Below are 72,089 nucleotides of genomic sequence, written 5' to 3' on the forward strand. Positions count from 1 at the left end.
AATACCCCGCCCATCGTGTCCGATCGAGTGTATATGGTAATTTATAGGGACGCCCAATTGTAAATCTTTATATTAACATTAACAAACTATCATTTAGTTAAACAAATATAAAGCCCATTAATAGCCCATAGTCTAATTTTCACAAGTGTCATTCTTTTGTCCAAACCCCAATTATGGTACAAAGCCCAATTACCCAATTTTAGTAATTATCCCAACATCATGATTACTTCGGATTAAATAAGCATAATAATAACTTAGCTACGAGACATTAATATAAAAAGGTTGAACATAACTTACAATGATTAAAAATAGCGTAGCGTTACACGGACAGAATTTCTACTTACACCCTTACAACATTCGCTAACATACCCTTATTATTAGAATTATAATTAAAATTAAAATTTAAATATAAATTATAAATATAAATATTACGTATGAATGGAGAAGAGAAAGATAGATGGATTTTGTGGTGCACCAAAGCTCGATTTTTATAGGCATGTGGGCTGGAACTGGGGCTCATGCGATCGCATGGATTTATGCCTTCCAGGCCATGCGATCGCATGGCCATCTGGGGAGGCTCATATTTGGTTGTTTTCTTCTGTCGACGGTTTTATAAATAAATATAATATATTAAATAATTATAAGAATTATTTAAATATTATATTATATTTGTGTGCATAGTTGACTTGTAATTTTTAGTCCGTTGCGTCGAGCGTTGAGAGTTGACTCATGTCCCGGTTCCGGATTTTCGAACGTCCTTGCGTACAATTTAATATCTTGTACTTTGCATTTTGAATCTTGTACTCTTGTAATTTCGAGACGTTTCTTATCAATAATTGGAACCTCTTTGATTGTCTTTTGTACTTTTGAGCTTTTTGGTCGTTTGCGTCTTCAATTCGTCGAATCTGTCTTTTGTCTTCACCTTTTATTATTTAAACGAATATCACTTGTAAATAGAACAATTGCAACTAAAAGCTTGTCTTTCTTGAGGAATAATGCTATGAAATATAGTGGTAAGTATTCCCGCCTGTCACGCGGGTGACCCGGGTTCGATCCCCGGCAGCGGCGCCAAAAATACTTGATGTTTTAGCAGAGTAGTATATAAAATAGCTTATATTTTTACAGGAAATACTATTAAATACGATACAATGTTACACAAGATATTTATTTATTTAGAGAATGGATATACTTAAACCTTGCTACAACACTTATAGGCAGTGTACATAATCGTACAGTAGTGTAGTTTTTAGTAAGTCCGGTTCGTTCCACAGGGAATCTTTTTAAACAAAGCTTAACGCTATATTAGTTTACTTTTATAAAAATACAAATATATATATAAGTAATATTATTATTATAAAGGGGGGTTTTACCGTTTAATGACCGGTTTGTCGATTTTAAAACTTTAGTCGCAGTTAAAACCAAATGTAAAATATTAAAAATAAATACAAGACTTAAATTAAAGCGTAAAGTAAATAACGATAATGAAATTGCGAATAATAAACGTGCGATAAAATAAACTTGCGATAATTAAAAAGTACGATAATTAAATGTGCAATTAAATAAAATAACAATAAAAATGCGATAATTAGAAGTGCAATTAAATATAAAATAAAGGAAATTAAATATGAAATAAAAGAATTATGCTTATTTAAACTTCCGTAATCATGATGGTTGACGTGTTGATTTTAGTTTTATGCCCATGGGTTAATTGTCCTTTGTCCTGGATAATTTAATATGTCCGTCTGGTTTTTGTCCATAACAGTCCATCAGTCATAAATATAAAGTGCGAGTATCCTCGTCAAATTATCCTTATACCCGAAGTTAAATATTCCAACTAATTGGGGACTTAAACTGTAACAAGATTTTAATACTTTGTTTAATAATTACACCAGGATGTCGACTGAGTGTAATCCAAGGTTTTAATATTTTGTTATCAATTATACCAAGTGTCCTTGTACATAATTTCACCCATGTTTTAATTATTCTAGTGGCTATTAATCCATTCCCGTGTCCGGTTAAATGAACGCTTATTCGTACATATAAATACCCCGCCCATCGTGTCCGATCGAGTGTATATGGTAATTTATAGGGACGCCCAATTGTAAATCTTTATATTAACATTAACAAATTATCATTTAGTTAAACAAATATAAAGCCCATTAATAACCCATAGTCTAATTTCCACAAGTGTCGTTCTTTTGTCCAAACCCCAATTATGGTACAAAGCCCAATTACCCAATTTTAGTAATTAGCCCAACATCATGATTACTTCGGATTAAATAAGCATAATAATAACTTAGCTACGAGACATTAATATAAAAAGGTTGAACATAACTTACAATGATTAAAAATAGCGTAGCGTTACACGGACAGAATTTCGACTTACACCCTTACAACATTCGCTAACATACCCTTATTATTAGAAGTATAATTAAAATTAAAATTAAAATTAAAATTAAAATATAAATATTACGTATGAATGGAGAAGAGAAAGATAGATGGATTTTGTGGTGCACCAAAGCTCGATTTTTATAGGCATGTGGGCTGGAACTGGGGCTCATGCGATCGCATGGATTTATGCCTTCCAGGCCATGCGATCGCATGGCCAGCTGGGGAGGCTCATATTTGGTTGTTTTCTTCTGCCGACGGTTTTATAAATAAATATAATATATTAAATAATTATAAGAATTATTTAAATATTATATTATATTTATGTGCATAGTTGACTTGTAATTTTTAGTCCGTTGCGTCGAGCGTTGAGAGTTGACTCATGTCCCGGTTCCGGATTTTCGAACGTCCTTGCGTACAATTTAATATCTTGTACTTTGCGTTTTGAATCTTGTACTCTTGTAATTTCGAGACGTTTCTTATCAATAATTGGAACCTCTTTGATTGTCTTTTGTACTTTTGAGCTTTTTGGTCGTTTGCATCTTCAATTCGTCGAATCTGTCTTTTGTCTTCACCTTTTATTATTTAAACGAATATCACTTGTAAATAGAACAATTGCAACTAAATGCTTGTCTTTCTTGAGGAATAATGCTATGAAATATATGTTTGTTTTTAGCATTATCAAATCCCTTAAGTGCTTTTTCTTTAGATTAAGATTTAGGTGCTTTAGAATTTTGCGACACTGTTTATAAATTTTAGTACCTTTTAAGTTACGACACGCTACTTTCTTTTTATTTTTCAACCTTTTATTTTTCGACATTTTTCGACGCGCAATCTTTTTCTTTCTTATTTCTCGACACGCTAGTTTTTAGGACTTAAAATTTTCTCTATTTCTTCTCTATAATTTCTTTAAAATTTCAACGAAAAATTATTTTAAGCGGTTAAATTGATAGACATCCAAATTTTCTGCTTCGTAGTAATAGTTGAATTTGTTAGTGGCTGAGTTGTGAGCTTTCGATTTAAAGGGTTCTGGCTCCCTGCTGCATCTATTGGCTATTCAAAACGTGGGCAAAAGCAGAAAAGTCTATTAATTTGATAACTTATATAATTTTTTTTATTTTATTTTATAACTAATAGGATAATTAGTAAATGCACCACATTGAAGCTAAAATTTGATAATAAACGCATTATGGAAAATCTCGAAAATATCTTAGAAACTCTTTACGACATACGAAATCAATACTCTCAACCGAGTGTTGATGACAATTCGTTCGGTCAATCTTGGATCACGAATGACGAAACAATAACTGGTTGTGAAATCTGTGGAGATTATCACTCAACATGGGAATGTTATTATTACGTTCCTATAGAAAATTACGCACCCACGGAACCCGAATGGAATGATTATGAAGAATACAATTCAAATTGGGATTATTCCCAACAATATTTCCAAACTCAACAACCAGTAGACGAGGAAAATTACGTGTCTGAAAATTTATTAGACAATATGAAAATCAAACTCGAAGAACTCAATGCTCAAAATGAACAAATGCGAGAGTTTGTAAACCGGCAAGCTGAAACTCTATCAGACTACACACCTGTTGATCTGAGGAGTATTGTGCAAGAAAATCTCATATCATCGAATTTTGATGAATTCGAGAGCTCCGAAATCACCAACTATCCCGATGATACTTTTTATTCAGTTTTACCAATTTCACAACATATCGACACATTAGCCTCTATGGATGAAGAAGAAGTAAGGATGACAAATTGGTACTCTTGGGAAAACGATAACGTTGAAAATTTTACCCCCGAGACCAAAGTGGAGGAACCAATAAGGACCGTTAATGAAGAAGAATTTGCTTCAATCCAGCCACAACCTTCCAACCCAATATTATCAATAGACGAGTCATCTACCGAAGATGAACTACGAGCTGTAATAGATAATGACACCTCGGATTTCACCCAATTGGGTAATAGAGGTGAAAACTTTGATCTCGAGAATAAAAGGAAGGAAACGTTAGAAATTGTCCACCCTATAATATGTATGTCGATGTATATCGATCCATTTGACCAAGAACCAGAAAAGAGACATATCCATTTACTAAAAGTTACACTTAAAAAAGAATTAAGTAGTGATATTCGGGTGAGTCTAAACTTTAAACCCATTGATATATTTTATACCACCCGAGATGTAAATAAGTGGCTCACTATTTTAATTCGTGGAACTTATTCTACCGACTTCACATGTCGTAAGCTAAGTGTGGGGAAATCTAACCCCACTTAACGTTAAATTAGGGGTTCGGGTTAGTGCATAACTCGTTAAATAAACATGCATAATAAGTAAGGGTAAAAGACGCATTTTCAAATATTAGCAAACAGTTCAGAAAAGCAACCGTTTTTGAAAAAAACATGTGTGATAAAACAAGAAGGAATGAACGATGAGGCGCGCCATCTATCATTCGACGAGCTTTGTAATTACAAATTGGGTATTTTCAATCACTTTTCTACACTAATCACCCTCATGAATTTATAATTAGAGTCTGATTTCATGCAAATGAGGACATTGCATGATCTCAAGTGTGGGGAAGGGTTATAAATTCTCTCGGGTTTATACTTGGTTTATTTGCCAAATTTTATGAAAATTTGAAAAATTTTCAACTAAATGAATTTAAAATCATGTTTATATATATTTATGAACGGTGAAAACTAGGTGTTAATACCGAAATTATCGTTACCTCGGAAAGGACATAAATTGAGAAACACCCTAAAACGCTTGAATTCATTTAAAATGGAATAAAGGAGAATAAAAAGGCAAAGAAAGAAACTAAGTGTGGGGAGAATGTGCCTAGTTATTCAATTAAAAACTATCTAGCACATGTTTCTGTAAAGTTTATTGCAGGTGCTTTTGTTTTGGACTAAATTAACTATTTTACCCGATGAAAGAAAAGAAAAGATGGATCTACACGATGAATCAATTCCATCATTAAAAGGAAGTAAAGTCTTCCGAAAAAGACACGCGCTTCTTGATTTAGGTCAAGAAGTTGTCGTCCAGACCAGCTGTAGGTTGACGAAAAATCTTGAAAAGTCATCTCTAAAATCAGCAGGAAATCCACGGACCTCAGCATCAAACAGGGTCGCCAAGTGGTCAGACTTATCCTAACCATGAGAGGATCTGTCTCGTACAATGGGGAGGGCACCGTGCAAATTAGCTTGATAAGACTAATGAATCAGACCCCCAGAAAGGATAATCTCCTTAAAGATTAAAAATCAGCTTCTAAGACTGATATTACTCAATCCTTGAGATTGACCTTAAAGATTGAGAATTCAAACTCATGGAATTCAATGATATCTAAACTCGAGCTTGAACGAGAAAATATTTTGATCAAATTATAAACCGATTTGTTTTCTGAAAACCCATTTTCAATGCGTGCATTACCATTGAATGTAAAATCCTAGGAATTCACCTAGAATTCATTAGGTCACCTGAACCAAATCGGGTGTCAACCGTAAGAACGGTGGTTGCATAGCATGGTCGAAGACAGGACCTTGTGCCAGACCGAAAAATTATAAGGGTGAGCTTTACTATTGCTCCTACAAAGGATAGTAATTGCGTCCCACACGTTTTAGACCATAATTAAAAGCATGTCAGGGGACATTGCCTTAACAGTTGCTTGTTCAACGCTTTCCTTTACAACCGGACGGTAGTTTGCCGAAAGGTAATATACGGGACAAGTAAACTGGACGTGTTGCTTTCCTAATACAAGGTTAGCAAGTGGGTGACACAAAACCATAAGTTTGAGCTAAAATTTTTAAATCTGAAACCCACAAAACCCACAAAAATATTTTGCAACACCGGTGAAGGGTTATTCCGGAAAACTTATCTAGGGTAAAAGCTAGATTGAATTTTCAAAGATCAAATGTTTTCATAAAGATCCAATTTCCTAAAGGATCTAAATTTTCTTTGTCACGTGGGACTTTAAACCGCCTTTCAAATGTGCACTTTGCTTTGGAAACCGAAAGTAAATCGGCTATTTGATTGCAAGTGTCGTTGACCTAAACCCGAGGCAACTGTGGATGACACACCCACCTTTAACCATGGTTCTATCGTTACTATCATTGTTTATACTGCCGTATCAAAATCACTGATGTATAAAGTGTGAAGAATAAAGAAGTGATTCGTATGTTTTTATTTCAAGACTGTATTGCTTGAGGACAAGCAACGTTCAAGTGTGGAGATATTTGATAGTGCTCCAAATGAACATATATTTGGTATCAATATCCTTCCAATATGTAAAGTTTTCAGTTGCAATTGTTCTATTTACAAGTGATATTCGATTAAATAATAAAAGGTGAAGACAAAAGGCAGATTCGACGAATTAAAGACGCAAACGGCCAAAAAGCTCAAAAGTACAAAGTACAATCCAAGAGGTTCAATTTATTGATGAGAAACGTCTAAAAATTACAAGAGTACAAGTTACAAAACGCAAAGTACACGATATAAAATAATACGCAAGGACGTTCAAAAATCCGGAACCGGGACATGAGTCTACTCTCAAATCGCGACGCAACGGTACAAAAATTACAAGTCAACTATGCACATAAATAAAATATAATATTTAAATAATTCTTAAAATTATTTATATATTATATTATTATTTAATAACGTCGACAAGCAAAGATCCAAAATCATGTGAGCTGGAAATTCAAACTCCGCGACTCGCGGAGTTTGAAGGGTAAAAGTGCCGCAACTCGCGGAGTTTGAAATTTCAGAAATGTCCTATAAATATCAACGTTTTCTGCCGAGTTTTAAAAAAAAACCAAAAATAATAATAATAATACTCCCTATGTAATAATAATATATATAATAAATATATATATATATATATATATATATATATATATATATATATATATATATATAGTATAGGTTAGTTTTATATTAGATTAGTTCGGGTTATGTAAAGGTTATTTTACGGGTTTTTGAAGTCGAAATTCTGTCCGTGTAACACTACGCGATAAATACTCAATGTAAGTTATGTTCTCCTTTTTAAATTAATGTCTCGTACTTAAGTTATTATTATGCTTATTTGAGCCAAAGTAATCATGATGTTGGACTAAATATTAAAGACGGGGTAATTGGGCTTTGTACCATAATTGGGGTTTGGACAAAAGAACGACACTTGTGAAAATTAGACTATGGGCTATTAATGGGCTTTATATTTGTTTAACTAAATGATAGTTTGTTAATTTTAATATGAAGATTTACAATTGGATGTACCTATAAATAACCACATACACTCGATCGGACACGATGGGCGGGATATTTATATGTACGAATAATCGTTCATTTAACCGGACACGGGAATGAATTAATAGTCACTAGAATTATTAAAACAGGGGTGAAATTATATACAATGACACTTGGTGTAATTGTTAACAAAGTATTAAAACCTTGGGTTACACGCAGTCGATAACCTGGTGTAATTATTAAACAAAGTATTAAAACCTTGTTACAGTTTAAGTCCCCAATTAGTTGGAATATTTGACTTCGGGTATAAGGATAATTTGACGAGGACACTCGCACTTTATATTTATGACTGATGGACTGTTATGGACAAAAACCAGACGGACATATTAAATAATCCAGGACAAATGACAATTAACCCATGGGAATAAACTAAAATCAACACGTCGAACATCATGATTACGAAAGTTTAAATAAGCATAATTCTTTTATTTTCATATTTAATTTCACTTTTAATTATCGCACTTTTATTTATTGTCATTGTATTTAATTGCACTTTTAATTATCCTACTTTTTAATTTTCTCGCACTTTTATTTATCACAATTTCATTATCGTTATTTACTTTATGTTTTAAATTAAGTTGTATTTATTTTTAATATTTTACATTAGGTTTTAACTGCGACTAAAGTTTTAAAATCGACAAACCGGTCATTAAACGGTAAACCCCCTTTTTATATATTATTATATATTATTATATATATTTTGTACAAATATAGTTATTTAAAATATAGTGTGAAATAAGCCATCTCCCTGTGGAACGAACCGGACTTACTAAAAACTATACTACTCTACGATTAGGTACACTGCCTATAGTGTTGTAGCAAAGTTTAGGTATATCCCATCTGTAAATAAATAATTAAAACTTGTGTAATTTGTAACGTATTTCGTAGTAAAAAATAATAGTATTTTCTAGTACACCTCGCAGACATCAGCAAGCAATCATCATCAAATTAGCAAATGCAAGTTCTTCTAATTACCCATGAATGACTCGTTGAAATGTTGCTTTCAATTAGCAAATACACAGCGGAAGCATTATGTAGAACCTGAGAATAAACATGCTAAATAGTGTCAACCAAAAGGTTGGTGAGTTCATAGGTTCATCATAAATATAATTTCAATAATAGTGTTAGACCACAAGATTTAAATAAGTTGATATAGAAATATCAATATAAAGTGTTGATTAATATAGAAATACCAATCTAAAAGTAATGTTGAGTTTGTAATATCGCGACTAAACAAAAGTTACCCCGTGACATTTGTTATTCGTGTCGTTGAATCATTATTATGTAGTCAAAGACCAACGGTCAACTGACTAGAGACGTCACTCTCAGTAGCGCTACTCACAATAACTAAGTTTGCATCTTATACCTCAGCAATTAACGATATTACGGTGGGGATTTAGCATGACAAAGCATGTATATAGCATAAAAGTTTGAGTACTTGTGTCTAAACGTAAAACAGTTATAAAAGTTGCGCTTGTATTCTCAGCCCAAAAATATATATAAAAAGGGAGCTATGAAAACTCACCTTAAACAGCACAGCAACGATTTATTACACAAAAGTAATAAGAGCAAAATAGAGCAGACCGGGATCTCAACCTAGAGATATAAGTTTGGTCGTTAGTTGTCTAACTGACAATGAGTGTGTCAATTTACATATAAAGTTAATTGGCGTTCGAGTATTTAAATAAATAACCTTTATTTAAATAATGCGTTATTAATATAGTAAATATATTAATAGTTGGTTTCCTTTTTAGGAAAATTTCTATTTTTGAAAGTTTCATTTCGGGAAAGTTTCCTTATTTAGAATGTTTCTTTCATATTTAAAAATATTTGTTTATTTAGAATGTCACCTCAAAAAGTCAATAATTAAAATTAAAAGTCAACCAAAAAGGTTAACACTCGACTGAAAACAATTTTTCAAAAAGTCAAACGGTCAACGTTGAAAGTCAACAAGACTTACAAACAATCTTTATAGCTTATTTATACTCATTTCAAAATTATATTATCATAATATTAGTATTGGTAGTTAAATGACTTAGAAAAATTACAAACTCAAAAATATTGTAAAAAAATGACTAAATTGTCCCCTTTGGAAATTTTTATAAAAATCAGTGAGACCTCATTTGAAAAACGGACAATACCAAGAGTTACTTTTTACAACAAAGAGACTACACAAAAATTTTCAGGAGCCAACTCAATTTGAGCAACTCTTGGCAACTGATGCCGTTTCGACATTTAAATGATTTTGTTTCAGCTTTTCAGAAAAAGTACAAGTGCGCTCAAGTGACTCACTTTGACAATTTTTAAAACGACGCTCGGGAATCGGTTTGACAAACGAGCAGAACCAATAGCTTCCCCTTGCTATCGAGATATTACAGGATTTATTTGATGATTTTTACAGCATTTAAATGACCATGGTGATCGACACGATTTCGACAAAAGTTCATTTTTTTTTTTAGCATTCTAATAAGAAAATTTTATTTTTATAAACTTTGAAAAATTATAACTAATTCATAAAAATTGCAAACCACATGAATCAAGAGTCCAAACTTATTAATTTTTCGATACGCACGCACTCGTGAACTCAGAATTTTATTATCGGGTCATACGCAAACCGAGACGACCTGATCAGACCTGCTATAATTATATTTATATTAAAAATATACGAATTTGATTTGGCCATAACTTTTGACTCGTTTATCGGATTTGGACAAAGTTTACATGAAAAGTTATCTACTCGAAACAAGTAATCCAAATATCAACTTTGATTAACCTACAAAATTCGTTTACAAAATTTCCCTAATTAATTAAATACGAATTTTAATTAAGATTAGCAACTTTAACGATTTTAAAATCAAACATACTATATCAATAACTTATCTTATTTATATTGATAAAAATGTTTTTCATTAATCAAATCAAGATTAAAATACTTATACTATTATCTTAATTATATCCTTGTTAATCACCTTTGTTACTTTATCATTACAATATTTTTAACTATCATAATCACTAACCATAATATCATACTTTTATTATTATTACTTATAACCATATTCATTATTGTCTTCAAGTTCATATATACAAGATTACAGCTAATAAAGAAACAAATAAAAAGTATTATGAACTTAGGAGGTTTAGGGATACCTTAAAGTTTTAAGATCAAGAAAAAGGTGGCGAATGATGGCGACGATGTGCACGAACAGCAGACAGAAAAATAGCAGCAGCAAGAGTGCAAAACAGGCGGGTTGTGGCCTGTTTTGGGTGCGCATGATCAGCAGCAAAACAGTGGTGTTTGGTGGCGGTTTACAGCGTTATTTGGTGGTGCTTGGGTGGTCGAAAAATAGTAGAAACAGGGCTGTAAGTTGGCTGTTTTACAGCAGCAAAAAGGCTGCTGTTGGTGGCGGTTTGGAGCTGCAAAACACAACAGTAAATGGTGGTGATGATGGTGTTTTATGGTGGCTAAAGGTGGCGGTTTTTGGTGGTGGTTGTAGGCTGCAGAATACATCAGATTATGGCTGTGGTGGTGGTGATGTTGTGAATTTTTGTGATGCAAATAATGAGAGCTAGTAGGTGTTTAATTTATGCAAGTATTAGGTGTCAAATCCCAATCCAAGTGTATAAGTACAATCTAATAGTTGTTTAGGTTTTATCATTTAGTTCAACTTGTTCATGATTAGGATTAGTTTAATTGTTTAGGCTTTATCTTTTTTTTATATATACAAACGGCACATATATATCTATGTAGTATAATAATAAGATAAAGTAATAGATTGATAGATCAAACTTTACATCTCATCCCACTTGTATAATATAACAAAAGAAAAGAAAAAATAGTGGCCATGATTGTGTATGATATCGATTGTTTAGTCCTCTTGCAAAACAAATATGAATCAACATAATAAATAGCAAAAATTATATCAATTAAAGATTGATCAAGTGGGAGTTGGTTTTTAGTCGATATCATTAACAGTAAGCATGCATGTATATATATAGCTATCATATTAATGTATATGTAAAGTTAATCATCATATTAGCAACAATATAATAATAATAATATTGTTTTTTTTAATCATAATAACAATACTGATAATAAAAATAATAATTGTAAATAATAAATGATAATATTGTTTTAAAACAATATTAATAATAATACTAATACGTAATTATTTACAAATAATTGTTCGTGAATCGTTAGAATTACATAAAAGTTAGGTTTAAATTTTTTCGAAAATTTCTGGGTTGTTATAGTACCTACTCGTTAAAAGAAATTTCGTCCCGAAATTTTGTTGTTGCCATCAATCGGTGTTGTTCGTACATAGACGAGGATATTTACGTTTTGTTTGGTCTTCACGTTCCCAGGTATACTCGGGGCCTTTCGTGAATTCCAACGGATAGAATATTGTTCTGTTTCAAGCGTTTAAGTCATACGAACCATAATTTCTACAGGTTCTTCTACGAAGTGCATTTTATCATTAATGCGGTGGTTATCTAAAGATTAACAAGAGTGTCATTTGACTAGGTTATCCTCAAAAAGGATGATGGAGCTATACAAGCATTTCAATACACGTGAAATGTGTTATGAATAGTATGAGCTTATTCAAAATCATGAGCGTTTATGTCACAATATTAGGGTAAACAAAATAGAGAGTAATTCATGAAAATCACAGTCATGAAATTTGATATAGATTGTCATTGTTGACAACAAGAATATTTTAATGATGAATATAAGTTGAAAAATAAGGTTTTATCACTATTGAACAATATGGATAAAATGATTCGATTATAGGAAGCGTGTAAACGAAGCTATCGTAAAAGAGTGAATGAGAAAATTAAATATTCGCCTTAACTTTTGACGTAGTCACGATTGATTTCCGGAATTCAAGGGATTAAAGGAAATCTTCGTAATCTATAAGATTTGATTCTCCGGTATTTACGGAATTTTGGGATTTCTTTGATTAAATGCGGTGAATTGCCTCGATTGCTGTGTTTGGAATTTTGCTATAAATTAGCTTTTTTCATTTCATTAGCTTCACCACTTCTATACTTTCTTCCTCAATTCATACTTCCAAAAGATTTGTTAATATGCTCAATCCCGTATTAATACTTGTTATTATATTGACCATATATGCAGTCATTCTTCTTTTTCTTTTACCACCAGAGGAATCTGTTTACTTCTACTATGCTCTTGGAGTTATAGTGTTTTTAATTATCCCGTGTCTTTACGTTGCAATACGTATTGATATACACGGTTTGTAATTTCGGTGTTGTTCTCGGGCGTTATATTTTCCCTTATATGTCGGAGCTCTTTGCCTTTTTATTCTCTTCTCGACCCTAAGTAAAGCGAGTAATGGTCCAGAATTTGTAGTTATGAAGTTTCCAATGAACCTAATGTTCCAATCAGAAAGGAATGTAATATCATGATTTGATTTGGTAAATTACCAGAATTACTAGGATAGAACTATCAAGAATATATGTTCTTGATATGTTCAGAGATTAAGTAGAATGTAAGAGTCGTGTAACATGGCAAATGATGATTATAAAGTCTATGAATCATCATCTTTCATTAAAAATTTAGCATGACTTACTGTAATATAACCACGTTGGTCTGACGTTATTGTATTATACTAACTCATGCTTCAATTCCCAACACTACTTCAAATCATTCATAATTTATACTTAGATTTTACAGAATTTTCCAATATGATGTAATACAGATAGCACGAAGATGTATATAATTTCGGACGAGAATATTTATGAAAATATCTTCAGAAATATTGAAGATATTTATGATGATATTTTGGAATTTCTAAGTTCGAAAGTTGATGAAGAAAATTTTTTCGCAAGCTTTTAACATGACTTCGGAGCAAGATATTCTCTAAAGATTTCATCGGATTCAGAATTATATGGATTCTTTGAATATAGGGTTTGGTCCTTGTATTTGTCCTTGGTCTCCTCCATGGTTAGCTCAATCCGTTTTTCAGTTCCAAATTTTCTTTTGAGCTTTTCCAACGTACCATTCTTTATTATCAAACTTTTGGCCATTAAGACCATCTACAATTTTGCTGTTTTCTCTGCATTTAATGCAGCCATATTTGAATCATCGGTTATCAATCCGAGATGGTTTTAAGAAATTTCGTTTTTAGATGATTAAACGCTGGTTGTAATTGTCAACGGATCTAATGGTTGATGAATAGGCGTTGTTGATGATAATTTCGGTGGTTTGATGTGATAATTCATCATAGAATACGAATGAATATAATTCTTGAATGTAGTGATCTTTAGGAAGATAACATCTGTTAAAGCTTTACTTGTATTCTGATATGTCAAAATCAGAATTTGTAATTGAATTTGTATGAAAATGATTGTGTATTGCTGTGAAGGTAGTGAGTATAGTTAATGATTTATGAATCGAAATTGAAGAATGTACAGTGTATTAATGTGAGATATAAATATTTCTCGGGTATTACCTACCCGTTAAAATACTTTCACAATTAACTGTTTGTACAAAAGGATTTTTAATTACCATCTTTATGAAGATATACGTTCATATATATATTCTTCAGATGTAATATAGATTTTAATGAGTTAATATAATATTAAGCTCATTTGATTTGCGGTAAAACGAGAATAAATAATCTCCAAAACCTTAGAGATTTCATAATTTTCGCGAAATATTTCGCTAATGAAGTTATGAATCAATGCTTCATTGTTCATTATTATTGATATACCTTGGTATATGATGTTGGTGCTCGTGAAATCCTTGTGAAATTCACAAGACACGAATAATGTTTTCTAGAAAGTTTCAAGTACATCGAAAATAAAAGTGTAAAATCAAATATGTATTTGAATAATACACTTAGTTTATTATGAAATGGAGTTTATTGTATTGAAGTAGTGATTAACGACTGTTAAGTCATTAACGAAGGATGTACATCATAGCATATTAGTGATATGAATTAACCAAGTAGTACATACTAGTTAAGATTCATACGTAATAGCTTAGTACGAAAAGATTTATTATTGTTCCAATCCATATATATAAAGTATACATATATAATTCTTCAGAAAGAATAATTCAATACATCTTAACTCATTATTACTAATATTCCTTGGTATCTATGGGGCGTATGATGTTGATATCCGAGGTACTGAGTGCGATGTTGAGGCGTGAGATGCGGATGTTGTTGTTGGTGAAGCTGGTGCTGTTGGTGGTGATGTTGATGGTACTGGTGGTGCTGGTTATGCTGCTGGTGCTGCTGATGCTCTTAGATTTCGCACCATATTCTCCAGAGCCACCACTCTAGCGCGAAGCTCGTTGACTTCTTCTATTATTCCGAGATGATTGGCGGTTCGGACAAGTGGATGAATAAGATCTAGAATTTTAGATATTATATATTCGTGACTGGATATCCTGGAAATGAGGGTGAAAATAGTGTTCCGAACGGGTTCGCCGGTAAGTGCTTCAGGTTCTTCACCAAGAGGTGAATTCGGTTGGTGGAAGGGATCACCTTCTTCTTGTCTCCATTGATTTAGTTTACTACGAACCCATCCCCAATTCATCCAAAATAGATGATGGCTGATTGGTTCATTTGTTCCGGTTACGCTGTCTGTGGAGCTTGAGAAATCCATGTTATGTGTTTGGAATTAGGGTTTTTTATACGAGTGGGTGTTGAATACTGAATGATATATTCGTCTCCTCGAATAGTATATATGGCAAAAGGATTTCCGTAATTTACGGAGGAAATTTAGGAAAAGTGTTAGACAAAGTCTAGTAGGATAGATATGATAAGATATGATAAGATATGATGTGTCTATACTCCAATAATGACAGTATGACGTGTCGAGATCATAAAATGATAAGTATGTAATCTGATAATCTTTTGATTAAAGACTTTCAATTCGTAATGGCCTATTCAGGTCTAGGGGCTTAAGCTATAGGATCCTTTAAATCGGTAATCCAAACCCTTCCATTCTAGAGTTTCGTAGACGCCATCCGTCAATAAATTCAATGATAAAAAATAACGAGAAATCAAAGATTTAAAAGTAATGAATATGAGTAGTGATGACATTATAATGTCTTTGAGATTCTCAATAACCCAATGACATTTTCTGGTTCGCAAATCGATGCATAAAGGCATAAGGCATATAGGTACGTGATATAACAGGGAGTTATATATGTTTGAGTATAAATAATAACAAATATAGGAGTTTCAAAATTCATGGGTAATATTTCATGTAATACATATGTAATACACAAACCATGATAAATGACCTAGGAATGTCAAGAATTTCAGAAATCATAGTGTCGAATTTAGATGCGGTGGCATAATTGGATAATACTTAGGGGAATTAGCAGAGTTCTTATATTGGCTTGGCATTCTAAGATAAGTAAAGTTCCTAAAGTATAGTGTAGCATTTAACAATTAAAGGCAACAATTAAAGGCACTATAGTCAAGAAAAGTTGTAGTCCTACATTGCTAAGGTACCTAATTGTATAAGGCACACTTAAAATGCAATCCTGGTTCTCTACAACAACCTTGCTCTGATACCAATCTGTCACACCCCCAAATAGGGCCTGGGGTATTTGTGACTAATTATATCAAATCACAGTTGTATAAACGAGAACGACTCTATATGAGATGTTTTATTGAGTTTTGCAGCGGAAGATAAATAGATTACATTGTATTTAATAAACAACGCATTAAATGTCTTTAATTGATATGATATATAATGAAGACTCCAAATATAGCAAGCAATCATCATCAAATTAGCAAATGCAAGTCCTTCTAATTATCCATGAATGACTCGTTGAAATGTTGCTTTCAATTAGCAAATACACAGCGGAAGCATTATGTAGAACCTGAGAATAAATATGCTAAATAGTGTCAACCAAAAGGTTGGTGAGTTCATAGGTTTATCATAAATATGATTTCAATAATAGTGTTAGACCACAAGATTTAAATAAGTTGATATAGAAATATCAATATAAAGTGTTGATTGATATAGAAATATCAATCTAAAAGTAATGCTGAGTTTGTAATATCGCGACTAAACAAAAGTTACCCCGTGACACTTGTTATTCGTGTCGTTGAATCATTATTATGTAGTCAAAGACCAACGGTCAACTGACTAGAGACGTCACTCTCAGTAGCGCTACTCACAATAACTAAGTTTGCATCTTATACCTCAGCAATTAACGATATTACGGTGGGGATTTAGCATGACAAAGCATGTATATAGCATAAAAGTTTGAGTACTTGTGTCTAAACGTAAAACAGTTATAAAAGTTGCGCTTGTATTCTCATCCCATAAATATATATAAAAAGGGAGCTATGAAAACTCACCTTAAACAGCACAGCGACGATTTATTACACAAAAGTAATAAGAGCAAAATAGAGCAGACCGGGATCTCAACCTAGAGATATAAGTTTGGTCGTTAGTTGTCTAACCGACAATGAGTGTGTCAATTTACATATAAAGTTAATTGGCGTTCGAGTATTTAAATAAATAACCTTTATTTAAATAATGCGTTATTAATATAGTAAATATATTAATAGTTGGTTTCCTTTTTAGGAAAATTTCTATTTTTGAAAGTTTCATTTCGGGAAAGTTTTCTTATTTAGAATGTTTCTTTCATATTTAAAAATATTTGTTTATTTAGAATGTCACCTCAAAAAGTCAATAATTAAAATTAAAAGTCAACCTAAAAGGTTAACACTCGACTGAAAACAATTTTTCAAAAAGTCAACGGTCAACGTTGAAAGTCAACAAGACTTACAAACAATCTTTATAGCTTATTTATACTCATTTCAAAATTATATTATCATAATATTAGTATTGGTAGTTAAATGACTTAGAAAAATTACAAACTCAAAAATATTGTAAAAAAAATGCCTAAAAATTCCACTTTGGAAATTTTTATAAAAATCAGTGAGACCTCATTTGAAAAACGGACAATACCAAGAGTTACTTTTTACAACAAAGAGACTACACAAAAATTTTCAGGAGCCAACTCAATTTGAGCAACTCTTGGCAACCGATGCCGTTTCGACATTTAAATGATTTTGTTTCAGTTTTTCAGAAAAAGTACAAGTGCGCTCAGGTGACTCACTTTGACAATTTTTAAAACGACGCTCGGGAATCGGTTTGACAAACGAGCAGAACCAATAGCTTCCCCTTGCTATCGAGATACTACAGGATTTATTTGATAATTTTTACAGCATTTAAATGACCATGGTGATCGACACGATTTCGACAAAAGTTCATTTTTTTTTAGCATTCTAATAAGAAAATTTTATTTTTATAAACTTTGAAAAATTATAACTAATTCATAAAAATTGCAAACCACGTGAATCAAGAGTCCAAACTTATTAATTTTTCGATACGCACGCACTCGTGAACTCAGAATTTTATTATCGGGTCACACGCAAACCGAGACGACCTGATCAGACCTGCTATAATTATATTTATATTAAAAATATACGAATTTGATTTGGCCATAACTTTTGACTCGTTTATCGGATTTGGACAAAGTTTACATGAAAAGTTATCTACTCGAAACAAGGAATCCAAATATACACTTTGATTAACCCAGAAAATTCGTTTACAAAATTTCCCTAATTAATTAAATACGAATTTTAATTAAGATTAGCAACTTTAACGATTTTAAAATCAAACATACTATATCAATAACTTATCTTATTTATATTGATAAAAATGTTTTTCATTAATCAAATCAAGATTAAAATACTTATACTATTATCTTAATTATATCCTTGTTAATCACCTTTGTTACTTTATCATTACAATATTTTTAACTATCATAATCACTAACCATATTATCATACTTTTATTATTATTACTTATAACCATATTCATTATTGTCTTCAAGTTCATATATACAAGATTATAGCTAATAAAGAAACAAATAAAAAGTATTATGAACTTAGGAGGTTTAGGGATACCTTAAAGTTTTAAGATCAAGAAAAAGGTGGCGAATGATGGCGACGATGTGCACGAACAGCAGACAGAAAAATAGCAGCAGCAAGAGTGCAAAACAGGCGGGTTGTGGCCTGTTTTGGGTGCGCATGATCAGCAGCAAAACAGTGGTGTTTGGTGGCGGTTTACAGCCTTATTTGGTGGTGCTTGGGTGGTCGAAAAATAGTAGAAACAGGGCTGTAAGTTGGCTGTTTTACAGCAGCAAAAAGGCTGCTGTTGGTGGCGGTTTGGAGCTGCAAAACACAACAGTAAATGGTGGTGATGATGGTGTTTTATGGTGGCTAAAGGTGGCGGTTTTTGGTGGTGGTTGTAGGCTGCAGAATACATCAGATTATGACTGTGGTGGTGGTGATGTTGTGACTTTTTGTGATGCAAATAATGAGAGCTAGTAGGTGTTTAATTTATGCAAGTATTAGGTGTTAAATCCCAATCCAAGTGTATAAGTACAATCTAATAGTTGTTTAGGTTTTATCATTTAGTTCAACTTGTTCATGATTAGGATTAGTTTAATTGTTTAGGCTTTATCTTTTTTTTTTTTATATATACAAACGGCACATATATATCTATGTAGTATAATAATAAGATAAAGTAATAGATTGATAGATCAAACTTTACATCTCATCCCACTTGTATAATATAACAAAAGAAAAGAAAAAATAGTGGCCATGATTGTGTATGATATCGATTGTTTAGTCCTCTTGCAAAACAAATATGAATCAACATAATAAATAGCAAAAATTGTATCAATTAAAGATTGATCAAGTGGGAGTTGGTTTTTAATCGATATCATTAACAGTAAGCATGCATGTATATATATAGCTATCATATTAATGTCTATGTAAAGTTAATCATCACATTAGCAACAATATAATAATAATAATATTATTTTTTTAATCATAATAACAATACTGATAATAAAAATAATGATTGTAAATAATAAATGATAATATTGTTTTAAAACAATATTAATAATAATACTAATACGTAATTATTTACAAATAATTGTTCGTGAATCGTTAGAATTACATAAAAGTTAGGTTTAAATTTTGTCGAAAATTTCCGGGTTGTTATAACTTGCGACCACAAGAATTCAACTATGGTCGCGAGTTTGGACCTGGAGGAAACTTGCGACCACCAAAATTCAATTATGGTCGCGAAAATGGTGCTGACGGGAGAAAATTCTAGAAACGAGTTTTTTTGCTCGTTAAGTTGTTTCCTTGTTGTTTTTTGCCTATTTAAACATCCTATTGTAACCCTAACATGTATCCACGAAAATTATCAATAAAAGAACTCTTTTTGGTGGCCAAGGATTAAAGTAATCATTCGTGATTACATATAACCTCGTTAAATTCTTTTGTCTTTATCGTTTTTGCTAGTTTCTTCGTATACATCAATTATTTTTCGTTTATTGTAAGTGGGTTTGATTACCTAGTGTTATCAAGTCTTGTTAGGACTCACGTGATTTATTCCTAATAATATATTTTGTATGTGTTATTTGAAATGTTATGTAATATTAAATAAATGTAAAATAACGTTATTATAAGGATCTATTTTTATATCTAGAATAAAACCTTCTGAATCAATGAGACAACTTTGTATATGGCTAAAATAAAACCAAATTCGGACAACTTTGTAAATATTATAATATAATTTAGAGCAATATAATATAATAAAGCAAATAATATTTAGAATATATAAATTTAAAGCTCATTTAAGCCTTTTTTTTAAGCAAGCAACAATTCAAAACTATGAAGCTTGAAGATTATTCAAACTCGCTAATCGCACTTGATCTTGTTTAAGCTCGACTCGAAATGTGCTCTTAGAAAAACCGAGTTCGGATAGCTCGCGAGAAGCTCTAACTTATTTACAACCCTGAATACTTATATTACTATTAGTAATTTTCCATCCCGCATTCATGAATTTTAACTCTCCACACATCCACGAAATTAGACTACTTGTAAGTATGATAACTGAAGATACACGACCAGTTTAAAAATATCTAAGGTTTATTTATTCGGGTTATCCGGAGGGCGAATAATCCAACTGCATAATCTATTTTACACAGCACATCAAGAATACTCTCTTTCTATTTCCAACATTTCTCTGACCACACTAACATTCGAACTTGGATCATTTGCAAGAATGTCAGGGGCTCAAACTGTCAGGTTAGTATCAACAATTCTTTAGCCATTTTAAAACTGCATAACTCATAGGCCACACATAATGTCGAAGAATTGCACTTTTAACTTCACATTTGTTAATAGCGCATTTTGTTACTATATATATGATACGATTTATTCGAGATAGCCAATCTCCAATTAAAAATAGAGAGAAGAACGGAGATTTAATTTCAATTACAAGTATTCGGTATCATTTACATTTACACGGTTATAAATTCACTTTTTATTATAAATGACTAACCCTAACGACTTAAACAACCATAACAACTTTACTCTTTTGCTAACTTAGCCATTTGATTTGATTTCAATTACAAGTATTCAGTATCATTTACATTTACACTGTTATAAATTCACCCTTTATTGTAAATGACTAACACTAACGACTTAAACTATCATAGCAACTTTACTCTTTTGCTAAGTGAGCCATTTGATAATTCTCTGTCCACTTAGCTTGATAATTTAATCTCTTCGGCCTTGCATTGTTAATGGGCTCATGTGGTATTAGACTCTAATATTACTATATTATCTAATAAACAAAAAAGATGAATAGTGATTAGGGACATTTTCGTCCTTTCATTTTTTTTTAAACTCTAATTAAATTTCATTACACAAACAAAGCCTCCCACACTTTTTCCAAATATTCAAATCGACCCTCCAAACAGGGTAGTAAAGTGTCAAATAACCATTTAAAAAAAAAAACTTAAATAAACTCCACCCAAATATTCAACGGGTCATATCTTCTCGCTCGCAACGAGTTAAGTTTTTCCGACACTATCGTTAAACTCAAAATAATTTTAAGAACACAATGTCACCAACTATACGCAAAACGGACGTTTTATAAAAAAACGCTAAATATTTGGGGTACTTTTCATACACGTTGATTTTGCGTTAAATTTTTAAAAGTCGATAATTCCATAGCTAAACGCGGAGATGGACATATATTGTTAATTTAAAATAACATTTAAATCTTTCACGGGTTATAACTTTTAGTTCGACTCGAGTTGCGCTTCAACGACACCATTCTTTAACCACGAAATAATTTTACAAACTAAACGCAATAAAATACATTGAAAACCGAACCACCAACAACTAGTTAGACTCGTGAAATGGTACATAAAGGGAAGACACACAAACTTTAGATAGGTAACCAGATAGCACGAGCCCAAGTTTCTATGTTAGTTGCCAATCAAGCATTAGACACAAAAAAGATTTAAAAATTCGCCCACCGTGGGGCTCGAACCCACGACCACAAGGTTAAGAGCCTTGCGCTCTACCAACTGAGCTAGACGGGCTATTGTTTTAATTCTTCACAATTTTATAACTATCGTTATAGTAATTTATTATTGCTTTCTTTTTAGGGTTGAACAATGTTTGAGTGAGATGTATTGAGATTTTACTTCGTTGTGTCGTCGTCTGATCCTGAAGAACGGCATGGAAATATGGGGATTTTCGTCGATTCTTCAATTAACAGTAACTTTAGCTCTCATTGTTGCCTTTGTTTTAGTAGTTGCAGTTGTTATCTTTTTTATAATTATTCTAGTGATCTTTGTAATTTGTTGGTTTAATTGAGGTAATTGTTACAGGTTGAATGTCCCTATATTTATGATCCTGCAGAAAAGTATATCTCATTGATTGTTCCTGCATATAATGAAGAACTTAGATTACCTGTAGCTCTTGATGAGACAATGAAGTGAGTAAAACCATCACCTCTTTATTGTATATTCAGTGAATCTTTAGTTCAATTTACGCTTTTAAATTTCTAGAATTTATGCTGTTTCTGTGATGGAACTAAAATACTAAAGTTCATGAAGTTGTTTTATAAGATTGTTGAATATAAGTCATGATCAGTTTTTTTAATTTTTAATTATGTGTAGTTACCTTCAGAAACGTGCAAAAAAGGACCAATCGTTTACGTATGAGGTATCCTTTTGATCTTTGTTATTCAATTTAAGACTTGGTACTCCATCTTATGCTTGATTATTAAGTTATTATAATGTACAGTGCATTATGTACTAAGCAAAGTTTTCAACTTGAAACTAGAATGTGACCATATGAAGAAAACGGATTCGATGTATTTGTAAGTTAGAGTTGTTCGACATTGGGTCTAGTCCAGCTTGGATATCTATTTGAATATATCCATGCTTTCTATTTATTTGTATTGTTTTATTTTGAATATCCTTCTTTAGCACTTGTTTCATTCTTTTGTACATCTTGACTATGTTTTCGATAATTAACTTACATTTTTGATTCAGCACCTTTTCACTTATAAACGAATATGCTAGAAACATGTGTTTTGTAATTGATCTTTCTATACATTAGATTTGTTTTACCGAATGTTCAACTGTAATGTGGTATGCAAGTAAGTGAATTAATGGAAGCCTTTGAAGATTTGAAGCTTCTTGATTCTTGTGCAGGTGATAATTGTTGATGATGGAAGTACTGATGGAACAAAAAGAGTAGCCTTTGACTATGTGAGGAAGTACAAAGTAGACAATGTTAGAGTTATTGTTCTTGGAAAGAATCAGGGCAAGGGGGAAGCTATAAGAAAAGTGAGTCTAATCCATATAATTTGTGGATTCATTCTTTGTTCATTTTGTAAAGGTATTGATGTGTTGAGTTGATTTTACTCAAGACAACTGATCAAAGCTTTTTGCTTTTGCGAAAGCATTGTAAAACAGGGAATGCTTCATTCGCGGGGCAAATTACTTTTGATGCTAGATGCTGATGGAGCAACCAAAGTTGATGACCTAGAAAAGCTTGAAAATCAGGTTGGTTTCAGTATCACTTTGTCATTATAAGTACTTAGATTATATGTGTCTTCGTACTCAATTACTCATGTCTTTTTCTGTATTAGATTCTTGCAATTGCCAAAACAAAACATCAGTCAGCTGGTGACTCAAGTGTAGGAATCGCAGAAATCCCTATTGTGGCATTTGGATCTCGTGCCCATTTGGAGAAGAAAGCTCTAGCCACAGTTAGTTCCTCTAGTTTTTTTTTTTTTTTTCTATATTTTGTTGTCATTTTTATTTTATTTTCTGAACAATTTGAGTGTGTGTTTCAGAGAAAATGGTACCGCAACTTTTTGATGAAAGGGTTCCATGTTGTGGTTCTCTTAGCTGCTGGTCCTGGCGTTCGTGATACACAGGTTATTATTCTTCCAACCACCCGTTCTTATTTCTTGCTTTAATAAATTGATAAAAATAAATTATATCTAAAAAAGCCTTAGCCTAGTGTTAATCTTGATCTGCTGTAATTATATTAATTTGATTTTTGACATTAATGGCAGTGTGGTTTTAAGATGTTCACTAGAGCTGCTGCAAGAAAGCTTTTTACTAATATCCGTTTAAAAAGGTGGGGCCATTGTTGTGAAAAATACCTAGTTTTTAATTATTATTTTCCCCCGTTTTTTGTTGTTGGTGGGCCTAAAACTTCGTACATGGTGTTCACGCAGGTGGTGCTTTGATGTCGAATTAGTTTATTTGAGCAAATACTTTAACATCCCGATGATAGAGATATCTGTAACCTGGTCTGAAATTCCGGGATCGAAGGTGAGTATGTTAAGCATTATCAACATGTTGTGGGAAATGACTCTTATGTCCCTTGGATATAGAGCTGGTATCTGGAAAATAAGCAAGCGGGAATCTTAATACAAAGCATTGATTACAACAGGCTCTGTTTATCGACATCTTCCCTCATACCCCTGAGCTAATGTTAGTGAGTTTTCAGACATACAAACCATCAAGTCTATCTTCAAATGCAAGTTATGTTAACCAGATATTGTTTAATGCATATGAAAAAATCCGTTCTTGTTGGATTCGTTTATTTACAAAGAAGTTATATAGGAGATCAATTGAAAATTGAAAGGTTATGTATGTTGTGTTGGTGATATTGTAGTTGCAACCAAAATCTGTATCCCAAGTGTTTTAGGGGGTTAAGATGCAATCGTGCAAAACTGCAAACCGAAGTGACTAGAACATGAGTAGCTGACAATTGAATTTTAACTAGTGTAGTTTATGAAGCAAAACAATGCAAATCTTGTTTTAATAAAATTACAATGCTCTCTTAACTTTAATTGTAATTGGGATTGGGATTATTTGTACATTTGGGTTCGGTTATGAAACAATGTCAGGTATGTTGGAAAAGGGTAACGAACAATTTAAGACCTTGTGTTAAAACATTCAGATGGGGTAGAAATGGCATCCAGAAATCATGGGCCAATTGTACAACACGACCAATTTATGCATTGCAGGCAACAAAATCGAAAAGTTCTTGAATATATTTTTAACCTATGAATATACACCAAGATTTAAGTTTTCATAACCTCAACTACGAAAATAAAAAATACTGGATGATACAACGTTTCTAAAATGAAGTTTAAAGGAAAGCTTTGCAAAAAATACAACAGAACATGTAAAGGTCAAAATTTGAATATCTTCAAAACTACTTAAAAACAGAGTACATAACATGTAAGGTTTAATTGGATATATGTTCAACAAGTGTGTGTATCAGCCTGCCTGCCTGCATATAATAACATGTTTAGTTACATTTTACTTCCACAAGTAAAATATGTATAACAACGACAAAGGTTACTACCTCCCACAACTCTCCACACACGCCAAGTAAATATTTGTAAGGATCAAATGTCAAAGACCTGATAATTATGAGATACACATTAGATTGGAATCTACAGATAGTATCTGACCGATATGCAGAATAGTCAACAATCACTAATACAAAACGGCCACAAAATAACATAAGTGGCATACTTGACTAGTTGCGCCTGTAAATTGAAGCATGAAAAAAGGTAGGAAAATGGATGGGTCGGATCTGATACAACACCAATACTTTCTCTTCTTTTATGTTATATCACAATTACAAGACATTAATGACAAATGTTGTTATTAAAATTTATAAAGTCAGAATTTGTAAAATATAATTATACTGTCAAGTGTCAACAACTTGTAACCTGCTTTAAAAACTACTTTAAGGTTAGCTTTCTTTGAATTTTTACTATTCTGACACATTTTATAAGTAGTGACAACCAAAAATTTACCCATTTTCAGAACAGCAACAAAGGAATTGCTAAATTTGCTCCATCTACTTGAAGACTATCAGAACACAAGAGATAAAAAAATAATAAAAAATAATTTAAAAAAAAAACAAAAAAACACTAGAAAAGAAAGTTTTAAGAAATATACGGTGTCAAAGCTATCTTTTAAAAGTCAAGCGGAAAATGAGAACAAATATACGGTGTCATCACTTGAAAAGAAAGTTTTAAGAAATTAACTAAGAGCTTCAATGATGACGGAAAGGCGAAACCATTAATCCAAATCACAAATAGCCTCATGCCTAATTATTCTTAAACATATCAAGTAAATAACAAACAACTTGTTGTGATGATGGAAAAACGAAACTCATAATGAAAACACACAAGTAACTCGGAAAAAAACAACGATAACAGCAAACCATAATACATTTGAATGCAATGATGGGACCAAAAAGGCTTACAAAAAAAACACAATTACTATCATGCACAAACTTTGTTAGACCCATCAGGTAAATAACTAAGAACTTGTTGTGTTGCCAAAACAGAAGACACTCAAAAAACAGCATAAATACCATTAACCAAATGTTGAGACCAAAAAGGCTTACGAACAAAACACAAACTTTCTTAGACATATCAAGTAAAAAACTAAGAACTTGTTGTGATGATAGAAAGATGAAACCAATAACAGCATAATTAATAAGCAGAGCAAACCTTATAGATTAAAATGCAGTGTTGGGACCAAAAAAGTTTACAAAACACAGATCTCATCATGCACAAACTTTCTTAGATTATAGATTTATCAGATAAATAACTAACAACCCGTTGTGAAGATGGATAGACGAAACCCAAAAGTCAAAAACAGATAACACTCAAAATCGCCATAAAAAAAAAAAAGCAGACAATGATAGATTAAAATGCAGTGCTTGGACCAAATAAAACTTAACATCAGAACACCGTCCCATCATACACAAGCTTAATAGACATATCATGTGAATAACTATAAGCAAGCATGTTGTGATGATGGGAAAACGAAACCATATGCCAGAACAGAAAACACTAGAAAAATTACAGTACATAAAAACCAGCAAACCACGAAAGATTAGAACACCAAAATAGCTTACAATCAAAACACAATCTCATCATGTGCAAGCTTTTTCAAGACCTGTCATATTGGTAACTAAGAACTTGCTGTGATGATGGTTAGACTTCAGACAAAACCCAAAAGACCAAAAATTAGGAAACACTCAAAAATGATATAACAATCAAAAAACATAAACCATAATGTGTTTACTGTACTAATAAGGTTAGCAACTCAAAGTTATTCCCTCAGTTTATAATAACCACCGAACTTATAGTCACTAACCCATCTTAATCTTAAGAGGTGATTAATTGCAGGGTATAACCAAAACCAAAGCATACAATGGGTCTCCCTATACATATATTTTTGCTGCTCTACCAAATACCCCAAGTTATCATACAATTTAAATAACATGTACAGTATATAATTGCATAAATTCATATAGGTTCCAGAAAGAAAATATATATCATAGTTACTTTCTGTTTCCTAACAGCTACTAACCAATACCTGACCTCTTCGTAGCAAGTGGATAGAACAACAGGCCAATGTTGAAACACCAGACCATGCCATACAACTGAAATAGCAAATCTGTATGTATTAGAGCAAAAATGAACGATATTATTAACAAATCCATAAAACGGAAAAGGAGAAAAACTTGCACCAACTGATTGAGCGAACTAGAGGAACAACAAACAAATAATAACAAAATAGAGAGTAAATTAAACGGAAAAGGGGAAAACTTGCACGAATCGATCTAAAATTAGGGCAAAAATCGAGCGAACCGGTGCAAAAAAATTTGGACCATTTCTCGATTTGTGCGTGTCATCCTTGCGCAGGGGCCATGCTAATCTTCTCTGTATCGTTCCAATTTTATCGGATGTCCCCGAAGGGACGATAATGGTTTGGAGTCTGTAGTTTAAAAACCTAGAAAATGTCGTTTCAAGAACCGATGTGGGAATGAAAAGGTGATATGTAAGTAAGAAATAAACCTGATACTGTTACTCCATGTTATTCACTTCATGTTCTAAGGAGTTACAGTAAAATAATTAGGGTTTGTTTATTTAGCATGATGAAGATAATAGTTTTATACTTATTTTATTATTTAATAAAATGAAAAACTACAATAATTATGTACTTACGTACTAACATCAATATTTTGTAAGAAGCATCTTCATACATATGTATAAATCTCTCGATAACCTTGAACTTTTATTTCTTAGCTTATGATATCGTGTTAACCTATTTATATCTTTCGAATGACATAACAACTTACGGTTCAAGTCTCATCCTATCAAATTTTCAAGAAGAACACGATTAAATGAACAAAATTCATTAATGAGTAAATCTCAAAACTTGTTGCATAATATTATAATGTGTCACATTCCTTGTATACATATATACATATACGTAAAAGATGAAGTCTTTCAATGGGTACGTTCTCATACGAACATATCAAATTCCCGTTTATCATATCGTTAGGTCTGCCTTTGATAACGAAAAGATGTGATTCATGTATATTTTGTTATTGTATAAAAATGTTAAGAGTTATTTAGCCATAATATTATCACTAACAATATTGTATCACCTAGTAAATTATCTAACCTCAATCAAAATCATTGTGTAGATGAATATTATGTAAGAAGTTGAAGCATTGACCTCGGCACCATTTTGGCGCAAGTAGTTTTCTCTGCAATAATTAGAATTGGCTCCCTTAAATCAGCTAGAGATATTCCGATATTTTGTATCATCTTCTATAGTTTCTATTAAAATTCTATAATGATGATGTCATTATTAGACTAATTTCTTTGTTAAAAGAAATCAAAAAACAAAAGAAAAAAATCTAAGCATGGTGGGTGATTTCATTAATCTAAATAATTTTGAATTAAAATTAAATCTTATTAATTAATTATTAATTATTATTATTAAATCTTATTAATTAATTATTTTGAATTGAGTACGAGAACGTATAAAAGCTATGTAGAAGAAAACAACAACAACAACAACAACAACAACAACAACACATAGGCGTCTTTGAGCATAGGCAAGATAGGCAGCAGCCTAGGGCCCAAAAACTTTAAAGGACCCAAAATTTTGAATATCTATATACTTTTCTCAAAATATTATGTTTAATTAAATAAAAAAAAATTGTCAATTAAAGTTGTAATACTGTAACTTTAAATAGTTAAATACATTGTAAGTAAATAAATAGATAAATTTAAGTATTGTCTTTTTATATGTATAAAAAAAATTAAATGTGTATAAGGGCTCACTTTTATTTTCGCCTAGGGCCTTCAAGTTGTTGAGACGGCCCTGCAACAACAATACCCAATCCCGCGCCTGCGAGGTAGAAGGAAACAAATTCTAAATTTATATTTTAATTTACACTTTTAAAATAAAATGACAATCAATATTATCTCTTATGATTGGATGTGGATTGTTTAATATGCATTCTATGTGTTTGATGAAATGTTCGTGACGAGTTTCTTAGTCGGATTCTGTAGTTCCACGGGTCATTAAACTAAATGACTTTAGCATATACGTTCACTTAATACCTAAAACATATCATTAAAGTGTACCGTTTAAACAAGCCCGTGATTCCACGGGTCATTTCACTAGTTGTATACATAATGTACTTACTTGAATTCTATTCAAAACTTGGTTGATTTCACAATTGCTTCCGATTATGTAACTTGAGAATAGCATGGAGTGCAATCTCATTTTAGTCCAATATTATGTTCATCTACTAGTCTACTAGAAAAAGTAATAGAGGATGGTTAAGCATTACAACATTATGGATTTTATTTTAATTATCATGTCCTTTTACAATTGCAAGTTATGTTAACCAGATATTTTTTGAGTTATCAGTTGTTGGATTCATTTATTTACTAAGAAACTGTATATGAGGTGATCAATGGGTTGCTGGGAATGATGATATCTAGTCTAGTAACCAAATATATCAAGTGTTTGAGGGGATTAAGACGCAAACGTGTGAACCAAAGTGACTAGATGAGTTGCTCATATTTGAATATTAATGAGTTTAGTTTATCACGCAAACACAATGCGAACCTTGTTTTAATGAAATCACAAGTCACAATATTACTTTTAATTCAGGAATTCAAGTTCATCAAGATGTAATATCTGCCACAAAATTTTTCACAATCTTAACTATGGAAACAAAAAAAATACTCCATTGTTTCATAAATGAATTTGAAATTAATGAATTGCGAAAATACAACATTCGTTTCACTCGCTCTCGCTCCAATAAGACAAAATGGCATAACATGTAAAAATGTAAAAGTTGTAATTTGAAATCTCTTCAAACTACCTAGAAAAACTTCCTGTGAATGACTGAAGGGCCAGATTCGACATATTTTGCCTTGCAATCCAACATCCGCAACATTCACAAGACGCGAAAATGAGAAAGAGAAATGTAAAACAAGTTAACAACCAACTAAAACAGAACGGGGTTCATTTAAGTTTATTGATGTTGGCAATGCTGACCCATTACATCCTGATTGTCCCACTTTGGGACCATTGGGTCATATTTAAAACCAAACCTGTTGGAAGGTGTTGAGTGATACCAAGATGGACCCTCCAAACTAGATACTAGTGACAACAATTTAGATTTAGAATACAAATAAAAAAACGTTCTACACAATTAATAATACAACAATATTAGATCATCTTCTCGTTTAATGATATTTGCCTTTCAAAAAAAAAATAAAAAATATTAGATCATCTTCTCTGTTACCGGTTATGACTTAAAATCACTTTATTACTCTCTTTTAAACCAATTAGGTATGATTCCGTAACTTTAAACTGTTTGTTACATGTCACTCATACCTGCGTTCTTGTAACTAAACACACAATCAATTTTGAACAAAGTAAAAATTTCTATTATTTTAACTTTAGCAGATACTATTGCATTTCTTGTATCAATCAACAAAGCTTACAAAAGGAGATGAGAGCAATTCGAAACAAAGCTCATTTAAACTACAAGAAATACCTCCAGATTTTGCAAGATCCAACATTAAAAAAGAGAGGCAAAACTCAAAGTAGCAAATACAAATCAACTAAATATAAAAGCCATTATGTGGCAAGTACATATGGTAAAAAAATCTCAAACAAAGAAAAATTATCTTGAAACTAGTATCATTGACCTTTTAATATGAAAATGACCGGCTGAACATATTACTTATTCCGAAAAGACATATTCATCCATCCATGATCCATCCAACAAACATTGATTATGGTTCCCATAGAGGTGAACTGTGTTGATCATCCAATGTATCTGCAGGTCAACCTCAATGTTTTGAGTAGTATGTTGCTCTTCCCACATTTACGAGGAGTCAATTTGTCTGTATAGTGAATAAACAATAGCTGGCAGGTATATAACATCAACTACATCAAATAATGTACTGCCAATTTGTGAAACAAGGAGAATATGTCAAACATGAAAGAAACTTGAACCAAATTCATTGCCTGTTACTAGGATTCAGTACATCAATATATTCAAAAAAATTAACCAATGTGGTTCAAAGAAAGAAGCCAAAATAAATGAGGTATGGTCCCATACGCCGCCTACGAGGCTTTCTCATTAGCTCTATGTGGTTTCACGTTTTATCACTTGGTATCAAATTCCATATGTTACAGGGGTAAATTATGTTAGAGTATGTTTAGAGTTAGGCCCAAGTGGCTTGTGGGTCCGTTATGTATGCTAGGGTTTATGGGAGAATTGTTGAGAAAGTAAAGCTTGCTCCACCACCTGAAACTGAGCCAGAGCCAGTCAAGAAACGGGCTAGGTCTTCTTCAAAGAAGAAACAAAAGGAGGAAGAAGAACCACAAGCCACTTGGGCCTAACTCTAAACTCTAACAAATTAGACAAAAGCATCATACCCATTTCTTCTAACAATTCTTACCTAAATTGACTATTTACGATAATTTTATCCAAAGCGATGGCCGAATCACACACGCGTGATGTCAGGATGCTGTGATCTGATTGGCCAAGAAAAAAATATCGGCTGTATTTGATTTCAAAATGTATCCGTCGGTTATATTTATTATTAATATTAAACTAAATTTATTTTATAAATAATAATCCCTATAAATATAATACCACACTTCACTTATTTTTCACAACACAATCTCATTTCTATCACTTTCTTTCTCATTTTCTCGACATAATCTTTTTTGATCTCATAACCATGTCTCAACAAAATCAAAATCCCGATCATAATGAGTTCGGTTCCGGTAATTTATACAACTTCGGGTTACCAAATACGCCCGGTTCAAGCTCAAATTCCTCACAAAGTGTTCGGGTTACTCGACCAATTGGTAATGTTCCACAACATAATCTTAATCTTCTTAATGATTTCAATAATGCTTCTTTTTTTCTCGATTTCTACATCAACAACAATTTCAACAATAGCAACACCAACAATTTCACCAACCATCTTAACAACAAATATGACAACCCTTTTAACAACAATATCCATCACAATTTTCTCAATTATCGCAACCGGGTATTATACCATTTCAAGTTTCAAATACGCAACATGGTTACATGTAGTGACCCGAACTTTTCCATGTTTATATATATTAATTGAGATTGATATTTACATGATTAAATGTTTCCAACATGTTAAGCAATCAAACTTTTTAAGACTTGATTAATTGAAATATGTTTCATATAGACAATTGACCACCCAAGTTGACCGGTGATTCACGAACGTTAAAACTTGTAAAAACTATATGATGACATATATATGGATATATATATAGTTAACATGATACTATGATAAGTAAACATATCATTAAGTATATTAACAATGAACTACATATGTAAAAACAAGACTACAAACTTAATGATTTTTAAACGAGACATATATGTAACGATTATCGTTGTAAAGACATTTAATGTATATATATCATATTAAGAGATATTCATACATGATAATATCATGATAATTTAATAATTTAAAATCTCATTTGATATTATAAACATTGGGTTAAGAACATTTAACAAGATCGTTAACCTAAAGGTTTCAAAACAACACTTACATGTAACGACTAACGATGACTTAACGACTCAGTTAAAATGTATATACATGTAGTGTTTTAATATGTATTTATAAACTTTTGAAAGACTTCAATACACTTATCAAAATACTTCTACTTAACAAAAATGCTTACAATTACATCCTCGTTCAGTTTCATCAACAATTCTACTCGTATGCACCCGTATTCGTACTCGTACAATACACTGCTTTTAGATGTATGTACTATTGGTATATACACTCCAATGATCAGCTCTTAGCAGCCCATGTGAGTCACCTAACACATGTGGGAACCATCATTTGGCAACTAGCATGAAATATCTCATAAAATTACAAAAATATGAGTAATCATTCATGACTTATTTACATGAAAACAAAATTACATATCCTTTATATCTAATCCATACACCAACGACCAAAAACACCTACAAACACTTTCATTCTTCAATTTTCTTCATCTAATTGATCTCTCTCAAGTTATATCTTCAAGTTCTAAGTGTTCTTCATAAATTCTACAAGTTCTAGTTACATAAAATCAAGAATACTTTCAAGTTTGCTAGCTCACTTCCAATCTTGTAAGGTGATTATCCAACCTCAAGAAATCTTTGTTTCTTACAGTAGGTTATCATTCTAATACAAGGTAATAATCATATTCAAACTTTGGTTCAATTTCTATAACTATAACAATCTTATTTCAAGTGATGATCTTACTTGAACTTGTTTTCGTGTCATGATTCTGATTCAAGAACTTCGAGCCATCTAAGGATCCGTTGAAGCTAGATCCATTTTTCTCTTTTCCAGTAGGTTTATTCAAGGAACTTAAGGTAGTAATGATGCTCATAACATCATTCGATTCATACATATAAAGCTATCTTATTCGAAGGTTTAAACTTGTAATCACTAGAACATAGTTTAGTTAATTCTAAACTTGTTCGCAAACAAAAGTCAATCCTTCTAACTTGACTTTTAAAATCAACTAAACACATGTTCTATATCTATATGATATGCTAACTTAATGATTTAAAACCTGGAAACACGAAAAATACCGTAAAACCGGATTTACGCCGTCGTAGTAACACCGCGGGCTGTTTTGGGTTAGTTAATTAAAAACTATGATAAACTTTGATTTAAAAGTTGTTATTCTGAGAAAATGATTTTTATTATGAACATGAAACTATATCCAAAAATTATGGTTAAACTCAAAGTGGAAGTATGTTTTCTAAAATGGTCATCTAGACGTCGTTCTTTCGACTGAAATGACTACCTTTACAAAAACGACTTGTAACTTATTTTTCCGACTATAAACCTATACTTTTTCTGTTTAGATTCATAAAATAGAGTTCAATATGAAACCATAGCAATTTGATTCACTCAAAACGGATTTAAAATGAAGAAGTTATGGGTAAAACAAGATTGGATAATTTTTCTCATTTTAGCTACGTGAAAATTGGTAACAAATCTATTCCAACCATAACTTAATCAACTTGTATTGTATATTATGTAATCTTGAGATACCATAGACACGTATACAATGTTTCGACCTATCATGTCGACACATCTATATATATTTCGGAACAACCATAGACACTCTATATGTGAATGTTGGAGTTAGCTATACAGGGTTGAGGTTGATTCCAAAATATATATAGTTTGAGTTGTGATCAATACTGAGATACGTATACACTGGGTCGTGGATTGATTCAAGATAATATTTATCAATTTATTTCTGTACATCTAACTATGGACAACTAGTTGTAGGTTACTAACGAGGACAGCTGACTTAATAAACTTAAAACATCAAAATATATTAAAAGCGTTGTAAATATATTTTGAACATACTTTGATATATATGTATATATTGTTATAGGTTCGTGAATCAACCAGTGGCCAAGTCTTACTTCTCGACGAAGTAAAAATCTGTGAAAGTGAGTTATAGTCCCACTTTTAAAATCTAATATTTTTGGGATGAGAATACATGCAGGTTTTATAAATGATTTACAAAATAGACACAAGTACGTGAAACTACATTCTATGGTTGAATTATCGAAATCGAATATGCCCCTTTTTATTAAGTCTGGTAATATAAGAATTAGGGAACAAACAACCTAATTGATGCGAATCCTAAAGATAGATCTATTGGGCCTAACAAACCCCATCCAAAGTACCGGATGCTTTAGTACTTCGAAATTTATATCATATCCGAAGGGTGTCCCGGAATGATGGGGATATTCTTATATATGCATCTTGTTAATGTCGGTTACCAGGTGTTCACCATATGAATGATTTTTATCTCTATGTATGGGATGTGTATTGAAATATGAAATCTTGTGGTCTATTGTTACGATTTGATATATATAGGTTAAACCTATAACTCACCAACATTTTTGTTGACGTTTAAAGCATGTATATTCTCAGGTGAATACTAAGAGCTTCCGCTGTTGCATACTAAAATAAGGACAAGATTTGGAGTCCATGTTTGTATGATATTGTGTAAAAACTGCATTCAAGAAACTGATTTCGATGTAACATATTTGTATTGTAAACCATTATGTAATGGTCGTGTGTAAACAGGATATTTTAGATTATCATTATTTGAAAATCTACGTAAAGCTTTTTAAACCTTTATTTATGAAATAAAGGTTATGGTTTGTTTTAAAAATGAATGCAGTCTTTGAAAAACGTCTCATATAGAGGTCAAAACCTCGCAACGAAATCAATTAATATGGAACGTTTTTAATCAATAAGAACGGGACATTTCATTACAATCACAACCAACTTTTACACCTCTAAATAACGAAGAAGTAGAAGAAATTCGTGGTGGAAGTCAACAACCACAAGTTCGGGTCCGTACAAGTCATAAATGAAAAGGAAAATAAGTTGCGAAAGAACCACAAATTAAAAATTTGTGGACTCCACCCGAAGAAATTTGGTTGGCGTCATGTTGGATTGATTATTAGAAAGATGGTGTTCATGGTAATTCACAAAAAGGTTCGGCATTTTGGGCTAGAGTTCGTAATAAGTTTAACAATAACGATTCCGGTTATTTACGAAATGACGATCAATTAAGTGAGAAATGGCGTCATATGGATAAGTGCAAAGATTTCACGGCCTTATATAATGAAGAAGAACGTAACCCAAGGTGTAGCGGTCGAAACGAGGAAGGCATATATAATTTAACGGTGCAAAGATGGCAACAATGGGCAGCGAACCCGTGAGCTTACAAGGATGTTTGAGAATTCTTGAAGAAGAAGCCGAAGTGGTATACACCACCTGCAGTTGGTGGAAGTGGTGTGCGTAGAAGAACATGTCTGCAACTTGAACTCGAAGATGAAGACGATGACGTGGTTGGCGAAAAACAAACAATTAATCTCGGGGAAGATCGGTTAAGCAACCTCCAAGAGCTATTTGGAGACGATGCGATTCAACGTCCAATGGGAAGAGAACGATCGAAGAAGGCTGCTAGAAAATTCGGTTTGTCTGATGCGGGTACTTCATTACGGGGTAAGAACTTTTCGAACTCTTCAAGATCGGAAATGAAGACAAAGAAGTGGAGAAAACAAATAGTGTTATGATGCAATTGTAGAAGAAGAACGAACACGATCGGAAATGAAAGTAATACAATTATTTAAACTTATATTAGACGATATCGCCGATCCGAAAGAAAGGAAATCCGCTTTAAGGTTCAACTCCCGTGCGGTGCAGCATTGCACACAAGGTTGTCCCTTAACCCTTGAATTCCACCTAAGGGTGCCTTCCGCACATCGCGTTGCGGGGTCAGTGGGGAATGGGGGATTTTACCGTTCGTGCCCTCGAATTGAGTCGAATTTCTTCCTGACTGAGTTATGCAACTGCAGGACATGAACACGTGGATAGTTTAGTCTCCCTTAAGTGATTTTAAAACTGTTGTTCAAAAGAAAATAATTAAGGAAAATTAGAATAGATTTTTAAATCTATAGTTTATATTAAAATTATATAATGATAATGTCATTATTAGGCTAATTATTTTGTTAAAAAAATCAAAAAATAAAAGAAGAAAAATCTAAGCATGATGGGTGATGTCATTAATCTACATAATTTCAAATTAAAATTAAATCTTATTAATTAATTATTATTATTATTATTATTAAATCTTATTAATAATTATTTTAATTAATAAAATTAAATAATTTTGAATTATTTTAATTAATTATTTTGAATTGAGTACGAAAAGGTATAAAAGTTAGGCAGAAGGAAATCAATTCTAAATTTATATTTTAATTTACACTTTTAAAATAAAATGACAACCAATATTATCTCTAATGATTGGATATGAATTGTTTAATATGCATTTTAGGTGTTTGATGAAATGTTCAGTTGACGAGTTTCTTAGTCGGACTCTGTGGTTTCACGGGTCATTAAATTAAATGACTTTAGCATTTACGTTCACTTAATACTTAAAACATATCATTAAACTGTTTCGTTTGAACAAATCCGTAGTTTCACGGGTAATTTCACTAGTAAATAAATACTCCCTCTGTCTCATTCCAATAGTCCATTATCTTTTTTCAAAGTCTTTTGTATTAAACTTTGACTCAAAATATTTTTGTTTGTGTTATATACTATTCGATGAAATTTAAATGAATGAATTATTGTTCAAATGTGTTTTCATTGGTATAACTTTCATCAAATAATATATAACACAATTAAAATTATTTTAGGTCAAAGTTGAGCAAAAAAAACTTTAAAAGTCAAAACTGAAGTATTGAAATGAGATGGAGGGAGTAAATCCCATTATTCTTGTTATTTTTGGTAACAAGAATTTTGAAATTGAATTGAAATTGAAATTGAAAACTTAAATTAAAAGAAAATTAAATAAAATACTCCGTAGAATTTAACAGACATGAGCCGAAATTGATGAAACTTGACAAGGATAAGACCGTAATTAACTAAGAAAAAACTTTGCTAGGGCATCACAATATGGTTTCCACCTTTAGTGTCTTTACAGCGGTTGGATCATTTAACCCGACGGGTCATGTATCTACTTTCTATTTCACTTTATAAAACTACTGCTCAGTATTTGCACCTCACTTGTCACAGTCTCCGTTTTCCTCCATCTAATCTTGAAAGCTCCTATGCAAATACTTCCTTAAGGTAAGTCGATTCTTCCGTTTTATTCTATATAAATTAGCCAGTTTGTATCAATTTTATGTGGAGATGTTTGTGTTTTAGTTGCTAGATGATTCTTTTTACAGTCTTAATACCCGTTTAAATTCGGTCAATGGTACAGACTACAGTGCTTCACTATGTATGTGTCTCCCGTTCTTTGCTATTTTGAGTTGGCTTTGTTGATTGTTTGATTTCTTGTAACTAGACGTAAATCAATTACTGCTATTGACTAAGAGAACTTGCATGTTAGTTGTACATTACTTTGATATTTTTTTTTTTTTTTTTTTTTTTTGGTCTACTATTATGAAACTCACACTCCTTAATTTAAACACTTAAATAGATTATTTGTTTAGTAGCAAAGCAAAAATATATCAAAACAGGCCACAAGCTCTAATCTTGACCATGCGATTTTATTTTTTTATTATTTAAACAAATAATTAAGAGTTATGAAAGTTACATTATGTTGTAGATCTAATATACTTTACATTTGCAGTCTACCAAATACATTTGATGAGGTATATCAAGATTTATAAAGCAAACCTTCAATGGCGTTTGATTCAACATCATCCAATCACAAGGTCTATAAGTATGACGTGCTTCTGAGCTTTAAAACGGGTAAATTAAGATATTTTCTTCATTTGTGCATATATTTATTTTCGTTGCTACTACTACATATTGTTTATTGCAAATTGTGATTTGTTTTGTTAAATATATACATATATACATTTATATGATAAAGATAGGGAAGTTTTATTACTACATTGATATGGTCGTTGTCTATGAAACTACACACTTGGCACACACTGATGATACGTCAAAGTACAGGGCAAGAATATGGTTTGTAATGATCGTATTCGTGAACCTGCCTATCGGTATTACTCATGAGGAGGATTATATTTTTTGGATCAGTGGCAGAGTCACGTCGCCCAAGGTTTGAGAACTCGGATCTTTGGGAGATCTCGTTTGGACGTTTTTAGGGAGGTCTCGGCATCTCAGGGAGATCTCGGACGTTGACTTAAGTTGACTTTTTAAGTTTTTTATATATATATGTGTGTGTGCGCGCGCGCGGTGCGTTTTTACGAAATTTTACTAGAAAATCCGATAAATTACGTGATTTTACGAGAAAATCCGTGAAATCGTGGCTATGACCAAGTTATTTGAGTTAAAACACATTTCAACTCCGAACATTGAATATCATACAAAGTTATTGGAAACACTAATACATATTTAAACTACGAAACAATGAATATCAACAACAACAAAACCCAATACCACATAAGTGATGTATGGGGGAGGTGAGATGAAACAATCCTTCCCCTATCCGAGAATAAAGACAAGTCATTTCTCCGCCCAGAGTGAAACACTCTCAAAAGTAGAGAAAGTCATCCCTCTCTCTATTCAACGGATAGAGAGATTGCTTCCGAGTGGACCTCGGACCAATAAGTAGGAAATTCTTTTTAAAAAATAAAATAAAATTGAGACGCCATGAAAATGGTAAAATCAAATTTCCATGGGTTTTAAATCCTGCCTGAAATTTACTTTAGGCTCTAAGAGTCAGTCAAGTCGTCAATAAATCGACGCTTGCTGTCGACTCAATAACTAGAGCCGTAGAAACAATGAATATCATACAAAGTTATCGGATGTCTTGGATTAAGACCCTCAAGCAGACACACCAATATTAGCAAATAGATGATTCATGAACGCTTCGTACGGAAGAGGTCTTGTTTGTTCATAATGAAGCTGATTCATTCAGAAAGCGACCAAATGAGAAGTATTTATTTGAATATTGTGAGTTAGACACTAGGGAAGACTGACTTAAGTGCTTGACAAATGACTGAATGAGTGACATTTGCTTCACGTGGAGATGGACTTCATGACATCACTAGTCGGTCTACCGATTATTCTACATCGGTTGTACTCCCTACGTGTGGGTGGAATGTGAAATGTAATCGTGAACATGGATGTTACATAACATTTGAATATAAATTTAGAATGATGCGACATTGAATGATGTGACAACGATCGAATGTCGATTGAATGACGGTTGAATATGACGGTCGAAATTTAATGGTGAACGCGGTGACTGAATTTGAATCAGACATTATAATAATATCGTATTTACAAAAAATAATAATATTAAAAAGTATTAATATTAATACAATATAAATAATTTACAATCTATTAATTAATATAAATAAATTTTACTTGTAAATGTTACTTGTCAATAGCAAGTATGGTAAAAATATTGATTAATCAATAAATAATAATAATAATAATAATAATAATAATAATAATAATAATAATAATAATAATAATAATAATAATAATAATAATAATAATGTTATAATTCAGTATGCTTATAACTACCTTTAGTGGTTCTTGACTGTAGAAGGTATATAGAGATAGAGATACTGTAAAACGGAGAAAACAAAGGTTGAACAAAAGGTATGAGTAATTGGTTTTTTATTTATAGAAAAATGTACAATGAGAGTTTGGTGGCATTTGGAATCTAGAGAGAGAGTGTGTTTTTGTTAACCAAAAAATACATACAATAAACTCTAACTCAACACACCTATTTATACTCAAAAAAATATACTATGCAATATCTATAATAATAATAAAATTATCATCCAATTATTACTTTTATAACACTCCCCCTTGGATGATAATTTTATTAGTGAATAACTAGTACTGCCTCGTTAAAAACCTTGCTAAAGAAAACCCTTTGGGATAAAACTTTAGCTAAGGGAAAAAGAGTGCAGCATAGAGTTGACTCCCCCTCAAGTAGGCAACGCCTGAGTTGTTACATCTTCTGAACATGCCTCATGCCAATATTATGAACGTGTGTTCTGAAAATAGCAGTTGGAAGTGCTTTGGTGAAAAGGTCAGCAGAGTTTTTGCTGGACTGAACATATCCCATTTCAATCTGGTTGTCCTTAATGAGATTTTGAGTGTATGAGAAGAATCTAGGGGGTATGTGTTTTGTTCGGTCACTTTTGATATACCCTTCTTTCATCTGTGTTATGCAAGCTACATTATCTTCATAGATAGTTGTTGAACTTTTATTGCGTTCTAGTCCACAAGAATCAGTAATGAGTTGTGTCATTGATCTCAACCAAAAACATTCCCGACTGGCTTCATGTAATGCAATTACTTCGGCATGATTTGATGATGTTGCAACAAGTGTTTGTTTTTGAGAACGCCATGATATTGCGGTACCTCCATTTAGGAATACATATCCATTTTGAGATTTAGCTTTATGTGGATCAGATAAATAACCTGCATCTGCATAACCAACCAAATCTTGTTTTGATTCGTTAGAATAAAATAATCCTAAATCAGTAGTTCCTCGAAGGTATCGAAATATGTGTTTGATCCCATTCCAGTGTCTTTTGGTAGGAGCTGAGCTGAACCTTGCCAACAAATTAACTGCAAAAGAAATGTCAGGTCTTGTACAATTTGTAAGATACATAAGAGCTCCAATTGCACTAAGATATGGTACTTCTGGTCCCAGGATATCTTCATGATCTTCACAGGGACGAAATGGATCAGTGTCAACATTAAGTGATCTAACAACCATAGGAGTACTTAATGGTTTTGCCTTGTCCATATTAAAACGTTTTAAAATCTTTTCAGTATATGTTGTTTGATGTACAAGTAAACCATTAGGCATATGTTCAATTTGTAAACCAAGGCAATACTTGGTTTTTCCGAGATCTTTCATTTCAAATTCTTTCTTTAGAAGTTGAATGGCTTCATGGATCTCTTTATTTGTACCTATGATATTAAGATCATCAACATAAACAGCTATGATCACATATCCGGATGTTGTTTTCTTAATGAAAACACATGGGCAAATAAGATTATTGGTATACCCTTTGCTTATCAAGTAATCACTTAATCGTTTATACCACATGCGACCCGATTGTTTCAACCCATATAAAGACCTTTGTAACTTGATTGAGTACATTTCTTTGGGTTTTGCATTGGTTGCTTCTGATACCTTAAATCCTTCAGGTATCTTCATATATATATCACTATCAAGTGATCCATAAAGATAAGCAGTCACAACATCCATGCGATGCATTTCTAAATTTTCAGAAACTGCCAGGCTGATTAAGTATCTAAAAGTAATTGCATCCATAACAGGAGAATAAGTTTCCTCATAATCAATTCCCGGTCTTTGAGAAAAACCTTGAGCTACAAGTCTAGCTTTATACCTTGTAACTTCATTTTTCTCATTTCTTTTTCGCACAAAAACCCATCTATATCCCACAGGTTTCACATCTTTAGGTGTGAGAATGATAGATCCGAAAACTTTTCTTTTATTGAGTGATTCAAATTCAGCTCGTATTGCTCCTTTCCAATGATCCCAATCATGTCTATTTTGACATTCCATGACAGATTTTGGTTCTGGATCATCATCATCATTCATGATGTCATATGCAACATTATATGAAAATATCTCATCAAGATTTTTCATTTCATTTCGGTTCCATAATATTTTTGAATGTGCGTAATTGATTAAAAATTCCGTATTGACATCATCAATCTCCTCTGCAGAAGGAGTATTGATTTGTAGTTCTTCTTGAACACTTTCTTTTACCTCATTATCCGCTGATTTTCTTTTCCGAGGATTTTTATCTTTGGAACCAATTGGTCTCCCACGTTTCTGGCGTGGCAAAGACTCAAGAATAACATTATTGCCAGTTTTTGGAATTTCAATTCGAGCTGGAGCATTTGCTGCTGGTATATATGATTTAGTCACTCTTTTTGTATCTGTAAATGCATCAGGCAATTTATTTGCAAGTTCTTTCATATGCATTATTTTTTGAACTTCGATCTCGCATTCTTTTGTGCGAGGATCAAGATACATTAATTGAGGTTCACACCATGAAACATCATTTTCTTTATTTTTTATTTCTCCCCCTAATCTAGGGAATAATGTTTCATTAAAGTGACAATCAGCAAAACGTGCTGTAAAAACATCACCCGTCATGGGTTCAATATATCTTATTATTGAAGATGTTTCATATCCAACATATATTCCCATCCTTCTTTGAGGACCCATTTTAGTGCGTTGTGGTGGTGCGATAGGGACATAAACCGCACAACCAAATGTTCTAAGGTGGGAAATATTTGGCTGATGACCAAAAGCAAGTTGCAAAGGAGAATATGTATGACTTGCGCTTGGTCTAATGCGAATCAATGATGCAGCATGCAAAATTGCATGGCCCCATACAGATACTGGGAGTTTTGTTCGCATTATCAATGGTCTAGCTATTAGCTGCAATCGTTTAATTAATGATTCAGCTAAACCATTTTGTGTATGCACATGGGCAACGGGATGTTCAACAATAATCCCAATAGACATGCAAAAGTTATTAAATGCTTGAGACGTAAACTCACCGGCATTATCTAGTCTCACCCTTTTAATAGTATAATCAGGGAAATGTGCTCTCAATTTAATAATTTGAGCAAGAAATTTTGCAAATGCCATATTTCGACTTGATAATAGACAAACATGAGACCATCTACTAGATGCGTCTATTAGAACCATAAAATATCTAAATGGTCCACATGGTGGATGAATTGGTCCACATATATCACCTTGAATTCTTTCAAGAAACATTGGTGATTCTTTTTCAACCTTAAGAGGTGATGGTCTTATTATCAACTTTCCAAGTGAGCATGATGTACATGGGATAAGTGCATCATGAGGGATCCTTTGATCCGCCAATGGATGTCCATGTGTATTTTGTATTATTCTTTTCATCATTGTTGATCCTGGGTGACCTAATCTCTCATGCCACAAACTGATCATTACAGGATCACATAATTTTTCTTTAACTACCACATTTACTTCAGGTACATTTATATGTGTATAATGTAAACCAGAATGAAGTCTTGGTAGTTTTTCAATTACACGATTCTTATCAGTGATACTTAAATATTTTTCATTTTCTGTTGTCACTGACTGATAATCATATCCATTTTGGTATATGTCAGAGAAACTTAACAAATTTCTCTTTGACATGGGAGAAAATAAGGCATTATTTATCAGAAAATTCGTACCATTTGGTAACATGAATTTTGCCTTTCCCATTCCTTTTATTAAGTCCACAGGACCTGATATAGTATGTATAGTTCCTTCCGTTGCTTTCAAGTCTGTGAAATATTTTTTTAGATTTGAGTATGGTGTGAGTGGCACCACTGTCTGCAATATAAATATCTCCACCATTTGACTGATTTTTTACTCCAGCAGTATACATCATGAACTTAAAAAAAAATATGAGAAACAAATAATGAGTATATAATTCATCAATATATTACATTCAAAACATGTTACAAACGATAGCACATAATAAGGAAATATGTAGTAAACTAGATATGGTGTAGATTGAAAATCTACAACCATTTATTTAACGAGAACATATAATAGGATATCTATATATATATATATATATAGATATTAGAAATTTATTCATTAAAGTAGTCACAAGTTGGCTCAGTGATTTTTGTATCAAGGTCATCCACAAGATTTGCTTCTTTTCCTTTTCCCTTTAGGGATTCTTGATACCGATTAACAGAATGCTGATTTGTTCGGCAGTTTTTAGACCAGTGGCCAATTTTACCACATCGGTAACAAGAATCTTCAACATTCTTTGAAGAGCCTTCTTCAACATTGTGATTTGTGGGATTGTATGGTGTTTGGATTTTATAATTTTGTGGATTATTATTTCTTTGTCCACGACCACGACCACCACGACCACGACCACCACCACGACCATTACCATAAGGGTGATTTCGAACATAGTTATGATTTTTATTATTGTTATGGTAATTTCCATGATGATGGTTTTGGCCAATATGGCTACGACCTCTTCCACACCCTCGTCCATGTGCATTTCTTCTTTTATTATTATTATTATTATTGTTAATAGCATTAGCTTCAGGAAATGCTAGCGCACCGGTAGGACGAGATTCTTGATTTTTCATCAGTAATTCTTTATTAACTTCTGCAACTAAGAGATAAGTTTGAAGTTTGGAAAAAGTTTTATAATTCTGCAATCTGAAATTTTCTTGCACAGTTATATTTGCAGAATGCATTGTGGAGAAAGTTTTCTCCATCATATCAGCATCACTTATTTCTTGACCACAGAATTGAAGCTTTGAACGGATCTTGAACATGGCCGAGCTGTATTCACTTACCTTTTTGAAATCTTGGAACCTTAGATTTCTCCATTCTTCCCTCGCAGCTGGAAGTAATATTTCCTTTTGATTATCGAATCTACTCTTGATACTTTCCCATAAAACATGTGGATCTTTGATAGTGAGAAACATATGTTTTAAGGTGGTATCAATATGTTTGCGAATAAAAGCAATTGATTTTAATTTATCTTGATCGGAACAAGTATTATTTTCTTTTAAAGTTTCTAGAATACCCAATGATCCAAGATTTATTTCTACGTCCATAACCCATGATGTGTAGTTTGTTCCCGATACGTCTAAGGCATCAAACTCAAGCTTTGATAAGTTTGACATTTTCTATTTTCAGAAAGATGAACAACATAAATCATAATCATAATCATAATCATAATCATAATATATATATATTTTTTTTTGTAGATAAATAACAACATGCAATTAGAATTAGTTTAGATTCATAAGTAGTAAACAACGGAATAATGGTATGATTACAAATAATAAAATCATAAGGGAATATAGGTTCATATTATATTATATTATTAATGATATTATTATAATATATATTAAGTTATAATATATATTATTATAATATATTTTTCTTATTTTAACCTTTAAGATTTACTTTTAATAAAAATACAAACTACTTTTCTTATTTTAACTTTTAAGATTTACTTTTAATAAAAATACAAACTACTTTTTTTATTTTAACTTTTAAGATTTACTTTTAATAAAAATACAAACTATTTTTTCTATTTTAACTTTTAAGATTTACTTTTAATAAAAATACAAACTACTTTTCTATTTTAACTTTTAAGATTATAAATTTAAGAATAAACATTAGTATGCATGAAATAAATAATGATTAATTGCATAAGTAATCATAAATGTTAGATAACATATAAAGACCCCATCGTATTCGTATTGATCGGAATTAATCTCGACCCATGGTACCGTGTTGTCAAATGACGTGTTGCGTACATAAAGTACCGTGTTGTCAAATGACGTGTTGCGTACAATCATGAGGTCTTATTAACATAAATATAAATGTTAGTGAAGTTAATAAGAGTTAGATTACAGAAAATATAATTCAGGTGGTATAACCGACCATATATAACTTAAATAACATAAATATAAATGTTAGTGAAGTTAATAAGAGTTAGATTACAGAAAATATAATTCAGGTGGTATAACCGACCATATATAACTTAAATAACATAAATATAAATGTTAGTGAACATAACTGTAAATGTTAGTATACATAAATAAATGTTAGATAACATAAATGTAAATGTTAGTATACATAAATAAATGTTAGATAACATAAATGTAAATTAGGCGACAGTGTCGACCATATATCATTTAGGTGGTATAACCGACCATATATTAGTTAGGTGGCAGAGCCAACCATATTTAGTATAAATGTTGAGATAATCGTGCTGATAACGTGTTATAATTCAGTAGGCTTATAACTACCTTTAGTGGTTCTTGACTGTAGAAGGTATATAGAGATAGAGATACTGTAAAACGGAGAAAACAAAGGTTGAACAAAAGGTATGAGTAATTGGTTTTTTATTTATAGAAAAATGTACAATGAGAGTTTGGTGGCATTTGGAATCTAGAGAGAGAGAGTGTTTTTGTTAACCAAAAAATACATACAATAAACTCTAACTCAACACACCTATTTATACTCAAAAAAATATACTATGCAATATCTATAATAATAATAAAATTATCATCCAATTATTACTTTTATAACAAATAATAATAATTTATAACTAGGAAATTACCCTTCCATCACTTCAGCATATTCTATTTTCTCCAGCTCTATCACACAATCGATCCACCATCTCCTTCACCCCATTCTATCGTCACCGGCGTATCCGCCATCGTCACCGGTGCATCCGCCATCGTCACCGTCATCGTCACCGGCGTAACCGCCATCGCCATCGTCATCTCTGATTTTGTTATTGTAAGTTAAGTTTTCCCTTTTAGTTCGCGTATTTGTAAATGGCTTCTCACTCTGGGTTTTTGTTTGTAGTTTATGTTGATGCTCCGCAATTATTTGGACTTCGTGTATGTTTTTTTCATCGTTTTTTTAGTTTGGGTTTATAATTTCTCCGCTAATTGATAGTGGTAAGTGGCGATTTTGTGTTTCATCTTTACCCTAACGTATTTTTTTTTTTGTTTGTTAATACCATTTATGATTTCGTGCTTTAAAAAACCTATTGTGTAAACTTAGATAGAGCTATGGAGGCTAAGCACAGTAGAACAAAATGCCGTTTTAGTATTATTGTCTTCGTCTTTTATTAGTAATATTGTACATCGCATCGCTTTGCACCGCACCGCAGCGCACCGCAGCGCACCGCATCGCTTTGCAGCGCATCGCAGCGCACCGCACCAATAATGTTAATTTAACCTATTTGGTGTAGTAAGACGAAATGATGGCCGAAGAACAGGTTATATCAGTCTGGTGGGATATCGATAGTTGCGAAATACCAGAAGATTGTAGAACGTCGTCGCGTCGCTTCGCTTCGCAACAATAATGTTAATTTAACCTATTTGGTGTAGTAAGACGAAATGATGGCCGAAGAACAGGTTATATCAGTCTTGTGGGATATCGATAGTTGCGAAATACCAGAAGATTGTAGAACGTCGTTGATTCGATCAAATATACAGTCTGCATCACATCGCTTCGCTTCGCTTCGCTTCGCTTCAATAATGTTAATTTAACCTATTTGGTGTAGTAAGACGAAATGATGGCCGAAGAACAGGTTATACCAGTCTGGTGGTGGGATATCGATAGTTGCGAAATACCAGAAGATTGTAGAACGTCGTCGCTTCGCTTCGCAATAATAATGTTAATTTAACCTATTTGGTGTGGTAAGACGAAATGATGGCCGAAGAACAGGTTATATCAGTCTGGTGGGATATCGATAGTTGCGAAATACCAGAAGATTGTAGAACGTCGTTGATTCGATCAAATATACAGTCTGCATTGGTAAAGGAGGGTTACATAGGAGCCATTGAATTTTTCGCAGTTGAAGTAAAAGATGATCTTATAACTAGTAGAATCTCCCCAAATTATAATCATAAAGGTATGCGATCATAGTTTCTTGTTTAATTAAGAGTTCGATGACTAATTTTTGAAGTAATTAATTATTATGTTGCATTTATTATTAAGATTTGATAAATTGGGAATCTAAGTATTGCACTACAAATGTATTATAATAGGATTGCCGTATAATTGATTGATTAAATTTAGTGAACTGCTATTTGTGTTTTCTAACTCGAAAAACATTGAACCACTTACAAATATCACTTTTGTAACATCCAAAGCCTTATGGAACAGATTAGTCTAATCATCTTTAATCCGAGTAACCAATATTGTTAAATAATTGCTTGCAACACCTAATTAATGAGGCAGTCACAATCAACAAGCCAATGTACTACCCAATGCCAGTCAATATGCGTACTTTATGTAACTGAACCTTTTTTCTAAATCAGGACCTGACTGGGATATCTCAAAAGACAAAGTATTGCATTCATTTTTGGAATCTAGAAGTGTTGACCATCAGACGCGTGCCATATAATATTTAGAGATTGATCATTTGTTGTGTCATATAATATTTAGAGATTGATCATTTGTTGTGTCATATAATGTTTAGAGATTGATTATTTGTTATGAAACGTGCTGGTTGATTATTTGTTACGAAACATGTTGGAGTTAAATAGATCTCATAAATTGAATATATCTTTTGTGTTTTTACCTTTTCTTCTCAAATATGATGACGTTTTCTCAGTGAATCGAAAATGTAATGTCTACCCACTCATATGCCAATAACAACAACAACAACAATACCCAATTCCACTAAAGTAGAGTATGGGGAGGTTAGATGTAGACAGTCTTTTCCTCTACCCTAAAGTAAAAGGGAAGTCATTCCTCCACCCACGGATACCTATCGGTCCCCGGGTAGAGGAAGTCGTCCCTCCCTATTCTGTAGAGCAGAGAGGCTGCTTCCTAGGGACCTCCGACCAGAAAGAACCATGAATTCCGATATGTGAAGTAAAAATATACAAGTAAAGTTGATAAAATAGAAACTTTACCATGAATAATGTATACTCCAATACGATTATGTATAGGTAAATAAAGCATATAACAATATAATGTAATATAACATATAAGTAATAATTAAGGTTTCATTCTATTTCAGGTTTCATTCTATAGCATATAACTATCTTCTTAATTAAGGTTTCATTCTATTTCAGCCCATTTCTGCCAAACAACACAGATCTCAACAGTTTTTCATTTAAGTAATAGAAATCGAAAGCACAAATCCCGCAATTCCGAGCGTAAACGTGTTAAAGGTAACAAGTTAGACCTATAATCCTCTAATTGTGAGTTTGATCTAAGGGTTTTTTTAAGTTACATTATCTTTCCTTTTTTTTCTTTTTCTTTTCTTCTCTGAACATTGAGTACATAATATGATGAGATGATAATGGGTTTAACTTGGCCAATGGCACACACATAATTAGTTTATATTAATACCAATCAATTATGATTTCCTGCTTTAAAAAACCTATTGTGTAAACTTAGATAGAGCTATGGAGGCTAAGTACAGTAGAACAAAATGATATGATTGTTGTACTTTAGTCATAAAGATAAGAAGTAACCAACATGTTTTTAAACAGATGATTTTATTGCATATAGAAATGTATGTGTATAGGGTTGTGCCAGAAATGTTACATTGTATGGAAAATGATAATAATTTTGGAAGACTCGTACTTAAAATTTGTCAAAAAGTTTCATACGCACATATCAAATATATAGATATGAAAGCATGATTTGTTTGAAATGATTTTTATTGCTTCAATTTGGTCAGAAGATGTGCTATTCTGTTAGTATTTTTTAATCTTTCCGTTTTCTTCTAATTACTCAATCCTGATATGCTGTTTTAGTGTTATTGTCTTCATCTTTTATTAGTAATATTGCATATATTCCTGTTGGCTGGCATTGTCTTTATCTTTTATTAGTAATATTGTATATTGTATATAATCCTGTTGGCTGGTATTGTCTTTCTAAGCAACAATGTTAATTTAACCTATTTGGTGTTGTAAGACGATATGATGGCCAAAGAAACGGTTTCAGTCTGGTGGGATATGGAAAGTTGCAAAATACCTGAAGGTTGTGACACGTCGTTGATTAGATCAAATATAGAGTCTGCATTGCTAAATGAGAGATACAGTGGCACTGAATTTTTTGCGTTTGGTTATCGTAAAACACTTACAGAGATCGATGATGAAGTACAAGGTCTTAAAACTACTGGATTCTCCCTTGATTATATTCCTGAAGATGAAGAAGGTATGTGATTATAGTTTCTTGTTTAATTAAGAGTTCGGTGACTGATTTTTGATGTAATTAATTATTATGTTGCTTTTATTTATTATTAAGATTTGATAAATTGGGAATCTAAGTATTACACTACAAATGTATTTTAAAAGAATTGCCGTATAATTGATTGATTAAATTTAGTAAACTGCTATTTGTGTTTTCCAACTCGAAAAACATTGAACCACTTACAAATATCACTTTTGTAACATCCAAAGCCTTATGAAACAGATTAGTCTAATCATCTTTAATCTGAGTGCCCAATAATGGTAAATTATTGCTTGCAACACCCAATTGATGAGGCAGTCACAATCAACAAGCCAACGTACTACCCAATGCCAGTCAATATGCGTTCTTTATGTAACTGAACCTTTTTTCTAAATCAGGACCTGACTGGGATATCTCAAAAGACAAAGTATTGCATTCATTTTTGGAATCTAGAAGTGTTGACCATCAGACGCGTGTCATATAATATTTAGAGATTGATCATTTGTTGTGTCATATAATGTTTAGAGATTGATTATTTGTTATGAAACATGCTGGTTGATTATTTGTTATGAAACATGCTGGAGTTAAATAGATCTCATAAATTGAATCTCTTTTGTGTTTTTACCTTTTCTTCTCAAATATGATGACGTTTTCTCCGTGAATCAAAAATGTAATGTCTACCCAGTCATATGCCAATAACCATCTTCTTAATTAAGGTTTCATTTCTTTTTTTGTTAACATAAAATATGTTATGATATTAATGTATCTTATTAACTTTTTTCCTCTCAAATTTTGGTGTCCAAGGTACAATCAAGGATTATATGTATAACAAAATGTTACTTTGGGCCATCGATAACAAGAAGGAGAACACCTCACACACTATCTTGTTGATTTCTGGTGACCGTTACTTCTTTCACTCTCTACATGACCTAATCGCGAGGAACGTGGCTATTCTATTAGCTCAACCTGATACAACTAACCCTCTCTGTAATACAGCGGAGTAGATATGGCCATGGGATCGTCTTACAGTTGGAGAACAACCATCACAATCACCACAATTACCTCAACCATCATCTATCTTAGGCCCGGTAGCGGTAGTTTTAGATGCCTTAAGCTTCCTAAAAACAGAAAAGATAAGACCCAATCTATGAAACATAGAAAAATGCATTGAATACATGAATCTCAAGCTGCCCGTTATTGATGTGAAGGAGGTCTTACGGACTTCCATTCAGTGGGAGTTGATACAGTCAAAGGGTTATGGTTTTCTAGGGTTTTATGTTTGTAAAGGTGAAAGATTGTGGGATGCTAAACACTACTTGGTTATTGACTGTCTTGATCATCCAAAACCAATATGGGATGCGTTGGAGTGCTACTTAAAAACTACCGATGGATGCTCGAAAATATTAGCTTCTGCATTGGTAATAACATTTGATGCCGTAGTTCATAACATTTTTTTTTGTTTTTTTTTTTGTTTGCTTTTTTGTTTTTGTTTTTGTGTTGAGACAGATGATGAGTTTTCTTTTTTGTATATATATATGTGTGTGTGTGTGTGTGGGGGGGGGGGGGGATTAAGGGATAAGTGACTTTTTTGGGATAAGGGGATAAGTAAAATGATATTTTTATATCTTTTACATTAGAGCTCCAATTTAAAAAAAAAAAAAAAAAAAATTCCGTGATCTACTGACATTGTGTAGATTTAGAAAATTTTTTTTTTTTTTTTTTTTTTTCTTTTCTCTTTTTCTTTCAACAGGAGCTTAAAATGCACCTGAGGTTTTTTTGAGTTTTTTTTTAGGATTTAGCCCGATTTAGGGTTTTCGGGTTTACTCCGTAAAACCCTCAACCCTAACCCCTAAACCCTATACTCTAAACCGTTCATTTAAAAACTCGTTCTAAAACCCTAATTTCTAAACCATAAACCCTAATTTCTAGACCCTAATTACTAAACCCTAAACACTCTTTTTTTTAAATCAAAAGTCATTTTTTTTTTTTTTTTTTTATGTTAAGATGCATCTGCTGCATGAAAGGCAGTTAACATGCATCAAACAGCGGATAATATTGCATCAGATGCATCCATCTTAACGCTCTAGTTGAAATTTTTTTTTCCTGAATCTACACAATGTCAGTAGATCACGAATTTTTTTTTTTAAATCGGAGCTGTAGAAAAAAAGATATAAAAATCACAAAATCACTTATCCCCTTATCCCACCAACACCCACTTAGCGCTTGATCTTCACCCTATATATATATATATATATATATATATATATATATATATATATATATATATATATATAGCTATCATGCAGCAACAGTTCATATCTTTGTAATCATTCATACGATTGCATGAGTCACTAAAAAGGACTACAATCAAAAGTAAGGCCCTTCTTAAAGAGAATAAAACATTATGCATTATTAAATAGTATCCCGATGATATAATAATAATATTTATAATACAAAATATTATTATTATTATTTAATAATAATGACAAATTGACCAAATGAAAATTGAAGGATTTGCAGATATCCCTATTGTGGCATTTGGATCTCGTGCCCATTTGGAGAAGAAAGCTCTAGCTACAGTTAGTTCCTCCCCTTTATTTATTATTTTGTTGTCATTTTTAATTTATTTTATGAAGAATTTGACTGTGTTTCAGAGGAAATGGTACCGCAACTGTTTGATGAAAGGGCCCCATGTTGTGGTTCTCTCAGCTGCTGGCCCTGGCGTTCGTGATACACAGGTTATTATTCTCCATATTTCGTGTTTTTATTCCTTGCTGTAATAAATTGATAAATATATCTGAAAAAGCCTTTGCATAGTAGTATTAAACTTGATCTGCTGGATTTATATTGATTTGATATTTGATATTTATCGCAGTGTGGTTTTAAGATGTTCACTAGAGCTGCTGCAAGGAAACTTTTAACTAATATCCGCTTAAAAAGGTGGGGTCATTGTTGTGAAAATTCCTAGTTTATTGAATTAAGATCATCAAATTTCATGGGTTTTATTTTAGTTATTATTTTTTCACGTTTATTTGTTGTTGTTGGGCCTAAAATTTCATATATGGTGTTGATGCAGGTGGTGCTTTGATGTCGAATTAGTTTATTTGAGCAAATACTTTAACATCCCGATGATAGAGATACCTGTAACCTGGTCTGAAATTCCGGGATCGAAGGTGAGTATGTTAAGCATTATCAACATGCTGTGGGAAATGACTCTCATGTCCCAAGGATATAGAGCTGGTATCTGGAAAATAAGCAAGCGAGATTCTTAATACAAAGCAGTGATTACAACAGGCTCTTTGTTTATTGACATCTTCCCTTAATACCCCTGAGCTAATGTTAGTGAGTTTTCAAACATACAAACCATCAAGTCCATCTTCAAATGCAAGTTATGTTAACCAGATACCGTTTAATGTGTATGAAAACATCCGTTCTTGTTGGATTCGTTTATTTACAAACAAGTTATATAGGAGGATTTGAAATTTAAAAGGTTATCTATGTTGGTGATATTGTAGCTGCAACCAAAATCTGTATCCCAATATGACAAAATGATGCAACATGTAAAAATGTAAAGGTTGAAACTTGAATATCTTCAAACCTCTTAGAAACACTTCCTGCGAACGAATGAAGGGCCAGATTCATCATGTTCTGCCTTTTCAATCCACATCTGCAACATTCACAAGACCCGAAAATGAGAAAGTGAAATGATAACAAGTTAACCACCACCTAAATTGCCCGCTTTGGGTCATGTTTTATCTCAAATAGGCCACATTAATTATCTAAGGAGGGACGAAACTAAATAGAAAATTTAGATAAAGGGGAACACCTCAAATTCGTTAAAGTTGCTGAAAGCCCTCCTATTAATGCATACAACCTCCTAAACCGTTTTATTTAAAGATATAAAATATTGTGGTAATATAATCGAAGTTTGTCAAATTTTTTACGGGTCAACTCAGCCAAGCCTGAGTAGTTTGAAGGAATTGAAGCTGAAATTGTTCTGACCCATTAAACAATCTGCTCATCATGCAACCCATAATATTATTATTATACAGTAATATGGAAGAGCGTAACCCTCATATGTGGGATCTGTGTCTCACATGTCACACCATCTCCTGAATCAACAACAATACCTGCACCAAACAACAAAAGATGAACATTCTGTAATGACAAAACAAGATAACTCGTAATGCAATTGTATAAGTTTGTCACTTAATGGATGAAATGACCAAAAATGAGAAAATGCTTGATAATTGAGAGTAGGGACTACCAAATTAGAATATCAAAACAGTGCATATATAATCATTTGATTTCATCCTTAGATAATTAGTTTGTTTAAGCTAAACTGATAATCCAACCTTGAGTATTTGATTCTTAAATAATCAGAGAACTGGAAATAGAATCCAAAACATCCCCTTTAGTTGTAAAAGATGCAGATGACATTAAAATGGTCTCTGTGAAAATACAAATTGGACAAAGAAAAATGAATGCAGTATTTGAATATTTTCTGAAATATGAATTACTTGCCAGTAGTACGACCACTAGCATACAAGGAAACTTCGGCTTGGTAGGCGACGTAGGAGCATTAAATGTTTCGAACATGATTTGAGTCATTTTTTCATGATTGGCATTTGGATTCAAATGTGCTTCAGTTAGAAGAACTGGATGCTCTTGTGTCGCCATATTGAACCCCAACAACTGATGAATATCAGTTGTGTAATTTGCACAAGTCACAACATTAAACAAAAACCCTTGTGGTATTTGGTATCCTCCATTACCATTTGGGCTGCAAAGATTTCTCAGTATAATTACTGTGACAATACAAGTCTGCAATTTGCATAACCGCTCCAAACCCTAATCCAATCTTCATCTGGAGATCACTCACGGGTGTGTCAGGCGTTGTGTTGAAGGATAATATTTCTTGGCTAATAACAGAATTATAGGCATGCGAGTTTCACAAGCATTACAAAACAAATAATCAAAGTCTTGAAACTAACAAGCATTTAATTTTATCAGTCAGGTCCTATTGATATATGAGAAACCAGATGCTCAATTGTAGATAACTGAGTAGAAAGTAATTTATTCAAAATTACATTCTTTCATTTTATCACTTGAAAAGGCTCCAAGATAAGCAAGAAGATCAGCAAAAGTCATAACATATGCAAGAATTATACGGAAGTGACATAATAAAACCTAACATGAATCTGATACATTTGCACAGTATCCTGGTGTATGTTTGATCACAGTGAAAGAAACAAAATACAGTAATACTTTTGTAGCCCCTATAGACCATCTTAACTTCTCTTATGCAATACTGATATGAAGTATAGATTTATTGGGGTATATTACACTACTAGAAAAACGATTTTGATGGACGCCGGTTTTCCCGGACGATGGGCATCGTCCGGGATGAGGTACTAGACGCCAAAAAACGGGGCCACTAACACCTGCAAGTTTGACCGTTTTTCCCGGACGACCCAGAAATCGTCCCGGAAGAATTTTTCTTTTTTTTTTTTTTTTTGCCTGAAAACATTTGGCTCCAAAACGTGGGATTTTTTCGCGCCAATTTCTTCCCGGACGATTTATCGTCCGGGATACCCTTTCCGGACGAAAACTTGATCAGGCCAAATTTTTGCTATATATATATACAAACCATTTATATACACAAACACATATACACATCATCTATATAAATACGAAATTAACATCGAAAATGCGTACCCTTGAGCCGATGATTGTCTCGTTGGAAGTGTATTACGGAAGAGAATTCCGTAATCAGAGGAGAGATTACGATTATGCCCGTAGTTGTCAGTCTATATTCAGAGAAATTGACGTCCGCCACGCAAGTTTAGAGGACTTGTTTTTGTTTTTGCAGGAAATGGTTCCGTTCGAATAGACGGATGTGTTGTATTACGAAGATGACTATGTTCCGGAATTGTCCGCTATGTATCTCCGTACCGAAGAGCAGTGGAACGGTATAAAAGAGACACTGTTCTGGCGTTCCAATCGCATTTCTCTCTATTTGATTTTCGAAGATGAAGAAATGTATTTTAATTTCGGTCAACTAAACTGCTAAGTTTAGTTAAGTTTGGTAATATTAGTATCGTTTTTATGTTGTATCATTTCGGTCAGCTAAACTGTTAAGTTTAGTTAAGTTTGGTAATTCTAGTTTTCTGGTAGGCCATGTATCGTTTTATCACATATACAATAAAATTGTCGTTTTATTTCAATTTACTATAATTAACACTGGATAAACGAAATTAAATAAATCACACATGTAAACACACACGAATTCAATATTATACATAGACTGTGAATTAATCACTACAGAAGACAAACCTGAAATAAATCACACAACGAAATTAAAACACACTACGAAATTAAATCACACTACGAAATGGAATATTATACAAAGATTGTGAATGACAAATTAAATCACACTATTAACGACGGTGACGAGGATGACTACGAGCATCCGACCGAGTGGACGAATTTCCAGAACCTGAGCTCGATGTTGTCGTAGTTTCAGCAGTAATAGGTACCGTCCTTAACATACGAGATCCTAAACGACCATTAACTGCACCAATATTAGTAAATAAACGATTCAGAAACGCTCCATATGGAAGAGGTCTTGTTGAGTTAGAAAGCCCGTTCATTCTGGAAGCGATTAAATGAGCAATATTAACTCTAATATTGTGAGTCATGCACCAGTGAATACAAGCTTCAGTCATTGATAAATTATCAACATCTGGTTCACGGTGGTACATGTTACTCGTGATAATTTCATTTCTTGTGACAACTTCAGGACGAAGATAACCGTCAATGATGCCCGTATTTTCTATGGTCCTGTATGGAACAACATCACGGCATAGAAGTGTGGTCATTTCATATTTTGGAATAAAATCAGGAAGACCTTCAAGTTCAAAACTGGGATGATAGATCTTTCTACCATTAAATGGAACGCCCAATAGTGCACCGAATTGTGGGAGAGTATACTCGTGTTGAGCGTTATAGAGTCGAAACCTCACTGTATCTTCATTAATGAACTGAAAGTTTCTATAGAATTCACGCACGAGTGGAGGAAAAAATTACTCATCAACATGAACGAAAGGAAGCCAGTCCATTCTTTCGAATTCTTGTAGAATTTCTGGAAGGTCTTCTACATTGACCTCACGACCTTCACTAATAGGTCTAACGATTCCTGGTGGATTCATTGTGTGATAGTGGGAGGGAAAGAAGAAGGTGATGTGTGAATGTGGAAATAGAAGAAAGAAAACTCGGTATAAGTATAAGGTGATTTCCCTCCATAATTGAGAGGTGATATTTATAGAGGTAGTAGGTGGTAGGTAGTTGTGTCAATAAACACGTTTATTGAATACAGCTATTGAATATTACTTTAAATAAAGCATATCTGATTCATGACTTTAGTCAAAGAATCTCTGTCTTCATCAGCTTTAATTAAAGCATCTCTGATGCATGGCTCTTTAATTAAAGTTGCTAGGCTATGTCAAATCATTTCAGTTTTCTGATAGCATCTTTGCTTAGTTATCAAAACTGGTAGGCCATGCATCAAGATAACAAGCACATGGTTATGTTGGTACTTAATTAGGGTGTAAACATTAGTGTTGAATATTGATGTACTTTCAAGACTATTGGAAACGTTGCATAGAATAGTGGATGTTAAGTACTACCATTACAACTAGTTACGGATGTAGTAATCATGTGTGGTTTGTTTAGTTAACTGACTAGGAGTATAAGTGGTAGGGGGTTATGTGTGGTTTATTAAACACGCTTATTAGTCATTTAAATCACGTTTATTAAAAGAAAATACATCAGTTACTTCCAAACTTACAACACGTCCAATACATTCCAAACTACAACACAATACTTATAAAATAAACTACATCAGTTACTTGAAAATGAAACACAACACAAATGCTACAAAACTACAAATTAACATCAGTTTCAACATTTTCGCTTGACGATTTGCGATTTTGAGTGAACGTTCTAGAGCTCTTTTAGACCTTAACAATTCTATTACTACTTCACGCCCCCTTTCAGTGTAGGGCGGATCAATCCAAATTTGCAGCCTTCTGCAACGCTCAGACATCATCAAGATCCGGGACATACCACCACAACCATAAAAGCGTCGACCGTACTAGTATTCATCCGACAAGCAAGTTTTGACCACCATCTTTGAACCACATGTTCGACAGAATTTCACAACAAAAGTTTCTTCTGGACCATACTGGTAATGGTGATTCATATTGTGCAGTCACATATTGTTGTTATTAGTGGGTTATTATATAGAAAGAATTTTCCCGCCCAAAAGCCATCTATCGTTTTCCCGCCCAAAATTTCCCACCTAAAGTTAGACCGGATCGTTTAGGGGTAGGTTGAATTTAATTAGGGTTTAATATTTAGTGACGACATGTCATTTCTTTTATCACACTCACCTACTTCCCTGTTCGAGGTGATGTATAATTAACTTTTTACTGCACCTTTTTGTCATTAGTCTGAAATTGTACAATGCTTTAAATAAAGGTTTAATTACTTTACAGTGCACTCAGCTACTGCACCCCTCCTTTCATTTATTTATTATTATTTTTAAATATTTTATCCGTTGGAAAGATTGCGAAACAACACTTTTATTCATCACACAAACGGTTACATTTTTTTAAACTCGAAACAAATTAAACTAAAATACAACACAAAATATTAATCATCTGTGAAGTAGAGTTCACCAGTCATTTCACCATCTGTGAGGTACTCAGGAGACATCGGTTTTTCTCTGGCCGCTTCAGCTGATTCAGCGATGTAACGATAACCTAATGTCTCTTCATCTTCAAGAACCACATACAGAGAAATGCGTTTATCACGATCTTCAATGGTATCTTTTATAAAGTACCATTGGTCATCGGTAGAGAGATAACTTGCTGGCCTTAAATCCGCATCACAATCGTCTTTATAAAAGTAAACAGCCGTGAATTCACACGGAACTTTTTCCTTCAGAAAGGTTAGCAAGTCTTGTAAACCAACATCACGAATGTCGATATCTTCAAACGAAATTGTGTTGCCCCACATGTATTCCTTCATTTTATTACGGAAATCACCTCCGTAACGAACATCGAATGAAACAATCATTGGGGGAAGTGTTGACATTTTTATTAGTTGGAAGTGTTTTGATTTTGATTTTGAGTTGAGCAGTGTGTGAAATGAGTTGAGTTAGAGGGTGTATTTATAGGTGAAAAAATAGCCGTTTTTAGAAATAAATTAAAAAAAAAGGTTTAATTACTTTATCACACTCAGCTACTTCCCTGTAAGCCCATGATGTATAATTAACTTTTTAAAAATAATTTTTTTAAATTATGCAAAAATTATTATTAAGTAATTTTTAATTAATAACTTAAGTAATTATATTGTTTTTTAAATTATTAATTTATTTAAAATTTAAAATAATTTTATAATTTATAAGTAATTAATAATAATATTTAAGTAATTAAAAAATATTGTTAAGTAATTTTTTATAATTTATAAGTAATAAATAAAGAAAAATAAAAATAAAAAAAACTCACTCCACCAAAAATTTCATCCGGCGCCTAATTATTTCATTTTCCCTCCATCACCTTCCCGGACGATTTATCGTCCGGGATTAGTCGTCCGGAAAAAAATGACGCAGAAAAGCTGAATTTCAGCTTCCTTTTTCACAATTTCACCTACCAAAAAACCTTAAACAATTCCGGCGATTACGAGCATATTCCGGCGATTTCGAGCATCTTCCACACCAAATCCATCAATCCTTTATCCCAATCACTACCAAGGTATGTTCTTCACTTTTTTCTTTTTTAATTTTGATTCTTTTTCATGTTTAGTTTGTTAAAACCCCAAATCCAAAAATTGGGTTAACATTTGATAATTGTTGTGATTATAGTTGCTTAAATCCGAATTTAGTTGCTTAAGTTTGATGATTTTCATGTTTAGTTGCTTAAGTTTGATGATTTTCATGTTTAGTTGCTTAAGTTTGATGATTTTCATGTTTAGTTGCTTAAGTTTGATGATTTTCATGTTTAGTTGCTTAAATCCGAATTTATTTGCTTAAGTTTGATAAATTTTCATGTTTAGTTTGTTAAGTTGCTTAAGTTTTGATTGTAATTGGTCCTAAAATTTAATTTTAATTAGTAAATTGATAGGTATACAAGTTTAATTAAAAAAATTAGTATAAGTATATAATTATATAATTCTAAGTATACAAGTATGTTTATGCTTATGCTTATGACTATGCTTAGGTTTATGTTTATGTTTATGTTTATGTTTATGCTTATGCTTATGCTTAGGTTTATGTTTATGTTTATGTTTATGTTTATGCTTATGCTTATTGTTGTATGCTTATTGTTGTATGTAGTTTATATGACAATATGTTTAGGTTCATGAATTTCATGCTTATTTTGTTAAGTTGCTTAAGTTTTGATTGTAATTGGTCCTAAAATTTAATTTTAATTAGTAAATTGATAGGTATACAAGTTTAATTAAAAAAATTAGTATAAGTATATAATTATATAATTATAAGTATACAAGTATAAGTGTATAGGTATATAATTATAAGTATACAAGTATAAGTATATAATTATCAATGTTATTGTTTATGTTTATGTTTATGCTTATGACTATGCTTAGGTTTATGTTTATGTTTATGTTTATGTTTATGCTTATGCTTAGGTTTATGTTTATGTTTATGTTTATGTTTATGTTTATGCTTATGCTTATTGTTGTATGCTTATTGTTTGGTTTAATGGTTAATTAAAAATGCTTGTTGTAATCAAATGATTTATATTTCTATGAACGACTTTTTAAATTTTCCGCATTAGTATAAGTATATGTATATATATACACATATATTTATATGTGTGTGTGTATATATATATGCTTGTTGTTGTAAATATATTATATTTATATGAATATATATCATTTTCCGCATTAGTATAAGTATTTCTATATCATTGCCTATATCATTGTCTATATTATTGTTCTATTCACTATATTTTGTATAAATGTATATGTATATATCATTGTTCTATTAACTTTTATTTTGTATTTATGTAGATGAATTTCTTTGCTATGCTTTTCCTAATGATGGCCGGGGGGGCCGGGGGGGGACGGGGGGAACGGGGGGGACGGGGGCCAAAATAATCGGGGTAAACGGGGAAAAACACAAAACATAGGTTTGCGAAAGTTGAGGAATGCTCATGGAAAACTCCCGATTGACTTTGATATTAAGTTGAAAACCATTAATCCGATAGGCGACAATAGTGCAATGTTTGTTAATTTGATATCTAGTGTTGTTCGGAAACCAAGCTTCCCAAAATATTACTAGTGTTGGGCGGATGTGCCATCATCTTTCAAAGACGACGTCTGGGTTGATATACGCGTAAGTTTAATTAATTACCACTTATATATATATATATACACACACTTATATATGTATATATATGTATATATATACACTTATATATGTATATATATGTATATATATACATACATATATGTATATATATACATACATATATGTATATATATACATACATATATGTATATATATATATATATATGCGTTTCTTATATATAATCTTTTAATATATTTATTACTTTTTATCGTAGAATTACTTTCAAATTGATACATGGCTAGAAGGTGAGCATGCGGCTTCAATCCGAGCGGGTATTAACAAGATTGCGGCGTCACGATGGAAAAACGCAAAAAGTGAGTATATTGGTTATTACGAATTCCTCGAAGAAGAATATCCGAATGATATAAATTTCATTCGTGCGAACGCACCCGAGGATTGTGAACCCCGAGAGTGGGAGCCTTTTGTTGACATGATGCTTGACGAAACATATCGAAAGCGTTGTGCTCAAAATAAATTAAACCGGGCTGAAGTCAAATACAACAGTTTGCATGGTGCCAAATCGATAGTTAAACATTTGGTAAATTACTTACACCTACTTGTTTTTAATGTTTTATATAAATGATAAAATGTAAGAAAATGGGTTATTTGATTTTATACATTTAAGTTATTTATTTATGTGTTTGTAGCACGAACGTCAAGCCAAGGATGCGAGAGTCGGTCCTATAAAAAATTACAAGCTCTTGCACAAACCCAAGGATGTTACCAAGTGGAATGATTCGTTCATACCGAAAAAAATTTACGTAAGTGATACATTTTTATAGATTATGGTGTACTTATAAATATAAGTATAAGCCAATTGGTGTACTCCCGATATATATATATATATATATATATATATATATATATATATATATATATATATATATATATATATATATATATATATATATACAATGGTCTTGTAAGTGATACATTTTTATACGTATGTTGTATATATAAATAATGATATGTTAGTAATATTTATATTTTTTTAACTTTGTAGAAAGATATGAAGAGGTTGTTAAAAGAATTTCCCGGCACCGACGAGGAACTTATCATGGAACAAGTTTTGGGCGAACGACCGGGACACCAACGCGGATTGGGCCCGAAGATGCCAAAGTCGGTATCTAATTCTGAATCTTCATCGTCTATTGTAATAATGCATGTTTGGACAAGTGTATGTTTCAAGACTTTTGTTTAGTGTTATTATGGTATTTTGTGAATTCGTAATCGTTATTATATAGCAGGTTTTTCATTTGTAAATGTGCTGGAAACTGCGATTTTGTGCCGTATTATTCGGCTGGAAACGCAGAAACAGAAACTGCTGAAAATGCAGATAACAGCTTTCCCAGACGATAAGTCGTCTGGGAAGAGTCGTCCGGGAAGACAAACAACGTCATTATGACGTCATTATTCGAGCGTTGTTGAGCGATTAAATAAAATAAACGGAGAAACGAGGAATCGTCCGGGAAGAGTCGTCCGGGAAAACCGTCCACGAACGTTCCGTTGAAAGTCAAAGTGGGGCCCACTTGTGCGTCCGGGATGAAAACGTGGTCGTCCGGGAATACTTTCTAGGACGGACTTTCCCAGACGACTTATTGGGGACGAATAATCATCCGGGAACACTATAGGGGACGAGTAATCGTCCCGATCCGTCGTCCGGGATGACCCCGATTCTAGTAGTGTTAAAACCAATATAGCCTAGTTGTTGACGTCTTAATAGCCTAACAAGAGGGCGCAATATCTTGGGGTGGCTAGTGAAAAGGGTTGAAAATAGTTGCGGGATAACTCAGTTACTTTAACAAAATTATCATAACTTTTCAAAGTTATATCACTTTTAATAATCATCATTATACTAGTTCAAATGACCTAACAAATCTAAATCAACTACCAGAGTTGTATTTGTAATGAGCCAAACGAAAATAGAAGTGGTAAAAACCCCCTACATGTAATTAGAAATATTTTATTTAGTAAACTTCTATTTAGACCATCATATCTTCTCTGTTACCAGTCATAAACATTAATCATTTCATTCCTCACTTTTAGACCCATTTGGTATGATTCTACAGCATTTGAACTGTTTGTTACATTTTTTGGGCGAAAATGCATGCTTTAATTATATAAATATAGAAACTGACCCGATGATCCGAAGATCAAACAAGGTACACACTGATACAAACGGTAAAACTGGAACTAGCCCTAATCAACGTACCGCAACATATGGTAAAACAACAACAAAACTAACCTATACAACCTAACTACCAACAGGGTGGGAAATCAGTTAACATAACTCTCTGTTACATACTTACATGTCACACATACCTGCGTTCCGGTAACTAAACTTATAATCACTTTTTAACAAACTCAAAATATCTATTACTTTTACTTTAGCAGGAAGTGTTGCATTTCTTGTTAAGATTTTGGACCCAAACAAGGCAAGTGATTGATCACAATCACTAAACCCACAAACGACAAATGAATTAAACTAAAGCATAAAGTAAACGACGCAAGGATTTAACGTGGTTATATCCCAACTCCAAACACGGAGAAGGGTTTACTCCACGGGCGCAAACCAGAGAAATTTTCTTATTATGCACATATTTACAGGTTACAATGAGGGTATTTATAGTGCAAATAACAAAACATGGAAAGATCTAGATCGACTTGCTGGCCAAGGAAACCGTCGCGTTCCGCGACACCATGTCGTGTTTCGCGACAAACAATGCTCCAACGCGACACCAAGACGCGACAACATCCAACTCGATCCCTGCCACACCTGTCGCATTCCAGTCGACTTCATCACGTCCCAACACGTCGCGTTTGGCGAAAAACTCTACTCAAACGCGATACTTGCAGTTTCTCGATCTTCTTGTTTAACTCGCTTCGCACTCAACAATCTCCCACTCGAAGAGACGTTAAACAACCTCAACCAGATTACATGTCTCGACTTCATTGAACCTACCCATCTATACCGCCAAGAAAGCTTCTCGGGACACGCACATTCTAACCAACAAGTTAGCAGCTTTCGATAAAGAGTACTTCAATTACACTCGCCAAAACGTAATCTTCACCTGTCAATTGTGTTAGACACCCACAACAACTCTAGATCACTCGATTATGGAACTCCATTTGAACACCGCCGAATAAACACCCGGGACACGCCGCACTTCCACGCCATGGGAAGGAAGACTTTCGACACTCAAATAGCTGAGTAATAATCTGATCTTCGTTGCTAGCTTGGGTCATCTCTCGATTTCTGCGCCACCATTGAAGTGTGCGAGACTTCAATCACAGGATTTTAAACAGGAGACAAAACCGCCTCAACTCATCACTCTAGACACGCCAACCCTGTCACCGACATGTCAATGATCACCCTCATACAGAATTTCCGTTTATCACTGATTTTCCTTCCCAGCAATCAGTAAATCTGACAAACGCCGTTGTAGACTATTCATCAAGGCTCCAGTGAGAACGCAATCAAAACCTCGAAATCTACACTTTCAACTTTCCGCTTTCACGTTGGTACACTGATCCTCATAGCTATGAATTTCACGAACCCATCTTCTTAATCTTAAGCACGCTCCCACTGTACGAGTAAGAAAAATAAACTGCGGCTACCCGAGAAGAATCCGTTTCGTACCACCCGATCAGTTGCAAATTTCTTTGCCATTGGAGAGTAAAACAAGTACCCGAGTATCTAGTCGGAATAGACACACTAACACTGTGAAAATCAGAGAAACATATCGCACAACCATCTCTACAACTCCCACTAGTCGTCCAACTCCCACTTACCCGATACTTCCGTCAGTTCCCAAACTCACTCCGAGTTCCCGACACTCTCAACAATATCTTGAAAGCTTCAAGTTCCAGGACTTACAAGATTATCCACTCCATCAATCACCTAAGAACTCCTAATTGGTAACCCCGAAGGAAAAAGCTCGTTTGTTGAACCAAACATCACCCAAAACCCTGAGCACTGGTCGAACGCGTTCTATCCGACACCCTTCGTCAACCAATCTCCTTAGTGAGAGAAGCTCTAACCCGCCTGCATATTCCACACACTTTGGAATATCCAACCAAAACCTTTGGTCGTCCCGTTTCAAAAACGCAAGCATAAAAAACTTCCCCGATAACTCCCACTGTCGATAATAACCTGATCACTCTCGTGAAATTCTGTAACAAGCCAACATCCCAAAATATCCAGCTCGTATTGCCCGAAGTTTCCGAGACTAAACTATCTCACACTCGCGTCATCAAAAAACCCGAAAAGTTCACCCTGAAAAAAACTGCCCAGATTCGAAAAATCGTATAACAAAATCCAACGGTCCGATCATCACAAAATTTAAGCCTCCAGTATACCCGAATGTTTTTCAATACCAATAAAAATTTCAGAACGATCCAACGGTAGACGAATTTACAATGAATTTTCTACTTCTGCTGTGCAATCACAAAACCCTAAGAGTTTTCATGACGGCTGCCAACTTCGAAAACACATAACTCCCAATCTAACGGTTCGATCGCTTCTAAATTTATACAGCAACTAGATCTACTTGTTGACCACCTACAGTCCAATTTTCAGGTCGATCCAACGGTAGACGAACCGGCAATGATTTTTCTACTACAGCTGTGCAATTAAACCCTTACCTGAGTTGTTGTAACTTTGAAAAAACATATCTCTCAATTGAACGGTCCGATCTCTACGAAATTTTTGACCACAATTAGCTCTATGAGTCGAAAACCTCCAGTTAAAATATCATGGCGATCCAACGGTTAACGAACCCGCTATGAATTTTCTTCTGCAGCAGTTTATGAACATCCGAATTTTGCAAACCTCTCCCGCAACATAACTTATCGACCCGACCACCAACTCCGTTACCACTGCGAGCCACCATAATAATCTATTTGTAATCATAGACAATTATAATAGATTATATCACGAGTACATAGACCATACCCGCGAGTTCTTCGCGGTCAACTAAGTCTCTAGATCTCGATCCATGTTGCACAAACCCTAGATCAATCGTTTGTTCATGCTTACTCGCCATCGCTCCTACTCGAAACCATGAGCTCTGATACCACTTGTTGGGATTTATTGTACCTAAACAAGACGTAAGATTTAATCTAATCACACACCCACGAACGACAAACGAATTAGCTAAAGCAATAAACGACACATGGATTTAACGTGGTTATATCCCAACTCCAAACACGGAGAAGGGTTTACTCCACGGGCGCAAACCAGAGAAATTTTCTTATTATTTTCGTGCACACATTTACAGGTCACAATGAGGCTATTTATAGTGCAAATAACAAAACATGGAAAGATCTAGATCGACTTGCTGGCCAAGGAAACCGTCGGGTTCCGCGACACCATGTCGCGTTTCACGACAAACAATGCTCCAACGCGACAACAAGACGCGACAGTATCCAACTCGATCTCTGCCACACCTGTCGCATTCCAGTCGACTTCATCACGTTCCAACACGTCGCGTTTGGCGACAAACTCTACTCAAACGCGATACTTGCAGTTTCTCGATCTTCTTGTTCAACTCGCTTCACACTCAACATTTCTTGTGTCAATAAACATATCTTTAGTGAGCCAAATATGAGATTAGAGCAATTTGAAACAAAGCTCATTTAAGCTGCAAGAAACATCTCCAAATTTTGTAAGATCCGGTATTCAAAAAAGAAAGGCAAAACTCAAAGTAGCAGATACAAATCAGCCAAATATAAAATATATTATGTGGCAGGTACGTATTGTAAAAGAGCTCAGACCAAAAAAATGTATCATGGAACTAGTATGATTAACCATTCGACAAAGAAATGACAGTCTGAACAGATATATCCCCTTTTGAAAGTCGATTTCACTCATCCATGATGTATCCGCCAACCATTGGTTAGTGGCTCCACAAAGGTGAACTGTGTTGATGATTCAATGTTTTTGCAGGTCAACCTCTTAATGTTTTGAGATTTTTGCCTTTTATCAAATGGTACTTAAATCAGCACTCAACTAAATAACCTTAGCTTAATTAAATAAAATCTTCAATCAAATCGTATCACCCAAATTGTTAGAACCGATTGGTCGGGCTTATAAAGATATCTTTATCATTAGCTCCTCCTTGTTGGACAACCTTGCCCGATTGGTCGGGCTTATAAAGAGTTGGACCTAACTTATTATCTAACACAAATAACCTTAACTTAATTAAATAAACTTTCATCAAATCGTACACCTAAAGGTGAGCATGGTGCGGGTTGGGGCGGTTTTAGGCCAAAACCATACCCATAACCATTATTACGGTTAACTAGTTTTTTTAACCATTGGGTGCGGTTAAAAGCGGTTTGGTTAATATGGTTAAATTGGTTAACGATTAATTATAAAACGGTTAATTTGGTTAACCATTTACGGGAAAAAAATTAATTTAATAAGTTTATTTCTATACTACATAAATAACATTTTAATATGAAACTAGGTCACTGTCTTATATTTCTAATCTAAAATAAAAGTAGATCAACGTCATTTTTACACTCCAAATTGATGCATAATATCATAAATAATTAGTCAAAACATAAGTTCACGTAAAGTTTTTAATAAATAAACTTTCCTTCAAACCTTATTCTTCCTCCATCCGAAAGTCATAGATCAAAGTGTCTTTCATTGGTGTTTTTTCCTTTGGTATAATTTATATGTATGCTTAACTTTTTCCAACTTAAAAGTCAAATAATGTTACACATTGATCTACAAGGTTTAATATTTTAACATGTTGATCATCTTCCATAAAAATGATCATATATAAAGTACTAAATGGTGATGCGGGTGCGGTTAATTCGGTATGAGTACCTATTATTTCCATAACCCCACAAAGTGTGGTTAATTCAAAAGTGTTAACCAAACCCGCGGTTATCCATTTGGTTTGGTTAATTTGGTGCGGTTTTATCGGTTAATATGGTTACGGTTCGATTAATGCGGTTTTTTGCTCACCCCCGTATCACCTAAGTAAAACTAAACATCATAAATTCTTTTTTTTCGTTGTCAAAAATAGAGGTCAGGCAGTTTCAAATTGGAACTCTTGAGTTCAAAAGCCCTTGTAATGTTTTTTCACTCTTAGCGCCTTGCTTGAGAGCGTTTTATATTGATATCATTTTTGCTGTTAAAAAAAATTGATCAAATCATTGTAAATTCAAATATAATCTATCTACAAAATCAAAATTAGGTAAATTCACATCTTTACAGTTTTAGCTTATCTGCATATCTCTGGTGTCAAAGTTATGATCAAATGATTTATCAATCGATCCATAGCTTATAAGACTTCATTTCAAACATACGTGGTAATGTTGTTCGGGCTTAAATACTATAGTTTTATAGTCTGTGTATTATGTTTGAATTTAAGTTCCAAACCAATAAACCATGATTGTCGGTATTCAACATGCACCTCAAATATCATACGAGTAATATTTTTACTGCACTAATAGGGTTAGCAAATGATATTTATGCCCCTGTTAAAGGTAATAAATTGCAATGCATAACCAAAAGAAAAGCATACAATGTGTGTTGAAAATAGGAGGTTATGTATATTATTTGTGGAAGAGTGGATTGATGATTTTTAGAAGTTAGATTGATCTTGAAAGCTTTTCTTTTATTACTTATTGCTTGCTTTGCTTGATTACAAATGAGGGGTGAAGCCCTCTATTTATACTACTCAATGGAGTAGTCTAGATCACTCCATCATCTACTACTATCTAGATATTTCCTAGTATTTCTAGACCTAGATATTTTACAAGATTATTCTACACACATTCTACACACTTTCACTACTACATATTACAAGAAGCTTTTACATAATGGGCTATAATCTTGATCCAAAATATTTGTATACTTGCAAGCCCAAATCTAAAACACATAGCCCAAAATCAAGTTTAGTTTCCAACAGCCCCCCTTAAACTTGATTTCGTCACTCCGAGCATATTCCGTAATCTCTGAAATGTCTCGTGTTTTAGGGGCTTTGTGAAAATATCAGCAACTTGGTCAAGTGACTTCGCGTACTTTATCTGCACCTCTTTATTTGTAACACACTCCCTTATGTAATGGTATTTTGTATCGATGTGTTTGCTTCGATCATGGAAGACTGGATTCTTTGCTAGAGCAATCGCAGACTTGTTATCCACATATATCTCTGTAGGTTCCTTTTGAAAAAACTTAAGCTCATTTAGTAACTTCCTGAGCCATATTGCATGACAGGTGCACGATGTTGCTGCAACAAACTCGGCTTCACACGTTGACAGAGTCACAATGGGTTGCTTCTTCGAGCTCCATGTGAACGCCGTATCTCCCATATAGAACACGAAACCACTCGTACTCTTACGATCATCTTTGTCTCCAGCCCAATCACTATCACTGTATCCAACTAGCTTGAAGTGATTAGAAGGCGAATAAAACAGGCCATAGTCAATCGTACCTTTGATGTAGCGAAGTATCCTCTTGGCTGCCTTCAAGTGATTTATTGTAGGTGCTTCCATGTATCGACTTACTAGTCCAACTCCGTAGAGAATATCTGGCCTCGTGCAGGTTAGGTATCTCAGACTTCCAACCAAACTCTTGTATTGTGTTGGGTCCACCAAGTATCCTTCATCATCTTTTGACAATTTGAGATTGCAATCCACCGGTGTGTTCATTGTCTTGCATTCATTCATCTTAAACTTCTTGAGCACCTCACTCGCATAACCTTCTTGGGATATGAATATTCCTTCTTTCTTTTGTTTTACCTCGATCCCAAGATAGTAAGCCATAAGTCCAATGTCGGTCATCTCGAACTCCCGAACCATTGCTTTCTTGAACTCCTCAAACATTTTGGGATTACTGCCAGTGAATATCAAGTCATCCACATATAGGCACACAATCATAACATCTCCTTCCTTGCTTACTTTGGTATAGAGAGCATGCTCATGTGGGCATTTTGTAAAGCCATTCTGTTGGAAATACTTGTCTATCCTGCTATTCCATGCTCGAGGCGCTTGCTTCAACCCATATAAGGCCCTTTTCAATTTTAGCACCTTATTCTCTTGGCCTTTCACGATGTATCCCAAAGGTTGTTCTATATAGACTTCTTCTTCTAAGTGGCCATTAAGGAACGCGGATTTGACATCCATTTGATAAATCTTCCAATTATGCTGAGCCGCAAGTGAGATTATTAATCTTATAGTTTCTAGACGAGCGACGGGAGCAAATACTTCTTCATAGTCTATGCCAGCTCGTTGACTATATCCCTTCGCCACCAACCTTGCCTTGTATCTTTCAACTTCACCTTTGGAATTCTTCTTGGCCTTGTACACCCACTTTACACCAATAGCCTTATGCCCTTTTGGAAGTGTAGCAAGATCCCACGTATCATTCTTCTCGATTGCTTGAATCTCCTCGTCCATGGAACGTTTCCACTTTTGGCTTTTTGCTGCATCTTCGTAACTTATTGGCTCACAATCGGCAAGAAGGCTAAACAATGTTAGATCCTCCATAGGTTGAGTTACCTCGTACAACTCCTCAATGCTCCTTGTGTGATGTTGTAGCCTACTTGATTCTCCTCCTGATGTTGGTGTCACTTCATTAGGTGTAGTGGTTGGAGTACGTGGAGAGTGCGGAGATGGTGTACTAGAAGGTTCTTGAACTTCTAGATATTCTTCATTCCTTGCAGTACTCTCGAATGGATAAGGGAGAAAGTCGTAGTTCTTCTCTTCGGGAACATTCCAATCCCATGTTGCTTCTTCATCGAACACCACATCTCGACTTGAGATTACTTTACCGGTCTTGGGATTGTATAACTTGTAACCCTTCGAACTTGAGTCATAGCCCACGAATATGAGTTTCTCGCTT

General features: G+C 33.1%; 3 protein-coding genes, 2 non-coding genes and 1 pseudogene across 13 annotated transcripts; 3 read left to right on the top strand and 3 right to left on the bottom strand.

Annotated features, from left to right (window-relative positions):
- Positions 1-22,099: 22,099 nt before the first annotated feature.
- TRNAK-CUU (transfer RNA lysine (anticodon CUU)) lies at positions 22,100-22,172 on the bottom strand. The gene has a single exon. It is a non-coding gene; the product is annotated as a tRNA-Lys (tRNA).
- Positions 22,173-22,311: 139 nt separating this feature from the next.
- On the top strand, positions 22,312-24,946 carry LOC139895869 (uncharacterized; annotated as a pseudogene).
- A 2,849-nt stretch (positions 24,947-27,795) lies between these two features.
- On the bottom strand, positions 27,796-27,898 carry LOC139903712 (U6 spliceosomal RNA). Its single transcript, XR_011778511.1, has one exon. It is a non-coding gene; the product is annotated as a U6 spliceosomal RNA (small nuclear RNA).
- Positions 27,899-38,092: 10,194 nt separating this feature from the next.
- On the top strand, positions 38,093-51,917 carry LOC139899603 (uncharacterized). 8 transcript variants are annotated; one of them, XM_071882420.1, is made up of 7 exons: positions 38,093-38,191; positions 38,700-38,821; positions 47,845-48,510; positions 49,682-49,780; positions 50,532-50,774; positions 51,594-51,686; positions 51,786-51,917. In XM_071882420.1, the coding sequence occupies exons 3-7, from the start codon at positions 48,306-48,308 to the stop codon at positions 51,791-51,793; spliced, it is 648 nt and encodes a 215-aa protein (XP_071738521.1). In that variant the 5' UTR covers positions 38,093-38,191; positions 38,700-38,821; positions 47,845-48,305; the 3' UTR covers positions 51,794-51,917. The 8 variants fall into 8 exon arrangements, with proteins under 8 accessions (XP_071738521.1, XP_071738522.1, XP_071738517.1 ...); XM_071882421.1 differs by having other exon boundaries at positions 50,532-50,597; positions 50,703-50,774; positions 51,594-51,793; XM_071882416.1 differs by having other exon boundaries at positions 51,594-51,793.
- A 150-nt stretch (positions 51,918-52,067) lies between these two features.
- LOC139899605 (uncharacterized) lies at positions 52,068-54,338 on the top strand. 2 transcript variants are annotated; one of them, XM_071882425.1, is made up of 5 exons: positions 52,068-52,207; positions 53,310-53,368; positions 53,444-53,527; positions 53,665-53,729; positions 53,866-54,338. In XM_071882425.1, exons 1-5 carry the CDS (start codon positions 52,141-52,143, stop codon positions 54,059-54,061), a joined length of 471 nt encoding a protein of 156 aa, XP_071738526.1. In that variant the 5' UTR covers positions 52,068-52,140; the 3' UTR covers positions 54,062-54,338. The 2 variants fall into 2 exon arrangements, with proteins under 2 accessions (XP_071738526.1, XP_071738525.1); XM_071882424.1 differs by having other exon boundaries at positions 52,073-52,207; positions 53,301-53,368.
- A 15,736-nt stretch (positions 54,339-70,074) lies between these two features.
- LOC139899788 (uncharacterized mitochondrial protein AtMg00810-like) lies at positions 70,075-71,734 on the bottom strand. The gene is made up of 2 exons (XM_071882624.1): positions 71,698-71,734; positions 70,075-71,289 (listed from the first exon to the last, which is right to left on the bottom strand). Exons 1-2 carry the CDS (start codon positions 71,732-71,734, stop codon positions 70,142-70,144), a joined length of 1,185 nt encoding a protein of 394 aa, XP_071738725.1. The 3' UTR covers positions 70,075-70,141.
- Between the last annotated feature and the right edge of the window lie 355 nt (positions 71,735-72,089).

The sequence above is a fragment of the Rutidosis leptorrhynchoides genome, chromosome 3 (assembly GCF_046630445.1).
Source record: "Rutidosis leptorrhynchoides isolate AG116_Rl617_1_P2 chromosome 3, CSIRO_AGI_Rlap_v1, whole genome shotgun sequence".
In the NCBI taxonomy this organism is placed as follows: domain Eukaryota; kingdom Viridiplantae; phylum Streptophyta; class Magnoliopsida; order Asterales; family Asteraceae; genus Rutidosis; species Rutidosis leptorrhynchoides.

Excerpts from the sequence above, each read along its gene's own strand:
- LOC139899603 (XM_071882416.1), top strand. The coding sequence starts at position 48,306 with ATGATGGCCGAAGAACAGGTTATATCAGTCTGGTGGGATATCGATAGT. Across the intron at positions 49,781-50,531 it reads CGAGCGTAAACGTGTTAAAG|ACGATATGATGGCCAAAGAA; the intron begins GTAACAAGTTAG and ends TGGTGTTGTAAG. Across the intron at positions 50,775-51,593 it reads TATTCCTGAAGATGAAGAAG|GTACAATCAAGGATTATATG; the intron begins GTATGTGATTAT and ends TTGGTGTCCAAG.
- LOC139899788 (XM_071882624.1), bottom strand. The coding sequence starts at position 71,734 with ATGGAGGATCTAACATTGTTTAGCCTTCTTGCCGATT. Across the intron at positions 71,290-71,697 it reads GTTTAGCCTTCTTGCCGATT|GCCAAGAGAATAAGGTGCTA; the intron begins GTGAGCCAATAA and ends ACATCGTGAAAG.
- LOC139899605 (XM_071882424.1), top strand. The coding sequence starts at position 52,141 with ATGGGATGCGTTGGAGTGCTACTTAAAAACTACCGATGGATGCTCGAA. Across the intron at positions 52,208-53,300 it reads AAATATTAGCTTCTGCATTG|GATTTGCAGATATCCCTATT; the intron begins GTAATAACATTT and ends TGAAAATTGAAG. Across the intron at positions 53,369-53,443 it reads AGAAGAAAGCTCTAGCTACA|AGGAAATGGTACCGCAACTG; the intron begins GTTAGTTCCTCC and ends ACTGTGTTTCAG.